Below are 54,779 nucleotides of genomic sequence, written 5' to 3'. Positions count from 1 at the left end.
CTGTAGGAGCTACCTGGCATACTATAAAGCCTTCCTAGATGCCTTTCTGCACCTAATACCTGGTCAGGATAGATGTATAAAGGCCATTCCTACTCATCCAAGGACTGCTCTGACAGGCCATGTGTGCTCCAGAGCGCCACAGAAAGACAACCAAGTTTTTGTTAGGACCTCAAGGTACACGGCCTTCTCCATCTACACAACCTTGCTTCCTTTCCACCCTCCGTAAATGTTGGTCTTTAATAAATATCTTGTAACTTGAACTCTACATCAGCATTTGCTGCCAAAAAAAGCCAACCTAAACCAACTAAGTTTTACAGTTTAAATTTTAAAGGTGCAAAAATGAGTATGGTGAAACATTTCCCTCCTCCACTCAGTTCCCATTACTAGGTCCTAGCATATCTCCAAGAATATACTATGGGTATATAAGAAATGGTATGTGTGTGTGCATATATATAATTTATACAAAAATACATAATTTTCTTTCATGTGTTACCCAAATGGTAGCAGACTTTTTAATCATTCTGTGCCTAGATTTTTTTGCCCTTAAAATATATATGATAGAAGTTTCAATTTAGTACATAAAAAAAACTTCAATACCAAAACATATGGAATTCAGCAAAAGCAGTTCTATAAGGGAAATTTACAGTAGTAAATAGCTAAATTAAAAAAGAAGGAAGTACCAGGCTGGTGTAGTAGGGAATGCACATGTGTAATCCTAGCTACTAGGGAGATTGAGGTACAAGCATCACAAATACAAACCTAACCTGGGGAACTTTGCAAAACCCTGTCTCAAAATTTTAAAAAGTTAAAATGGCTGGGGATGTAGCTCAGTCAGAGGCTCTGAGTTCAAGCCCAAGTGTCATAAAAAAAAAAAAAAAAGACACCATATAAATAATCTAACATTATCTGGTAAGGAACTAAAGAATGAAGAATAAACTAAACCCAAAATTAACAAAACAAAGAAAATAATAAAAATCAGAATAGAAATAAGTCAAACAGAGAACAGAAAAATCAAACAAAGAATCAAGAAATAAGACTTGGATTTTTAAAAAATAAAAACTACAAAGACTTAGGTAGTCTAACATTTAAAAAAGAGAGATAAGACCATAATAAATACAATCAAAAAGGAAAGTGAGGGCCAGGGATATAGCTCAGTGGCACAGCGCCTGCCTGGCAAGCGCAAGGTCCTGAGTTCTATTCCCAGCACCAGAAAAAAAAAAAAAGGAAAGTGATAAAATTAAAACAGATGCCTCAGAAATCAAAAGGATCATAAACAGTCATTAGGAATAATTGCATAATGGCACACTGGATAAACTAAAGGAAATGGATAAATTCCTAAAAAAATACAACTTACAAAAGTTAAGTTAGAATGAAACAGGCTGAACACACCAACTACAAATACAGAGACTTAAGAAGTAATAAAAATCTATCAATAAAGAAGACCCCAGGACTGATGGCTTCACAGCTGAATTCCACAAAGCATTCCCAGAAGTAATATCAGTACTTCTTCAACTCTTCCAAAACATAGGCCCAGGGAGACAACTTCCACATACAATTTATGATGCCAGCATAACCTTGGTTCCTGAGTCAGAGACACCACAAGAAAAGGAAACTTAAAGCCAATTTCTCTGATAAATACTGACTGAAAAATACTCAATAATATAAAAATATTAGTAAAATAAATCAGCAATACATCCAAAAGATTAAATACCATGACCAAGTAGGATTTAACTCTGGCCTGAAAGGGTGGCTTGTCATATCCAAATCAATGTGATACATCATATTGATAAAATCAAAGGCAAAACCACATGATCATCTCAATTTTGATGAAGAAAAAAACATTCGACAAAATTCAATCTCTTTTCTTAATAAAAACTATCAACAGTTTATTTACACAATGGAAGTTCCTTGATGTCTTAGCCGCCCATTACTGGGACGAAAGACCCAACACCCGCAACTTAAATAAAGAGTGGTTTATTTGGGCTAAGGGTTCCAGCCTGTGTCGGACTGGCTCCGAGGAAGAAACAGGATGGCCCAGCTGCACGGTGGAGGAAAAGGTGTTTATGCCAGCCAGAAAGCATAGAGAGAGGCGGGAGGAGCTGGGGACAAGAATACACCCTTCAGGCCTGACATGGTGGTACATGAGTTTGAGGCCAACCTGAATTACATAGCGCAACCCTGTCTCAAAAAACAAAAAATGGAAAATGAAAATTGCACTCATTTGTTTTCTTTTTCCTTTGTTTGTTTTTGCAGGGTTGGTGATTTTCCTTACTTCATTCTCTGTTTCTTTTCTCTTTTACTTGTTTACTTTTTATTCTTTTTCTTTTTTCCCTTTTCTCTTCTGCTTTTTCTTGTTTGTTCTTTTCTGCTACTTTTATCTAATTCTGTTCATTTCCTTTTACTCCAAATAAGATCCTTTATCTTACTTTTCTCTCCTCTTTTTCATCTTCTATTCTTTTTGTTTTTTTTGTTTTGTTTTGTTTTTTTCCGGTACCAGGAACCGAACTCAGGACCTTGCGCTTGCCAGGCAGGCGCTTTGCCGCTGAGCTAAATCCCCAGCCCCCTCATCTTCTATTCTTAATTTTGCCAATTTTTCTTCACTTATTCTTTTCTCCACCCTCTATCTCTTTATTTGTATAACTATTAAGCCTTACTAATCTTCAGATAGTTGCTATTACTAGTGAATTCTTTTCTATTGCTAGAAGAGGTATAATTGCCACATTTAGTAGATATTTACTGTATGTTAATATTTGGTTTGTCTTAGTGTTTATACTATAATTACATATCTCTATTCTATGGGTAAGGATGGTATGTTATCATTTCTTATGTCAATATCCAGTTTGAATTTGATGCTATTATTGTTGCAGATTTAGTTGCTATTGCTGGAGTTGGTGGGGCATAGCTGTTATTATTTATAGGTATTCTCTAAATGCAATTAATTCTTAGAGAGCTGGTTGCCAAGGCATTTACACTGCATCCTCCTCCCCTCCCAAATTAATGGAGGTTGTTGGATCTTGGGACAGAGGCAAAGGCCTGTAGTTAACCATGCCAAGAGTACATCACTGAAAAGCAGACACTAACTAAAGAGATTGCCATATAGGTACTCTTCTACCAGTCATAGCACAAAACAAAACAAACAAACAAAAACATAGAAACATGAGAAGACAAAGCAGCAAAATGCCTCCAAAAACTCCCAACTCCCTCAAAGCTGATCCATGGGGCATTGAGGGAGAGGAAATCAAAAGCCACACAACTAAATTATTCAAAAGGATAACAAGGGAGGTTAAAAAGAAAGTATCAATAAGGTGCTTGCCAAGCTCGAAGAAAGTATAATTAATCAATAATGTAATAAACAAAATGATTAGTAAGTTTACAGAAGACACTAATAAAAAGCTAGATGAGCTAAAATCTAGGAGATAAATATTTTACTATTGAAAGTATGGGCAGCAGAAGTGACCCATGTGAGTAAAGAGTATCAGAACTAGAAGACAGGGCTACTGTCAGAGACCACTTATTCAGAGATACCTTAAAAACAAGAAAATATGGGGCTGGGGATTTAGCTCAGCGGCACAGCGCCTGCCTGGCAAGCACAAGGTCATGAGTTCAATTCCTGGTACTGGAAAAAAACAAAAAAAAAAAATCAGAAGAGAATACAAATGGGGTACAAAGACCTGCTTGCAGAAATAATAGCAGACTTTCCAACTATAGAGAAAGTATTAAACATACAGATAAATGAGGGGTTTAGAATGCCAAATAGCCATCAACAAGTTCCCCATGACACATCATAGTCAAAATCTCAGAAGTCCAACACAAGGACTGAGTCTTAAACACTGTTAGATAAAAGCAATGAATCACTTATGAAGGAAAATCTAGTAGAACTGCAGCAAATTTATAAATATTTCCTGAATTTATAGGTTGCATTTCATTTTGTTACCTTTGCTGTGCAAATTTCTTTAGTTTGGTGTGGTCCTATTTGTTTACTTTTTCTTTTTCTAGCCTGAGTTTTTGGTGTGGTATCCAAAAAGTTATTGCTAAATTCAATGTTCAGTAGTTTTTCTCCAGTGTTCTCTTCTAGGTGTTTTATAGTTTCTGATCTTATATTTGGTCTTATTTTGAATTAGTTTCTTTGTATTGTGTAAAATGAGTCCAATTTCATTCTTTTGCATATGGAATTTTTTTCTTAGCAGTATTCATTTTGATTTATTTAATTTGGTTTTTTTGTGGTACTAGGGACTGAACCCAAGACCTTTGCACTGAACTACAACACCCATTTTTTAAAAAAATTTTCAAACACACGTTTTGTTAAGTTACCCAGGTAGGCCTTTGTTATGGTTTGTGTCTGGATGTCCCCCGAAAGCCTCATGCAGTCATGGGGGCGGGCTTCTAGAGTTTTTTGATTGAACCATAGTCCAATGCTGGGATTATGAGTGTGAGTGCTACACTTGCCTTGGGGCGGGTAGTTTGCATACAGTGTAAGTGAGGGAAAGAGGTTGCTTGCCGCCACTCCTCTCTTTTGCTCTTGTTGCTTTTGCTCCTCTGCAGCCATGAACTGTTGCCCTCTGCCATGTGCCACTCTGCCTTGGAGCCAGCCGAGTACGGACTGAAACCTCCACAAACTGTGAGCTAAATAAACCTTTCCTTCCTTCATTTTGAACATTGGGTATTTTGTCTCAGCAATGAGAGAAAAGTAACCAACACATCCTTAAGTGTATAAATGCACCAGCATCCCAAGAAGCTGGGATTACAGGCATGTGCCAAAACACCCAGCTCCCAGCACTGGTTATTACAATGATCATCTTTTCCCCATTATGTCCTCTTGACAGCACTGTCAAATATTAGTAGACTATACATATTTGCGTTATTTCTGGTCTTTTTATTATTTTCCACTGATCTACTGTCTATTTTTATATCAGTATGTTTTATGTTTTGATTCTGTATAATTCTGTATATATTTATGTTTTGATTTTGTAATATTAATATTCAAAATTTGTAAAGAGTTTACAGCTCTCAATAGTGGAAAAACAACCCAGTTTAAAGTGAGCAAAATATCTGTATAGACATTGCTTCAAAGAAGACACAAAATAACCAACAGGAAAAAAAGAAAATACATTCAATATTATCTTCTGGTAAATATAAATCAAAATCATTATGAGATACCACCTTAAATCTCTTTTATCAAAAAAGATGAAAAATAACAAATGCTGGTAGAAGTGTGGAGAAAAGGGAACACATGTACTCTGCTGGTCAGAATGTAGATTGGTACAGCTATTATGGAAAACAGTAAAACAAGTTTCTAAACAAATTAGAAGTAGAACTTCCCTATGATCCCGCAATCCCTCCTGTGGGCATGCACCTCATGGAAATGAAATCACTATCTCTTAAAGGGCTTCTGTACCCTTATGTTTGTTGTACTACCATTGACAGTAGCTGAGATAAGGTAAACCTAAGCATTTGTCAATGAAAAAATAAAGAAAGTAACTGGATAGATAGATAGATAGATAGATTATTCAGCCCTGAAAAAGAATGAGATTTTTGCCATTTGCTGCAACATGGATGGGCCTGGAGGACATTATGCTAAGTGAAATAAGCCAGAAAGAGGAATAAATTGCATCATCTCACTTATATATGGAATCTAAAAAAAAAAGCAAAAACTCACATGTCAATTAATGACAGAATATATTCTGAGAAATTCATCATCAGGCAATTTTGTCATTGTAGAAATATCACCAAGTGTACTTTTACAAATTAATACAGCTACATCACTAGGCAATACAGTCTTATTCAACCACCTTCTTGTATGTGATCTATGGTTGACTGAACTATATTGTGCAGAGACAGAGAACAGAACAGTAATTATGGAATAAGGGTGGGGAGGAAATGAGGAGAGATATAGGTCACACTGCACAAAGTAGCAGGTAAGTAGTTTGATCAAACATACAACACGATGACTTTCTAGGATAAAAGTTCATGTGTTAAAAATACTTTATCCTCAAATTTATACTTTAATTGTATTGAAGGTGGGGCCTTTGGGAGGTAATCAGGATCAGATGAGGTCATGAGGCTGAGCACCTCATGATAGTATCAGTGGCTTTACAAGAAGATGAAAAGAGCCTTGAACTAGTACCCTTGTTGTCTCATCATCCACTGACACCTGCCATGCTTTGATGCAGCAGGGACCTACAAGATGCCAGCTGTGGTGGGTTAACTAATAGGGAATTTGTGACACCCAGGTGAACTGAATCAGCGCGGTGCTGGGTGGGGAGGGCCCACCTGGGGATTGTTGCCAACAGCATAAAAAAAGAACTGAAAAACCAGGCATGGTGGCACACCCCTGTAATCTGAGCACTTGGGAGGCTGAGGCAGGAGGATTGTTGTGAGTTCGAGACCAGCCTAGGCTACAAAATGAGCTCAAGGCCAGCCTGAACTGCATAGCGAGACACTGTCTCAAAAAAAAAAAAAAAAAGAACAGGAGGGGAAGATGGTATGCTGTTGATTCTGCTGGATAAGCTTATGATGCTGGTTTTCCTAATATGAACTCAGCTGTTCTCATCATCAGAGGAACTCAGATCTTTGCTATCATTTAGTATGGCTGTTCTTTTCAAGGGTGCTCTGGTCTTTACCTGGAGCGTTGCTTCCTGGCTCCAGTGCAGATCCCTCAGCCTGCTTGCACAGATCCTTCATCCTGCTGGCACAGACTTTCTGGCTTCCACTACTGACCTTTGGGCCTTCCTCATGCAGATCCTTGATACAGACTTGCATGAGACATTGTCATGGGCTCTAAGCCTCCAGCTGGACTCATGGAGGACACTGCCATTTAGGTCTTCAGCTGCACTCCTGCAGGAAACTGCCGTGGGATCCAGACCCTCAGCTTTGGGTCTCTAGTGTGTGGACAGATCCACCACATTCTTTTGAATTTGACTCTTGGGTGAATACTATAAAATAATCCTATAAATTATGTGTGCTGTTAAATCTTTTCCCTTGTAAACGCTGACTACAACATCAGCAGATACTGGCATCATATTCTGAGACTTCCCCACCTCCAGAACTGGGAGCCTAATCAACATCCGTTCTGTGGCATTCAGTTATAGCAAAAGAGAAAACGGACTAAGACAGCTACTCAAGGTCAAAAATGTAATATTAAAATGTCGTTTAACCGAGCCATAGTTTTTTTTTGTTGTTGTTGTTTGTTTTTTGGGGTTTTTTTTTTTTGTCTTTTTTGAGACAGGGTCCTGCTGTGCCGTTCAGGCTGGCCTTGAGCTCAGTTCAGGCTGACCTTGAGCTCACCTTGTGACTAGGCTGCTCTGGAACTTGCAGACATCCTCCTGCCTCAGCCTCCCAAGTGCTGGGATTACAGGTGTGTGCCACCACACCTGGCTTCATAGTTTCATTTTAAATCCAGCAGACTGTTTGTGTATTTTAATTGTCTTTCTAGTAGGTAGATGTATACACGGGAACCAGCAAGGCCTAAAGTTTCAAAACTGAATAGTTTTAAATCACCAAAAAAGGTGAAATATTTTTGCCTCTTGAAATGAAAGACTTTTTCATTTTAAAAAATCTGCCAAGAAGTACTGAGTTCCTCAAAAATCTTATTTAATTCATTTTCAAAAACCACTTTGTTGAAGGTCTCTCTAACAGATTTTAAAGAAAGGTTGTAGACTACAATTCAAGTTTTACATTATTATATACTTCTTGCATATTCTTTAAATTGAAAGGTCTAGTCACAAATTGGAATTTTTGTAAACCCAGGCATGGTATTCTAGGAATATTATTTTTCATTCCCCAAATTTCATATTTCTAGCTTGAAAGAATGTTAGGGAAATGAGGAAGAGAAAAGGAAATTAAAATGCCAGAAGTAGAAAAAGGTGATCTGAGGTGACTGACACCACTAGCTATGATCTACCTAAGAAATCAGTCACTTTGAGCATCCATGCGTAGAAGGCCATTTGATCTTGGTAGGGGCCACCTACACATCACCTGGCGGAAGTGAAAGATTTAAATCACAAATGCTAACAATAACGTGTGCTAGTCACACACATAGATCCAATCCTGATGTCCTTCAGAATCTTTCAGAGAGAGAGGTATTTCTAAGGAGAACAATTATTTAACAAAGATCTGATAATATTTTTTGGCTGTAAATTTTATTTGAAAAAAAATCAATGGTGGAAATATTTACACTTTTCTACCCTTTACACTCCTGTGAACTGAAATAAGATTTCAAACCTACCTCAACCTGGAGGTTAGCACCATATATACTGCTCATTCCCCCCGGGGAATGGCCTGAGCTTACAGAAGAGCTAATGGGAGATCCAGAACACAGGAGCCCCCAAACAAAAAGCTAGAATGACCTTCTATTAGAAATGCGGGGTGGTGAGTAAATGTGTCAGACAAAAGCAACTGTCTCCAACAGGATCTCCCCTTACAAGCTCAGAGGGAGGGACGACGGGCAAGTAGGGAGAGGGACCTGACCCCACATTCCCCACTGTGCCCATATCAATGCACCTTTCTTCCCCGCGTGTCAGTCAACACTCACTGGAAGGCAGAGCACAGCTGAATAGCCACTGGTTGATTAAAAGTTATAAATACGCAAAGTGGCCGAGGCATCTGTCACCTCCCTTCTCAAAGGTGGTCCTTCTCCCCCCACCTTCTCGGTTCTTGCAGGCTGGGTTTTAGCCTCCCACTACCAAAGGTTCTCCTTTCCGCATCTATTCCTCCCTAGGAGTGTTAGGCTGTGCTCAGCCCTCAAACTCAAGCTCCTGAAGGTGCAGAAATGTGGTTCGCGAGGCCGGACATATAACCCATCGGCACAAGCACCTGACTGGTAAGTGCAAGGTCCTGGGTTGGTAAAAGACTACATCTCGGGCCAACCTGCCCGGTTACCACGTCTGTCCCACGCCTGTTTCTAGAGAAGAAAGAACCGAGGCTCTGAGAGGACGCTATTCTAGGGGTGTGTCTGCAAATCCCTTCTGCCGTGAAACTCCCCTGGGTCTCCCTCCGCTGGACCTGAGCTCTTCCTCCGCCCAGACCTCCAGAGGGACGCTCCGCCGCCGCCGCCGCCAGAGGGCACTGGTGGGGATGCCGGGGACCTGGCAGGACGCGATCGAGGACGCGGCGGAAGGCGGGGTCAGGGTGGGGCGTGGCCATAGCTGAGGGGCGGGGCCTCTGGCGGAAATCCACTTTCTCTTCCCTCCTGCAATCTGGCCCTCCTCCCTCACTTCCGGTCCCGCTTCCTGTCTTTGCAGCTACCGGGTCTTGAGCCGGTTTCCTCCTCCGCGACTCTTGGGAGCTGCCCGCCGCTGCCCTCCCGCCGCGGGGCCGCCCCCTCCGCCTGTGCAGGATGCATTACCCAGTGCCTGGGTCACGGCCGCCGTCACAGGCACCCTCGACCCCACCCCGGCCTGCCCGCCTTCCCTCTCTCTCCCCGCCGCACCTGCCCACGGGCGCCCCGGGCCGCGGGTGCGGACTACGGCGAGATCCTACGCGCCGGGGAGCGGGGCGGGGAGGCGAGGTCGCGGGGCGCCGCCGGCCTGGAGTCGCAGGTGCGTCCGAACCCCGGGCGCCGCTCTGGAACCCGAGGCGCCTCCTTGGCTTTGCCCCAAGCCCTGGGCCGGGGAGTAGAATTCCCGCGCAACCTTTGGGGTCCCGCTCAGCAGCCCTGAGTCCGCTCCCCTGTGCACCGTCTTCCTGTCGGATTCCGCGGAGCCCTTCGCACGGCGTTTGAGCCTGTTGAGTGCCCAGTCTCCCTGATTTTTAGAAAGATCACCGACGGCGTTCTTCTCTAGTTAGGGTTAAATTTAACGCAGTAATTCAATTCCAGGCCATGTCTAGGAAGCAGCAGACTTGTGCGAACCTACAAGCAGGCTGTGTACTGTTTAAACATCTTCCCCTTTGTGGATTTGTTCCCGTTGAAATTCGTTTGCACAGATCTTAATTAAGTTGCCGTTTATTACTGATGTGACATTGGAGGGCCCTCAGGCTGTCGGTGAGAAAGGAAGCCTCTGATATCTGTGCATCAGTGGGTTGAACAGTTTAGCGGTACAAAACTATTCCTGCCCGCCCTGAGGCTACGGCAGTGTGATACTGACCAAGAGAGTTTCCTAAACAAAATTTGTCCTCTTCTTCTTTTCCAGATTGTGCCACTTTAGCCCAGAAGCATGAAGGTAATAAACGGCAGGCCCTACTGTTGCAAGGAGCTTGAAGGAGCGGACATACTGTCAGACACTTTTTACTCTAACCAGCTGCACAGCCCGCTACTAACAGCTACTCGCCCAACTGCGTCAGGGGACAGGTAAAACAAAAATCAGAAAAGGCAGGTTTTAAAAGGTTTTAATATACTGTGCTTTTTGTGAGAAAAAAATATTTCTTGTTCTGGGGCTCTTCTATTTATCTCTTCATGTAGAAGGCAAAGGTGATGGTTAAGTCTTATAGTGCCCACATCAGTTGGGAAGTTGCTGTGTACTATAAAAAGACAGCGGGTAACCAGGCATGGTCTCCCACATGTATAATCACAGCACCTGGGAGGCTGAGGCAGGAGGATAGACATGGTGCTGATAGTGGTGGTGGACACCTGCATTCCCAACTGTTTGGGAGGCTGAAGCAAGAGGATCCCAAATTGAAGACCAGCATAAGCAGCTTAGAGTTGGGCCCATACCATATACGAAAAAAGCAGACATCATGTTCTTCCATTGCATCTTCAACTCTAGAATGGTTACTTCTTCATTTAGAAATTAATCTGCAAAAGCGAGGCATAGTGGTGCACACCAGTACTCCGGAGGCTGAGGCAGGAGGACTGTTCCAAATTCGAGGCCAGCCTGAGCTGCAAAGTGAATTCAAGACGAGCCTGAACTGCATAGTGAGACCCTGTCTCAAAAAGACCAAAAAAAAAAAAAAAAAAAGAAAGAAATTAACCTGTGTTAACCAACTATTTATTTTATAAAGAGTTTTGTGGTGGTTCCTTATCTCTCAGAACTCTTCCCAGAATCTTTTGTTCATAGTTGCTCTCTAGCTTTTTGCCTAAATCTTCTATAACACAATTAATTATTATGATTAAAATTTTGAACCTAACAAACCAAGTTTTTATTGTGGGTCAGCATGGTATGAAAGGCTTTATATGTAGTAAATTCTTTAAATCCTCCCAACAGCAGTACTAATCCTGTTATCCCCTGTCTGGTTACTTTTTTCTCATTACTGAGACAAAATACCCAACGCCCAAAATTATGGAAGGAAAGGTTTATTTAGCTCACAGTTTGTGGAGGTTTCGGTCTATAATCAGCTGGCTCCAAGGCAGGTGGCACATGGCAGAGGGCAATACCTCATGGCAGCGGAAAAACAGCAAAAGCAACAAGAGCAAAAGGCAGGGGGAACATAAGCCTCTTTCCCTCCCTTACGCTGCATGCAAACTACCCACTCCAGGATAGGTATAGCACTCATACCCATAATCCCAGCATTGGACAATGAATCAATCATAAACTCTAGAAGCCCACCCCATGACTGCATGAGACTTTGGGGGGACACCCAGAAACAAACCATAACATCCCCATTTTACAGATAGAGCAGTAGGTATAGGTGAATATTTCCTGAGATCTTAATGTCATTGTCTTCTGTATTTCATTTACTTGAATTATTTTGAAGGAAAACAAAAATTTCAAAATACTTAATGGAAAAAAAAAAAAAAAAAACAACAGCCTGTGCAGTTGTATTCTTGTTTTGTGTTCTTAAATTTCAGTTGGCCAAATCTCAGAATTTGTTTAAGGATCTCACCTAATCTCAGTTCCAAAATGGAACATCATAGTTCCAGAGACAGTTCATTCCATTTTGCCATTCCTGATTGTTAGATGAGTTTCCTTCTAATGGGAATAGTAATTACCTGCTACTTTCGGCTCTTACCTCTGAAACCATGCAAAATAACAGTTCATCCACCCTAGGCTAGCAGCCATTCAAGACTTGGAAGAGTGTCTTGGCCTCTAAGGGTCTCTTTGCCAGACTGAGCACTGGTTCTCCCAGACTTTGGTCTTCTTCCTTCTTCCATGTAGGCTTTCACCATCTTGGTCATCTCTCATGGATCCATGTCAATTTAGAAATGTGTTCTTGTTTCCCTGTACAAAAAAAAAAAGTAGAAATGTGTTCTTTATATTGATAAGAAAAGTGTTTTTCCTTAACTGTAAAACTAATGTGTTTCTTATTTTTGGGTTTTTTTTTTTCCGGTACCGGGAATATAACTCACAACCTTGCACTTGCCACGCAGGCGCTGTGCCGCTGAGCTAAATCCCCAGCCTCCAAAACTAATGTGTTTTTTATAAATAATTTTGAAACCTTGGAAGGCTGAGGCAGGAGGATTACAATTTTGACACCAGCCTGACAGTTTAAACACATAACAAGACCCTGTCTCAAGTTAAAAAATAAGAAGGCCTGGGGATGTGGCTTAGTGCAGAGAGCCTGAGTTCAGTCTCCAGTACTGTAAATAAATAAATAACCGTAGAGTTTTATGCAGAAAACAAATTTTTCATTGTTCCAACAGAAAAAAAATTATACAATGAAAGCACAAGAAAGAAAACCTCTATATTTTATTCAGTAATAATCACTGCGTTAATGTCTCAACTTGTGTCCTATTTTTTAAAATGTAAACATCATAATCAGCAAAAGGTTTTGCAAACTGGCATTTTTACTTAATGGAGAGGAGTATTTTTACATTTAGAGAAGCACTCAAGTCACGTCTTAGTCCTTGCTGCTCCTCCTGCTCCACTATAACCTGACTGACAAGAGTGACAGCCCAAAGCTCCGACTTCACCTCCAAGGGCCATCAGATAGGCAGTTTCCCGTGAGTCGGGGAAACAGTGGTGGCAAACCTACTGCGTGTGTGCCACAGGAGACTGTACCGTCGAAAGCTCTAAATGGTTCGCCATCACTGTGTAGATCATGTATGATTGTCTTGTTACCAGTTCAGACTTGGGAGCTTCCCTTGAGATTCGTGCAGCCCGAAGAAGAGACAGAGTCATGGAAATGTCTGAAAATGTCCTTATTCTCGGTGCCACTCAGTCACATGCACTCACAACAAAGTCCTCAGGCCTCTGCCCGCCCATTCTCCCAGCAGTCCTCAGCCACCTAGTCTCTCACCAGTCCTCGTGCCATTAACAGTCTTGGCTGTGTGTCAGTTATTTACACCGGCCAGCATGGACGTTTACACCTAGACCGACAAAGTGTGCCTATGCTGAAATCTTGCTAAAGTAGAATGTCCATTGGAAATCACCTCCCACAGGCTGAACCAGAAGTGTAGCCATCTTAGGCTTCATCTTTCCTTACAGTGATCTGGGGATGGTCATTTGTCCCTGGCTCAAAAGCAGCAGTGTGAGGATTTTATCTTTGGGCAAAAAGGAATCGGAGTAAGCTTTAAGGGTTGCCATATCTGATTGAATCCACTGTACTTTTCAAAAGCAGTCAGGCTTTTCACTGAAATGTTGATCCCCTCTACCTGAATGGACCTGTGGTTGGTTAGTGATTAACTGCAAAATGCATTAACTGGCTTGGAATTTAAAAGAAACAACTTTGAGGAAAGTACTGGTTTTGAGGCCAAAGCAGGAGGACCGTTGCAGGTTCAAGGCCAGCCTGGGCTACCAAGTGAGCTTAAGGCCGGCCTGAGCTGCGTACCGAGACCTTGTCTCGAAAAGACAAAAAAAAGAAAAAGAAAAATGCTGGTTTTCATTAACTGACTATGAAATTAAGTACACACATGGTCAACTAGCTTATAAACTATGAGAAGGTATTATTTGAAGCAATATATAGGCACAGCTGTGTTCCTGGCTCCTAATACCTCAAACTTGCCTTCCCTTTTTTATCTTATGTGAATACTTTCCTTTTGCAGCCCTCAGATTGAGAAGCCAGGATGATTATGTGTTCTCAGAACCCCTCTAACTCCCTCTTAAAAAGCATTCAGAGAGCTTACAGAAGATTCTCTTTTCCCTTGATGTTATTCTTCTGAACGCTCTGGAGAGTGTCAACAGGATAATAGTGGTCAATCCTGACACTTACTTCTTCAGATCAAGTTTGGGTCTGTGGCTGCCAACTCAAACCATAAGCTATCTCACAAGCAAAGCAAAACAAAAAGCTCCTGGTCTTTAGGGTTACCCTTCCTAATGTTAAGCATGAATCCCAGCTTACATTAGCTGTTAGCTTAGTTTTCTAAACATGCTCAAAGGGACAAATATATCTCTTACGAGACAATATATTTTTTTTCTTATTTATTTATCTATTTTTTGGTACTGGGAATTGAACTCAGGACCTTGCGCTTGCCAGGCAGGCGCTTGTGCCACTGAGCTATATCCCCGGCCAAGACAATATATTTTAAACTAACCTGCCAACCTCAACAGTGATGTAAAATGATTTCCTCATGTCAACTGACAATACTTCTTTTTCTTTTCATAATAGACAACACAGTCTAGGCGCAGTGTTACCCAGCATTGGCTGTAGACAGTGAACACCAAAATCACCTGAGGAACTTTGTAAAAATACAGATGCCACAGTTGGATAACATTTGTGTGTATGTGTCTGTGTGCATATATACACATACATACTCTGGTTCACTAGGTCTTCAGTAGGCTGGAGGAATCAGCATTTTTGTAGTGTTTCAGCTTCTTAAATGATTGAGCTAGCAGAAAGCACTGAAAACATTAAGAAAACCAAAGTTATGGTCCTGGCCTTACCCAGTGTCCAGGTGCAAGCTAATCTTTATACCTGTACTAAAATACCCTATTCATTTGTATCTCTTGGAACAATTATAAGAGCCACTCTACATAGTCACTTGCTCTCCTCTAGTAATAGTAGGTAAATAAGTAGGCGATGTACTAGTCTATATTTCTCCCACTGGATATTTAACAGTGGCAGGAATAGCTTCTCAGAATCATCACAGATTCTTTTCTCCTTTTCTACTCCTCTGACTCGTCTTTACCTCTAAGAAGTTCTGTAATTCATTAGGCAAACTTGTCAGTTAAACAAGAACCTTGAGAATGACTTAGGATTTCATTTTCAGTTCTCATTTTGCTTCTGGATTCATTCACACCTCTGATTCTTGACATTTTCCTTTGTATTCGTGTTCTGCCAACTAAATAAGTGTTTTATTTGTTGTGAGTTTTCCTTTAATTGTGCCAGCCAAAAACTACTAGCTAAATTTAGCCCTCTGTATTTGGTATTAGACACTCAAAATTTTTTACAGTGATTTCAAAAGGAGATGTTAATTCATCCACAGGAAATGTATCCTTCCCCAAAACAAGTAAATGCTAAATTGCTTAATTTTCCGTGGCTACAGATTGCGGCACCAGCGATTTGAGTATTATTCTCTCTTACGGAAATGTGATTTATTTAAGCTTTAAAATTATTTTTTCCTGGGAGAAGGGGAGGGTAGGAGGAAGTAAAAAGAATTAAGATGTGTTATCTGCATGTACCAGGTCTCCATGATGAATGTAATCATGTACTAATACACATGTACTAATGAACATTAAAAATGTTATTTCATCCTGACTTCCATTTTGTTCTAATTGATTCCTTCTGTACAACATTTTGAGTACAATAAAGCGAAGTTGTGGGGCTAGGTAGCAGTGGGGGGAGCCTCAGAAGTGAAACATGACATTTACGGATTGCTTTTTTATTTTAAATGGATTTTTTGCAATTTACCACCTTTAGGTAGATGCCAGCCCACATGATTAATTAACATTTCCTACTGGCTCATCTTCTGGGACAATGTAATATACAGGGGTCACATGTTGAGAAATCGACTCATTCATGATTTAAATGTAACTTTTACAAACTTAATTATTAAGGCTTAGATTTCATTAATCACATGAGTTTAAATATTTTTTCCTTGTCATGTCCCCTAAACCGTGGCTGTTGATCATAGTCAGAGAGCTGGTGGGGGTCTTTGAGGTCGGAGACCTAAACGCCAGCCTCTCTGCTATAGCACCCCAATCAGTGGCCACCAAGATTCTCCTTGACTAGTTAGCGCACAGGTTCACAAACTTTTTCTGTAAAGAGCCAGACAAATACTTTATGTTCTTACAGCCTGTCACAGTCACTCAACTCTGCATTTACAAGACAAGCAACTGTAGACTATAAACATTACGTAAATGAATGACCGTGGCTGAAATGTATTCCAATAAAATAGTATTTACAAAAGCAGATTGTAGGTTGGCTTTGGCCTGTAGGGCATAATTTGCCAACCCTCTAATCTAGTGATTTCATGAGATAAAACAGTCCTGAGTGTTATTTCTTCCTTCAGCACTTACCATAGGAAAGTAAGCCAAACTGTACTGGTATAAAGGAAATAGTAGCCCACAGTCCGTGCCTGTCTCTGAGCTCTCCCTCCGTTTCCGCCTAGCTCTCCAGCACTCTCATGGTATAGTTCGAAGTGCTCCTGAGTTCCCAGCACATCATCCTTGTTCTCACCCCTCACTTCGTGCCATGACCCTGCTCTATCATGGCCCACATTTCTGAGCTCAGCGTCAGCTGTGCTAGCATAGTCAATGTCAGTCCTCTTTTCAGAGCCCTTAAGGTCTAAGTAAGTCCTCAAGTTGTTACAAATCCAAGCTTTGTGGAATTCCCCCAGATGCATCCAAATTGCCAGGATGAAGATGGAGTGGCACTTCAAAGTGTCATGGTCTCCTGACTTTGGGTTCCTTTTTCATTGTTTCTGTCCAGCAACACATTGACCCAGATGCAAAACAGTTCCTCATTTTCCTCCAGAGACCGTGTCCGGGCAGCATTTATGAGCCTGCTGAAACTTCACTGAACTGCCTAAGGAGCAAACAGCTCCTTTATAATATTAGCACTTGAAATAAGGAAGAGAAAAAAATACGTATATGTATATATATATATATACACACACACACACAAGATAGCTAAGGTGATTACACTACTAAGTTCTATTGGTTTATTGAAAGGAACAGTTAATGTTTAATTATTTGCTCAATCTTACACGCCTAGATCTGGTTATCTGAGTAACCACTTTGAAGATAGCAATATGTAATACAGGAACCATTGTTAATTTCCTATCACTTTGTTTTGAAATTGTGTATCATTTTTACTGTTTTTATGTTTTGTTTATGTCTGTTTTTGTTGTTTTTGTTCTTTTCTCTTTAAAATAAAAAATATATATATTTTAGTACTATTCTTTTATAATACTCCCCATTTTTTAAAAAGTCATGATAAATCTGTAGCCAAGACCGTCAAATGAAGAAATCTTTTCAATAAATAGTGCTAGGACAATTGGATAGCCACATCTAAAAGAGTAAATTGAACCCTTATCTCATACCATACATAAAAATTAACTAAGGGGCTGGGGATTCAGCTCAATGGCACAGTGCCTGCCTGGCAAACACAAGGTCATGAGTTCGATTTCCGGTACCGAGAAAAAAAAATTCTAAACAAATAAAAACTCATGAGTCAAAGACCAGAGTGTAAGAGCTACAACTATAAAACTCTGAGAAGAAATGGTCAGAGTATAACTTCATAATTTTTTCTGTGGGAGTATGTTCTAACATACAACACCTAAAGCCATGCAATAAAAAAAAAAAAAAAAAAATTGAACTTCATCAAAGTAAAAACTTGTGTTTTCACCGGGTGTGGTGGCGCACACCTGTAATCCCAGCACTCAGGAGGCTGAGGCAGGAGGATCCTTGCGAGTTCAAGACCAAGCCTGGGCTACAAAATGAGCTCAAGGCCAGCCTGAACTACATAAGGAGACCCTGTCTCAAAAAGAGACAAAAAAAAAAAAAGGATGCTATCAAGTTAGTGAAAGTAAAATGTACAGAACAGGAGAAAATATTTTCATATCATGTCTGATAAGAGGGTTGTGTCTAGTATATATTAATTCATAACTCAAAAATAACATTAAACTATACAAAGGATCTGAATAAATATTTTTCCTAAAAAGATATACAAATGACCAATAGTAACATGAAGAAATACCCATTATTTTTCAGTCATTGGAAAAAAGTAAATCAAAACTACAGTGAGAGAGCACTTAACACCCATTGAAATGACTATCATTTTTTTTCATTTTTTACAGAGTATAACAGGTGTTGGCAAAAATGCAGTGAGAATATAAAATAGACTGGCTGCTGTAGAGGAGTTTGACATTTCCTTAAGAAATTAAACACAGAACAAATTAAAACAAATTAAACACAGTCATACTATATGACTCAGCTGTGCATTTCATCCATTTAAGGTTTCCGAATATATTCTCAAGAAAATTAAGAACAAAAATTCAAACAAAAACTTGAACAAAGTATTCATAGCAGTATTATTCATAAGAGCCAAACATCCATCAACTGAGAAATAGCTAAACAAAATGTGGTACATCCATATGGTAGAATAAAACATAGCCATTAAAAAGGGTAAGTACTGACATGCTACAACATGGATGAGCCCCCAAACTGTTACGTTAAATGAAGCTCATCACATAAGACCACATATGTGAAATGTGCAGAATAGGCAGATCTCTAGAGAAAGTATATTAGTATTGCTTAGAGCTGGGGTGGAGGTAGGAAGAATACGAGGGTGAAGGCTTAACAGTAAAGGGTTTCTTTTTGAGGTCATGGAAATGTTCTCAAATGTGGTTGCACGTATCTGTGAGTAAAGGTCATTGAATTGTACACTTTGATGAATTCTGTGGCATGTGAATTATATCTCAGTAAAGCTGTTTTTAAAAATAAATACAACTCATGGGGGAAAAAAATCTATAGGAATTTAGCAATTTGACCTTATTCTTTTAGCTGTCCCATGATACCTTAATAACCAGAATCAATCATAATCAACCCTGAGAATGCTGTGTTCTGGAAACATGATCTACATACTTAGCTGTTGCTGGACAATCTGACGAGTCTCTTCTTTTCCCACAGGTATCGGGAATTAAGGGAGTCACACCCACAATGTCGGCTTCCATGGGGTGCCGAGAGGGAATATGGGGGGATAATTCCAATTGCGCTCCCTGAGGAACACAGGCCCAAATGTGAACCTCCTTGTGTCATGGGCAAAGGACATCAGCATTATGGATTTGGTGGAGAAACATGGCCAAGGTAACTAAGCTTTCTGCCGCTCTTTAAAGGTCTTTTTTTTTTTTTTTAATTTCTATTCAGTTTTTTGCCAACTCAAATCTGTTTCAAAACAATTCTTTTACTATTTATGAAGACACAGATGGAAAAGCTAATTACGTGATTTTTTGGTTGTGCAAAAAGTCTGTGTTTATGAGCTTTTTGCTGTCCTTACAGATGCTAAAGTATTGTGATCAGAAATTCTGATTAATTTAATTCCCTCACTTACCACATCTTACTAAACGTAACTGGGAGTGAGAGAAAGGGAGAGAGGTATTAAATGTAAATGATTTCAAGCAAAGAGCTGGCCTAATTTGTGCAGATGCTCTTGGTTTTTGGAGCTCTTGACATTTGTTCATCAGTCTTTCCTATAGTCCTGAGAATCTGGTAGGCACAGTTTTCAGGTATTAAAATGTTTCAGTAGTGACTTAGCGCGCGTACATTCACTTCCAGAAACTGTTCAGAACACAAATTAAAATCAAGCAGACAAAAAAAAAAGTCTGAAAACAGTAAATTAAGTGTCACGTTAAATACTTACTAAAGATTATGAAATTTTCTCAGAGCAGAATCAAACCTACAGTGCCTACTTTCTCCACCTGTACCCAGCAATCCTGGTTACCTAGTACTAAGAATCTAGTTGACTCAGTTTCTGTTGCTATTTTTTATTAGTATCTTCTTGCAGTACAGAATGACTGTTTTCATTGTGGGTATGTGCTCCATGTACAGGACAGGTCTCCTTCCCTCCCTTACTTCTCCCTCCCTCCATCTCTTGGTCCCCTGCCTATTTATAAACAGTCTATCTCCCTGTTGTTTCCTTTTCCCTTCCTTTTTTTTGGTCTTTATTTATACAGCGGTAAAGCACCTCGATTCATGAACCAAACTGTTCACAAACAGAAGTATTTGGCAAAATTTTGGTTTGGTTTGCAAACTCTGTATCAGGTGACATACAGGAATGTGGCCATCTTTCCCACACGAACATGAACGTGGCCATCTTTTCCAGAATTGTGGAATGAATTAAGTCTGTGAACCGAGGTACCACTGTACTTTTGGTTTCTCATATCAGAGAAACTGTACAGTATTTAATGTGTCAGATTTATTTCACTTAATATTATGGCTTCAAGGTGCATCCATTTTCCTACAAGTTACTAACATTGTTCCTTCTTTATAGTAGAACTTTTGACATAAGGAAAACTCTTCTAAAAGAACATTAGCAATGTTTACTTGCCTGTGATGTTCATGCTTCAAAAATTCTAAGTGAGGGCTGGGGATTTAGCTCAGCGGCAAAAGCGCCTGCCTGGCATGCGCAAGGTCGTGAGTTCGGTTCCCGGTACCGGAGAAAAATCAACAAAAAAAAAAAAAATTCTAAGTGAGGCTAGTCATCATCTAATTCAGCATTCATTCCCTGAAAGAATGAAATCATAAAGCGATGAAAATTTATAACTTTATTTTCACTTCCATAAACATTAGTGAAGCAGTAAAATTGTTAATTTGTCTATGAAAAAGGAAATGGATTCTTCCTCTAAGCTACTGTCAAACAGTGAAAAGCTATTAAACAGATCTGAGTGCTCTGTGAACTGAAGGATACTTTGAATTTCTTGGGGAACTTTAATTTTCCTAATACTCTATAAAGAAAAATCTCTTCTAATGTCTAAAAGATGAAATAAATACTAGATTTATCAGCAACCAGCCACCAAACGATAAAAGGGGAACAACCTTGTCCCATTAATTTTAGTAAGTGGCAGCCAAGGAAAAAAAATTTGATGCAGTTTACTCCACACCCTGACTTGTTTCCCAACAAGGCGTTTGGAGCAGGACAGTTCTTTGTACCATGTACTCCAAGACGGTGAGCACCCCTGGCTCTTTGCCTGTGGACACCAGTAGCATCCTTCATTCACTGTGACCACCAAAATAAAACGACCCCCACATATTCCCATATTCTCCCTACAAGTGTTGGGGCCAAAGGAAAAATCACACTATTGATTGAGAGTTATTATTTTTAATCCCATTCCCACATTCCAAGTGTATATTGAGGCAAGTTGAGTCTACAAAATACTGCCAGTCTCCAACTGAGGAGAATATTCCAAAAGTAAATAGGTCATTCTGTTAGTAAGAGGGAAAAAGAGAGGTAAGGGGACTGATGATTATTAGGAGAATTATTCTACAACAGTAATTTTCTCAGTCATTTGAATGGGTTCAACACACCATCAACCCTGTTCTTTTTTTCCTCACAAAAAATAGCCATGGGTACCAGCACTGAGAGAGTCACATAACCTTCTTAACAAATTGTGAGTTTCCCACAACCAGAGCATCCCACTTGCCCAGGTAGAATCCAGAAATCCACTGCCCAGTCTCTCCATTAGGCAGGATGCCAGTTTGTGCCCTAAATTCTGTCAGTCACATCTGCCCCAGACTTTGATTTGTAGGTGAGTAACTGCATGGGTAGATAAGATGCAGAGTACAGACTCACACTAAAAATACAGGATGGGTGTTCAAAAGTATTGGGTGGGCACAGTGAATGCTGTAACATACATGCAGGTATTACAGATGCAGTCCAGTCTCATTTGACTACTACCTCCCAATCCCAGCTCCTTTCTTGAAGGGAAACACAACTGCCAGTATGATGTGTCTCCTGGCACTCCTCTCATTACCTGTTCGCCCAGTTTTACTAGTGCCCACTGAAAATGTATGATGCTGTTTTGTTTATATGTGGAATCATTTGATACGTAGTATTGGGCATAGTATTCTTTGCAGTCTAGATATAGTTGCAAAGAATACTATGCTTATCTTATACGTTCTCTTTGGAATTTCTTGAACCTGTACACAAGTGTTTCTCTAGGAGATACCCTAAGTGAAAGTGCTGGGTCATGATACATGAATATTTTTTATTTTGTAGATTTAGCCCAATGATTTATATTCTTGTAATAGTATCTAAAAGTAACCATTTCCTTGTACTCTCAGGTATCATATTTTCACTATAATTGTATACAATTTAATAAATATAAAGCATATCACGGATCTAATAATATCTTTGGTCCATTTACTAGTTAGGTTGAGTATGTTTTCTTATTTTTGTGTTTTATGTATACCCATTTACATTTTCTTTTCTGCTCTTATTCTTTGCTCACTTTTAATGCTTTTACTTTATTTATAGATTCTGGTTGGTTGTTAATGTTCTTGAGATGAATCGTTTCTGTGTTGTCTTCCTTATTTTGTTTTATTTAAACTTTTTATAGTGTCCTTTGTCCTAATAAATTTCCCTTTAGCTTTTAATTTTTAAAAAAAATCTTACTTAAACTGGACATAGTGTAATCTCAGCTCTCTTAGACGCTAAGACAGTACGATCAAAAGTTTGAGCCCAGCCTGGGAAACTTAGAAACTCAGTGAAAATCTGTGTCAAAATAAAAAATAAAAAAAGGACTGAGGATGTAGCTCAGTGCAAAGCCCTGGGTTCCATCCTACCACACGTGAAAAAAAAATAATAATTTGTTTTTGCACCAAGAATTTAACTCACAACCTCGCACTTGCCAGGCAGGTGCTGTGTTGCTGAGCTATATCCCCGGCTAAAATAATAATAATTAATTAATTACATAAAGTAAAATATTTAGAAGGTCTTTCCACCACCAAAGAAAAACATTCCTGTAAATTTTTCTTTTCATATTTGTGTGTATTTTCCTCAATTCTTTAGATTTCTTTTGGTTTGTTTGTTTGTTTGTTTGTTTGTTTTTTGAGACAGAATCTCGCTGTGTAGTTCAGGCTGGCCTTGAACTCACTATATGGCCCAGACTGGCCTAAACTCATGGTGATCCTCCTACCTCAGCCTCCCAAGTCCTGGGATTATAGGCATGTGCCACCACCATGTCTGGCAATTTTTTAGATGTTTAAACCCATCTGAAATTATCTTTCTGAGCAGTATCAAATAAAGATGCATTATTTTCCAAATGGATAGTCAATGTTTCCTATACTATTCTGTGAAAAACACATACTTTCAACAAATTTAAAATGCTACCTTTTCATATACTGTTTCTATATAGTCATGGTTGTATTAACAAGTCTATGTCTTTAATGTCTCCCCACTTACACTGTGTTCAAAAGATACTCAATTTAATCTTTTCTTTCATTCCAGAAAGCTTCCCATTGAACAGTTCTATTATTTGACACAGAACAAAAAAAGTGACCTCTATGGAAATGATTCTTTGTAAGTCTGGAGATTATTCCCTGGCCTATATTAAATTAAATAATATTTTAAGTGAAAATAAATTTATGTGAGAAATTTAAAAACCTCACATGGGGACTTTTTGAGAAAAAAAATTCTTTTTATTAAAATAGAGATCATTAATAGTAGAAATCAAGACTAAACAAAAAATAAATGAAAGCTAATAGTTTGTAGCATTTAAACAAGTGAACAAAAATTTTAAAATAATGAATAGTAATGTTCAAAGGGATTCCTGCGGGTCATCTTGATCTGTTTCCCTGCCTTTGATCTATTTACTTAATCTAATAAGAATCTGTTTCTTTAAAGAGTCATAGAAAATGCCACAGGGGCCCTCAACAATTTTTTAATTGGAATTTTATGAGGAGAGAGGTATGTTAGGATCATCCACAAGTAACTCTCAAAAATTACTCCTTTGGTAATTTTCAGCTGCCCTTCAGGTAAGGAATAGTGGTTAATGAACTCTATACTTAAAAGATATTATTTTCCAGTACATTAAATTATTTCTGTTCTTTGAAATAATTTATTGTGTGTATTACAAAATAATAAATTGTTATTTTCAAGTAAGAAAACGGACAGAACTGAATGATAAAAATAGCTCTTCTTTACCTTAACTGTGATTTGATATCTGTCCTGGGTTGAGAAGTTAATACAATATAAGATGTAACCACTAGAGGGAACCAAAAAGACAGAACTTGTGTTTGCCTGAGCTTTATCCTTTTGAACGTAGTGAACTTTGCAAAGTGCGTGTGGAGCATGGCAATAGGATAAACTATCTGGGTCAAGGAAGTGGTGTTTCTCAACATTTGTTACTTTCTTTTTATTTCTTCCGATTTTGAATTTTTAAAAAAGATTTCCCTTTATTTAAAAAAACTGTATTAGTTCTATTTTCAATCAAATTAATTTTAGTCATATACTTACCAATATCTTAGTGGAATTTGTCACATAGGAACAGTTACAGATAATAGTAGCTAATGTTTTGCATACAGTGGCCAACCTAGTAACTAAATCCCTTGCACTGGCGTCATTCATCTCTAACCTCCATCTCAAAACAGGAAATGATTTTTTTAGCTCTGCTCCCACAATCTCAGAGTCCAGTTATATAAACTTTTATGGTTTATGTGAATTGTGTGTTTATAATGCATTATGGAATAATAAAGTTATATGACCAGCATACCACTTTCCGGTGACTATCCTCTGGCCTGGAGGAGGATCTGAAAAACTAAACAGTGTATTCAATTTTTACCGTCTAACTGATAGCACTGTGTTCATTTTTCATGTCTGAAATCTTTCAGTCTTAGTCGCGTAGACTGTAACTCATCGCCAAAGTCAAATGTAAGTGCATCTCCACCCATCTGTGGTAGTCCCTTTCTAGGACGTGGCATTCTTTCTTGGCATGCAAAGTTCCAAGTAGCTAACCCAAGCACAATGTTGGAATGAACCAGTTCCGAAAGGGCATGCCTCTAGGAGCTTTGTCAGTTTCATTATATCCTCTCTCTGCTGACGGGCCCGCCTTTACTGTGATGAGAGGTCAGCAACCCTGGGCAAAGGGACAGAACACACTTGGCACTTACGTATCCTGTCCAAGTAGGCCATAACTGGTCACTTCAGGTCACGCTGCTGCAGCACGTGGGTGATGCCCGGCTCCCTCAGGGCTCTCGTCACTCTCTGCCTGGTTGTGGGAGTGAAGGTCACTGAGGACCCAAGCTTTCTTATCAGTACATGTTGTCGGCCCCTGTACCTGCACTGCAGATAAGAAATGCACAAAGGCTGGTGACAAGGGCTGAAGTTGGAATAAATGGATTGGAAAAATTGACCAATGGACAAATGAGATATAAAAAATACTACATCCCTCTATCTTATCAATATGAACACTTCCAAAAAGTTAATAAAAATATTCTAATGACAGTTTAGTTTGAAAATGGGATATGTCTTTAGTCTTTTTGTTTTGTTTTGTTTTGTTTTGTTTTTTGAGGTTTTTTTGTCTTTTTGAGACAGGCTCTTGCCATGCAGTTCAGGCTGGCCTTGAGCTCAGTTTGTAGCTCAGGCTGGTCTTGAATTTGCAGCTATCCTCCTGCCTCAGCCTCTGGAGTAATGGGATTACAGGCATGCACCACCACCCTGGCTAATAGGTCTTTATTCTTAAGCAGGATTGCAGTAGAAATACAAGGCTTAAAGAAATCCTTAATTTAATTTAGTATTTGTTTACTGTTTTTATTCTAGGTTGCCCAAACCACCAAATTCAGCAGTAGAGTAAGTATACAACGTACATTTTCCTCCCCTGTTATACTCAAGGAAAAAACCCTGGCATTCCATATGACTAAGACGGGTGGGAGGACAAGTTAGACTTCTCATGAAAGCTGTTTTATAAGGATACCGGTCTTGTTGGAATAGGGGCCTACTCTAAGATGACTCCTGTTAATTATTATGGATAGATCAACACTTTTCCAAATTAAATCACAACATAAGGCCTTTGAGGTTGGATTTCAACATAGGGATTTTGGAGAGAGAAAAATTCAATCCATAGCATTGGTCTTGGTTTTCTCTTAATTTTCTAGTTAAAATAACATGTCTCTATTCCTTGAACTGCCAAATCTCTGTTTTCTTCTAGTTTAGACAACCTTTAAGTGTTTTTGTGTTGTTTTCCTAACCCTTCGCCAGTTCTGCAAGTGATAAGAACTTGTCTTCAACTTGTTTTTGTTTCTTAGTTACTTGTTCTCCTTGCTGAGACAAAATATTCATACCTAAAATTAACTGAGGGAGGGTTTATTTTGGCCTACAGTTTGTAGAGGTTTAGGTCCATAATCCACTGGCTCCAGGGCTGGGTGGCACATGGCAGAGGGCAACACAGAGGAGAAAACACAGTTCACAGTGTGGAGGGTGGAAAGCAGGAGGCAGCAGAAGCAGTAAGCAACAAACAACAGCAGCCCGAGTCCTGTCCCTTATATCTTATCCTGGCTACGCTCCCTTAGGGTGAATAGCACTCTCACCCAGGTGGGGCAGCATTAATCCTAGCCTTATGGAGCCATGAATCCATCCCAGCATCACATCCGTAATCCCAGCATCACACAGTCTAGATCCACCCATCTCCAAAAAAGCCCCACCTATGGTCACAGAGGCTTTGTGGGGATGTCTAGACACAAGCCATAACAATGGTCTAGCTAATTTGGGCTTTTTTGTTTCAAAACAGACTGTGTACAGTATACTTTGTTGGTTGATTGTTTAACAAAATAATCTGGAATAAAAGTTTAATTCAAGATGATTGCATTACTTAAACACCCAAAAGTCTCCATAAAATAAAGTCCTTGATCCTTTAAAAACAAGAATTAGGGCCAGGGATATAGCTCAGCGGCATAAGTGCCTCCCTGGCAAGTGCAAGGTCCTGAGTTCAATTCCCAGTACCAAAAAAATAAAAACAAAAATTGAAAGCAAGTAGAAATTCTTCCTGTCCATTCTAAGAACTATAAAATTTACCTGTCATCTGCTTTATATCAGTTATGGAAGTTATTCACAATAATAAGGTGCGATATCTTTAAAAATAAATTTAGTAGGGCCGGGGATATAGCTCAGCGGCATAAGCTCCTGTCTGGCAAGCTTGAGGTCATCAGTTCGATTCCTGGTACCAAAACAAAAATAAATAAATAAATTTAGTTTCTATTTGTGTAGCAAAATTCAGAACATTTCATGTTTAATGCCAGATATTCCATAGAATGTTAACGTCATGAATACGGACAATTGGGGTCACTATGATATCCCCAAGGATTGGAATGGTATCTGCCACAACCAGGGGTCCAAATAAGTATTTGATAATCTTTTTCATTGTACTTCTTTTTCTCCTGTTTCTGTTTTATTTGCTCTGTAAACCCTAGGGAAATCTGCTCGCCATATCCAGTTGAACACCCGTACCACACACACACCTCTCGCTGTGCCATGTTCCCAACCTTCACCTTGCCAAAGGAGCTCTACCCAGGTGTTAAAGCCCGCACCCAACGGCCATTTCCTCCCACCGTGCCAACCAAGGCTTATGATACAACAGTTTTAAAGACAAGAGGTAAAATGGGACTTGAAATCATAATTGTATGAATTCTTTTTTTTTTTTTGGTTTTTTTCCTGTACCGGGAATCGAACTCACGACCTTGCGCTTGCCAGGCAGGTGCTGTGCCGCTGAGCTAAATCCCCAGCCCCATAATTGTATGAATTCTTAGGATTGGAGTTTATTCAGTGTTAAAATTAAACCAGGGAACACAAAGGACTCGAGACACAAACGTGTAACCAATCATAGTTTAAAAAGTGGGTGCATGCATGATCGGTGGGGACCGTGCCCCAGTCCAGTTAATGCAGACTGCAGACATTCCTGACCTTTCTACTTTCCACTCAGCCTGTACGGTAGACTCAGAAACCAAAACTTCGTTGAATTGGTTGTCTTCATTCTGCTTGTGTTTTCTTTTATTGCTTCCTGCTCTTTAAAGTTTAGTTTTTAAAAGTTAGAGATTGCCATTGAAGTAAGGCAGAAGGAAATGGAAGCAGTTTCTCTAACTACTCTGGAGCATCTTCTCACACCACAAACTTTGGAGTTTTCCTGGATGTGTTTTATTAGAGAGGGCAGGGCTGGGGATATAGCTCAGTGTCATAAGCACCTGCCTAGCAAGTGCAAGGTCCTAAGTTCAATTCCCAGTACCAAAAAAAAAGAATGTGCCAGGCTTGGTGGCTCATGCCTGTAATCCCAGCACTTGGGAGGCTGAGGCAGGAGGATCCTTGCAAGTTCGAGACCAGCCTGGGCTACAGAGTGAGCTCAAGGCCAGCCTGAACGACATAGCGAGACTCTGTCTCAAAAAGACAAAAAAAAAAAAAGAGAGAAGATGGTAATCCCCACTCCAGTCACTGAGACTGTCCCACACCAACACCTCAGTCCTTCCTGAAAAGACCTGCACATGCGTGAACACAGAAAAAAAGACCTCTGGGAAAAGATGGAAGATACTAGAGAGAGGGTAATTGAAGGTGCAGGAAAGGCACCAGGTAGGCAAAGGCTTTTTTTGTTCAATAGGTTTAGTCAGGGAAATACCGTAGGCACAACTCAAGCAATGGACCTATAATGCAGTTCCTCTGTGTATGAATACTTAGGCAAAAAGGCAAGGACAGAATACTTCCATCACCAGTATCAGCCGACCTTAGGACCTTAAAGCAGACACAGTAACATTTGGAGTGAAGGTGTTGAAGGGCAGGGACTCTGGAGTCAGATTGCATGAGTGGAGTTCTGGTCTGCCAGTTACTCCCCATGGATGATGAGTGCTTTCTTCTCTGGCTCTGTGTCTTGATCTATGAAGTGGGAATATTAGTGCCTGCACCAGAGATGACAGAGATAAACACTAGCAGTTATTATCTTTATTACTCTGATGTCGTATAATGACTCCAGTATGTGTACCCCACAGTGAACTTCTCTGTTACCTCTCGGGCCAGTCAGAACTGATACAGGCCGTGCAAGCTGTATCAAGTATAATGGCCGTTGAGTGTCACTGTCATACTTAGTTATAGGGCAGCAGTGAGACAAGTACAGAAGTTCTCGAGATGTGATACCTACATAACTGAAATTTTATGATCTTGTTAGGGAAATGGTCAAAGTAAATCCCTCTTTCCATTCTGAGTTAGGTAATTTCGGAAAGTATATGAAGGCATATCATTAGCAGGCAGTCACAGAAACATGGGTTGAATTCATAAAAACAGCTTTCACTGCAGTCATAGATAAGGAGCTAAGAAACAAGTTTCCTTCCTAGTTGTCTACCCTCCCCACATCTACTTCTCTCTGACCAACTCAGTAACTCTTAGGAGATTTTAAAAAGGTGAGTACACGTTAATAACACTTGTTAAAAGATCTTTCCAGAAACCAGTACTATTGTTTTCACTTATGTTTTTTTATTAGAAATACATAGCAGATATCCTCTGGAACTAGATTGCCTGAGTTTAATCTCTGCCTACTAGCTGTTTGCTTCAGTTTCTGCATTTTCTGTGTGCCCAAGTTTCTTTGTTTACTGAAGTGGGAATATCAGTACCCCCCTCTTAATAGTGTTATGAAAATCCATGTACTGATACAGATAAAACATTTGTACAATGCCTGGCACATAGTAAGTGTTCAATAAATGCCAGCCTCTGTTCTTATTATATATGAGAGTGGGTGCTAAGAGCATTCTTTAACTTAACAGTTAGGATGAGATCAAACCATACTGGGTTTGGTACAGCATATCAAATTGCAAACCAAAATCTAAGAATGTGTATTATTTAAAATATTCTCTCTCACGGGGTGTGGTGGTGCACACCTGTAATCCCAGCACTCAGGAGGCTGAAGCAGGAGGATCATTGCAAGCTCAAGGCCAGCCTGAACTGCATAGTGAGACCCTGTCTCAAAAAGACCCCCCCCAAAAAAAATTCTCTCTCAATATCTTTGGTAAACAGGTACTAACTCCATTTTTGAAAGCTCTTGATATGTAGCAGAGAAAAGCCAAAGCAGGTAGTAAAACTGCATGTAGTGAGCCTCCAGAGACCAGGAAGAGGATCCTGGCAGGTTCATTATATGCCTGAGGGTCTCTCATTAAGCACTAGTTCGCTCTGTTACTGCTGAGGATGGTAGGGTTCGAGACCCACTCTTTGTGGCCCACATGCTGCTAAGGAAAGGGCTCAGGACAGCAAGAGGAGGCCTCAGATCTCAAAGCTGTGACAAGGGGAGGGGGTGTAGCTCAGCAGTACAGTGTGTGCTTAGCCATAATTATATAGCTGAATGCTTCCCAACCTTTATCTCTAACTCATATTGTATCTGTTTATTGCACCCATAAATCTTATTAATTGAAAGGCTTTTTATTTATCCCTCGTAATAGTGCTTTCCTGAAATTTTCAGGTAATCCTTACAGATATGAACTGCTTGATTTCCCCATGGATTCAAAGAAGAAAGCATTGAGTTGGCCGGGTCAGGATGTATATTATGACGTAAGTAGAATGTATGTTTATTTGCAGGGGTTTTTTTTTGTTTTTTTGTTTTTTTTTTTGAGACAGGGTCTCGCTATGCGGTTCGGGCTGGCCTCGAGCCCAGTTTGTAGCCCAGGCTGGTCTTGAACTTGCCACAGTCCTCCTGCTTCAGCCTCCCAAGTACTGGGATTACAGGCGTGCTCTACCATTCCTGGCAGAATGTGTGTTTAACAGAAAGTAAACTGCATATTTACTCAGTAAGTTCATAAAGAGTTAAAAGATAGTTTGTGTTATTTGCTATTTAGGTGAAACATGAGATTTGGACTGTGATTTGCATTTTTCTTTTTGTCTTTTTGAGACAAGGTCTCACTAAGCAGTTCAGGCTGGCCTTGTGCTCACTTTGTCACCCAGCCTGGCCTCAAACTTGCAATGATTTTCCTGCCTCAGCCTCCCTAGTGCTAGGATTACAGGCATGCACCATCATACCTGGCAAATTTTTCTATTTTCTTACCTAATTTCATATACGATACTTGGATAGTTATGGAAAATTTCCACAGTTACTTAAAGTTTCCCCCAAAAAAAGGTATTGAGGAAGGACTATATTTCCCACACTCTATTTCCCTAACCCTGTTAAGTAAGACTCATGGTATACCAAGTAATTACAAATATGCATAGAGTAAATGGGAGATTTTCAGAAAGACTTATAAGCTATTATTGTTCCAGATTGCTAGTACATTGCTTGAAGTATAAAATAAAACAATAGCCACCATTTATTGAGAAATTACTACATACTAACCATTTTAGATATGTCATATTGCCTTACAATACCCTCATAAATATCATCAGTCCCATTTTAGAGATAAGGAAACTGAGGCTCAGTTTGTCTTGAGCACAGAACACAGGTCTGTGAGACTAATTTTTGCTCTTAACTATAACACCACAGGAACAGAAAATTTTAAATCGTGAGGGAAAATACCTAGACATTTGAAAATAAAAATAGCTACCATTTATTGAGCAGGCAATACCTTTGTGAGAGGCAATACCAAGAGTTTTCAGCATATGATCCCTTTGCTCTAGCAGCCTATGAGACAGGCAAAAAATAATTATGAAATGTTGGAAACACTGGCGTTTGGGGGAAACCGTTATGGCAAGCCAACCTGTGGTCATTGGAGTGACGCATGGTGTAAGCAATTTCCTATTTGTTTTTTAAAGTTACATGTCAGGCCAGGTGTGGTGGCACATGCCTGTAATCCCAGCACTCGGGAGGCTGTGGCAGGAGGATTGTTGCAAGTTCGAGACCAGCCTGGGCTACAAAGTGAGCTCAAGGTCAGCCTGAACTACATAGCGAGACCCTGTCTCAAAAACACACAAAAAAAGTTATATGTCAGAAGAGTCCTTGAAGAATCACCAAATATTTTAGCTCCCTTTCATTTAAGCGACCCAGAAATAGGAGAGGTTGTTTTCAGACCATCCTGTCATGACATGTTGTTGTAGCCACAGTCTCCACTCTGCAGGACAGTTTCTTCCTACTCACTGAAGTGCTGCTTTTTTCATGTCACCCTCTTCTGCAGCCACCTTGAATAGCTTCCCTTTGCCCGATGTAAATCCCAAAGCTCTGAGTTGAGACACCCTGAAGGATCTGGCCTTACTTCCTGCCTGGCAGCCCGCCCCTCTGGCTGGGCCCTGAATAGGTTACCCCGGTTCCCTTTCCTGGAATGCCTGTCTAAAACCTGCTCATTCTCCAAGCTCCGCCGAACTGTCCTTTTTATTCTTTAGTAGAGCAAGAACCGAGTCAGAAGACCTGCATTCTAGGTAGTCCAAGGTTGCCTTTTACTGACTCAGTGATACATTTGTAAGCATAATGTTTCTCTTCTCTGACTTTTAACCCATACAATATATCTGCATAAATTCAGTAAATCTGTCCTACAAATTTCATAAGCCCTGAGGATCACATGAAAGTTCTGAAAATTGGAGAATACAGGACTGTAAACTGCAAGACATTCTTATTACTCCCGCAGAAGTGGTATCTCCTCTGGCTTTCACCTCACTGTCATCAACCAGTGACTTTTCACATCTGTCTTATAGCTCAACTAAATTACATGCTCTTTGAGGACAGAATATTTTTTGTGTACGCCCCACTCCATGCTTTGTATGTAAATACTTTTGACTGATTTGATTCTTCATCTTCTTTCTAATGTTTAATCTCACTTTCTTGATCTGTTCTAACTGGATTTAATTTTCCATTTTTCAGTCTCTTTTTTTTTTTTGTTTGTTTTTTTGTTTTGTTTTGTTTTGTTTTTTTGCTCATCCTTAACCCCAATCAAGTTTTGCACTTTCCTAGACAAAGAAATAAAAACAAAATTGATATTGAGCTTTATGGGAGTACCTTGTGGCTCACCTATTTTAATTTCATTTTTTTTGTAATGTTAAAGGACAGTGCCTTGTACTTGCCTTCCATTTTCCTACCTTTTACCCCTTAATTGGCAGAGGTAGTCAAAAGAGAGTTGAACTTTCTCTGCACTTGTTAAAGGAGAACTTTGTTTTAAAAAAAGAATCTGAGAATCTAACCCAGGGGTGCCTTACTACTGAACTACATCCTCAGCCCTTTTTATTTTTTGAGACAGGGTCTTTTTAAGTTACCCAGGCGGGACTCAAACTTCCAATCCTAGTATTGACCGTTCCTATCACTAGAGCGGTGGCGCTCAACCATGGCTGCACATTGGAATCACCTGGGGCACTTGTAGAACTCCCAGTTCCCCTTGCACTCCTTGTTCCGTAGCTCATTCTGTGAGGGTGGGACCCACAGCAAGAAAGCCTGCTGGGCTGGGATGCTTCTCTCCCCTCCTACACCCAGCGGAGGAGGGAGGACTCCAATACTGTACCCCAATAAGTAGTTCCTAACCTGTGTCACCTAGCCATAAAAAAAACTCTAGAAACTGTTTTAGTAGTTTTCATCCATGCCAATAAAAAAAATGTTTTTAACATATTAATAATGAATGAGCCAGGCGTGGTGTCACACACCTATAATCCCAGTGCTTGGGAGGTTGAGGCAGGAGGATCATTGCGAGTTTGAGACCAGCCTGCGCTACAAAATGAGCTAAAAGGCCAGCCTGAACTGCACAGCGAGACCCTGTCTCAAAAAGATCAAAAACAAAAAAAAATGAAGGCTAAGGAATATAGTTCAGCAGTACAACACCTGCCTGGCAAGCCCAAGGTCCTTGGTTCAATTCCCAGGACCAAATCATCATCATCATAAATGAATTTTAAAGTGGTTCAGCTCCTGGCTCTAAAACTCATTGCTGTACGACCTGGGTAATATGCTTAATCCTTTAATATGAATTTCCTAATAGATGAAACAGGAGTAATAGTAAAATCACCTTGTTAGGATTGTCCTGAGAATGAAATGTATATAAAAGCTCCTAGAGGGCCGGGGATATAGCTCAGCAGCACAAGCACCTGCCTGGCAAGCGCAAGGTCCTGAGTTCAATTCTCAGTAACACACACACACACACAAAGGAATGCACATATTTCCAGACTTGGAGCCGGAGATACAGCTCAGTGGCACAGTGCCTTGCTTGGCAAGCACAAGGTCCTAAATTTGATTCCCAATAACACACACACACACACACACACACACACACAAGGAATGCACATATATCCAGACTTGGGGCCTGGGATATAGCTCAGCGGCACAATGCCTTGCTTGGCAAGCGCAAGGTCTAGAGTTCGATTCCAGGTACAAAAAAAAAAAAAAAAAAAAACTCCTAGGCAACATCATTGAAGATAACAGTGGGTAACGTAGCAACCACTATAAATTCTTATCACTTTGTTTTGAGGTCATGTATTGTTTTTGTTGTTTTTGTGCTGTTTTGATTTTGTCTTCATTGTTGTTTTGTTAGTTTTTTTAATTTTTAAAATAAAAAAACCTCCCAGGACCCTATTAGTACATAATGAGCACATAATAAACGTCAGGTGCTGTCAGTATTATTTATTCATTTATTACAGTGATTATACTACATAGTTTACCAAGCAACAATAAGAAATTGGGTAATCTTAGAAAGAAAAACATTCCAAATAAGAGGGCTTAGCCTTTTAAAATTGAGATGCTGGGGCTTAATTTTAACAGAATATTTTAAATGTCGTCTTGCCATCCTCCTTTCCAGTTACCAGTGTGAAACCTGTGCCACAGGATTCCCTGAGCACTAGGTACCTCTTTCCTGTCCTGACCAGAGCTGCCCTGTGTTCTGTCTTCTGCCTGTCCGTTTTCCCCACCAGTGGTTACTGATCCTTGCACGCCTCCCCATAACCAGGACCTCTTGCTGCCTCTCTCTGCCTGCTGCGATCTCTTGTCACTAACCATTTCCATTACCAACTCAACCATCCGTGGCTTTTGCTTTTACAACTGGCAAACATAAACACATGTTAATATTCAACTCTTTCCAGCTGTTTATGTCATTACTTTTCAAGTGGCTGGCAACTTCAGTCCTGTTTCTCAAGAACAGAGGCATCTAGTCTAAGCTTTCTATATATATATATATATATAAAAATAGTCATAAAAATGAAATTTAACTTGTAATCACCTTTTAAGTAAGGTGAGATATTATCATAGAGGTATCATAAACATCCCCACGAAACTACTTGAAATGTTTTATCAAAACCTACCTGAACCTATTAACATAGTCATTGTAACCATTTTCCTTAAACCTCAGTGTACAGGTAGTCCCTTGGATTTCCCCAAAAGACAGCTCACTTGTATTACCGAGCAAAAGAGCTGAGCCCCCCGCCTCATTTCAGTCTAAAATGCCCTTCACTTTCCCAGAGTCCCTATCCCTGGAGCACAGTTGTTTCTCCATGACAGCACCCGTAATCCAAACTCATCCTCAATGGCAGTAATGGTTTCGGTGAGCACATAGGCAGCTCTTCTGGAAAAGCATCATCAGATAACTGGATCCCCGAAAGTGGACCTCTCCATTGCCGCCAACACCCGCTGCCCCACCTCCCACCCGCTTGGCCCTGTACCATCCAGGGAATCCAGAACAGGCAACAAAACGGCACTCATGTCCCCGCCACCCATGCATTCTGTCTTGAGACTCAGCCCGCGAGTTTCCTGGTTCCGTCTTAGCAGCGCTCTTCAGCACCCTCTTGCCCTCTTTCCCTCCCACACCCTAACTAGACACCAAAAAAAGTCCCTGAGCCGCTCTCTTACCTGCTCCCTCTCTGTCGCCCTGTCCTATATCCTGTGGGGCCTCTCTCTTTATCCTGTATACAAATGAACAGCATTCCTAATCATAACTTTTTAGTGTGAAAGGGATGTTAATACAACAGATGAAATACCTGTGTTAACGCAGTTAAATGAAGTGCTACCCAGCAAGGACCCAGTGTCCCGAGATGCTAAAGTCCATCCAAAGGGCAACATGGTCTTCGTAATAAACCTAGTCGTGCTCCTTAATATTCCTAGGTAAGTCTCATCATTCAAAATTAGAAACAAATCTGTACTTTAAGTTTTTATTTACTGTATTACCATCCATATGATTTTCTGAGATTTTAGTGGAGTTTATGGAGATTTGGCCCTGACACAGAGCCCTTGGACTCTTGCACAGAGTTTTGCAAATAACAGGTATTCAGTAAAAATTCATTAAATGTGATGAGCTACCTATATTTCATGGCCTGTGTTGGAAATGTAACCACAGTCTATAAAGCATTATTCCTCTAAAAATGTAATCCAAACTCAAGAAACACGAACATCACTCCTTAATAAACGAAAATGTCAGGAACTGGAATTCCTTTCCGCCTGGTCTCACCTTCACATCAGATACAGACTCCCCTGGGCACAGTAAGCTTCACCGTGAAAACCTGTCACACGCATGATCGCCACCAGCGCCTCTCTCACCATCCTCGCAGAGTAACATCACCTTAGTGCACCAAAGAGTAACCTCCCTCTACCTGCATAGGTATCCTGGCTCATTTAAACCCCTTCTCAAGACACTGCATGCTACACTGACTTTCACATTTCCTATCCTCGTTCTCAAACCCTAGACTGCATTTCAGTGAGTCACTGCTCTCAGTTCAACCAATATTTGAAAAAAGTCCTTATTTATTTCCAAGTAAGCTGGCTCTGTAAATAATTGAAAAGATAAGGGGAACAGAAAAGGCATTCTTTACCCCTGAATAAGCAAGTCATGTACTGTTTGTTAAATGGTTATAGAGAGAGTTATTTAATATTTCTTGAAACAGACTTCCAAGTATCTTTTACCAGGACACTTTTAAGAAAATTGGAGTGGAGCGTGGTAGCACACACCTGTAATTCGAGCACTCAGGAGGCTGAGGCAGGAGGGTCATTATGAGTTCAAGACCAGCCTGGGCTACAAAGTGAGCTCAAGGCTAGCCTGAACTGCATAGCAAGACCCTGTCTCAAAAAGAAAAAAAAAAAAGAAAATTGGGGTCACTTCAACTCTACAGGGGTGCTTGGAACAGCATCTTCCTTAGGCCCAGGAGCTTTGTAAGGACCCCACGCTTTAGAGGGCCCAGCGCTGCATGTACAGGTGCTCAGTAAATATGTAATTAGTGTCATCTATTGGAGAAAAGATGGATTTCTAAGTTAACGAGACACTGCAGTGAAACTCATTCATTCCTTCCTATTTACATGCATACCTCTTGAAAATAAAGGAAAACTCCACAGTTAGATCTGAAGAATGAAAATTAAACTTGAGTGACTTAATAACCTGCATCATAAAGTTATAAAAGATATCACATGGTTTCATTCCAGGCAGGGAAGGAAACATAGTGCACAATTTTGGCTAAAGGAAGCTAAGAGCACCGCAGCACCCACTGTATGTCTAATAAAATTTTACTGCAGGCAGAGCATCCAGGGACAGTTCTCCAGCATAAATTATTAGAGGCGTTTAGAAAAGACCTTACGATTTCTTTGATAAAATGTTGTCAGTAATTCTAAATCTGGCTACGGTGAACAGCCACTGTGCTTAGCTTGAACATTAGTAATTAGTGATGGAAAAAAACTTTCGCCAGCCTGGACTTCCCTTTGCCCCCTTCCTGCTGAGATAGTGAATCAGCTCCTACTCTACTAGATGACGTTAACAGAAATCATATTTATGTTTATATTCTAGTTTCCTAAATGTCTTGAGAAAAATAAGCCAGTGTTCTACCCAAGGCCGCCGAAAACCTTTGCTCCTAACACTTCTTTAAATTCATGGGATGCTATTAACTCTGCAAAAGAGGCCAACATACAGAGAAATCTGGAAAGGTCGCATTGGGTCACTTCATACAGTCATGATTTTACAGGTATGTGTTCACATTAATACAAGGAACAGTGACAGTAAAGTTGGAATATGCAGCAAAGGACAAATGGTGTCACAAGCTTTTGTCATCTAATATTTTTCCCCGTGTCTCAGTCTAAGTACTAATTCAAATAAGGGAGATGGTACATTTCTCTTCAATGGGCAGCTAGGAGGCAGAGTTTCATTTTCACCTTATCGGTTCTGTACAAAGTTGTCCTATAAAAGGTAATTTGATTATTCTTCATTTATTCTACCAAAATAATAAGACTGTTTCCATTAAGGTTTGGGACCCATGAACCCTCTTGAACTGGATGATTACCACGAAAAGAAAGTAGCAGCCTTAGCAGGACAGACAGAATTTGACCCACTGCCTGTAAGTAATTGCAATGACCTCTCAGTTATCTATGTGAGGAGTACCCAAGTGTTGAATTCCTTGCTTTGCCCACCTTTTATTTATGTCATGCATACTGCAGGCCATGCTACTAAAAAGAAAATCTATCTCATTTTAGAAGCTTAATTCTGAACTCATCTTCACTGTTTAAAAAGTTTCTTCACAGTGCAGTTTTTTAAACAGATTTTCTATTATGCTACTATTGCTAAAATAACTTCCAAAGAAATTGGTTTACCAAAAAATAGAGTTTAACATCTGGATGTGGTGGCACAAGCCTGTAAAACCAGCACTTGGGAGGCTGAGGAAGGAGGATTGCCATGAGTTTGAGGCCAGCCTGGGCTACATAGTGAATTCAAGGCCAACCTGAATTAGAGGGAGACCCTGTTTCAAAAAAAAAAAAACTAATTAAAAAAACAGAACTCAGCTGGGTGTGGTGGTGCACACCTGTAATCCCAGCACTTGGGAGGCTGAGGCAGGAGTATCTTTGCAAATTCAACCTAGGCTACACAGTGAGCTCAAGGCCAGTCTAAACTGCACAGTGAGACCCTGTCTAAAAAGACCAAAAAAAAAAAAAAAAAAAAAAATAGAGCTTAACTAGTAATTTAGTGAGATTCTTAATAAATTTTGGCTCTTTGCATATTTGTATATTTTATACATACCATTGCTTTTGAAGAAACACAGTCTTCCTGATACGATAACTGAGTTGGCTGAATTATAATCAAAATCCAATAAATTCTCTACCTATATCAGTAGGAGTTTCTTAATTAATTATGTGACATGGTCTGGAAAAAATGATCAGTCCCTTTCATGACAGAAGGTATAACCTGTTCACTTAATTATGAAAATTAAATGAAAGGACCTAATAGTATGCATATATGTTATCTGAGGCCTAAATTTTATCCTGTACAACTATAGAGGATATCAAAAGATATAAGTCATGAAGAGACACATGAAAGACAACTCTAAATTTGTTTCAGTATGGATTCTTTTTAGACTGAGCTGAACACAATGATTTTACATTAGCTTCGGCATTTCCTATGGTGTGATATAAATCATAAAACCAGAAATGAGCCCATGGACTGTGCTGTGTCATTCACTGAAGGGTTGTTTTGCGTTTTCACTTGCAATGGGCATTCTCTGTTGCTGGAGATTATATGCTCTGACACTGTCGGATGAGTTCAACAGCTGTCCAGATGTCCACCTTACCCTGTGATACAGTAAGCAGCTGTATCATTCTTACAAAGAGATACTTGTACAGTTATACAAAGGATGCTTGTAAAGTGTGACAAACACAAAATTACTATCCAAGCAAACTGACACATTTTTAATAGCAAGGTAGAATATACCTAACAGTAATTGGAAGTTTAAAAGTTTCAGTGAATCTTGCTGGTTTATGACTAAAACATAAACAACAAACTCTGGGAAAAACTTTTAATGGTGATAAAAATAGGTATGAAATTTTTTGTATACAATAAAATGTAATAAAAACTACTCCTTGTTACTATTAAGTGATATATTATTTGAAAACTGTTAAATGATACGACCAATTTTTTATTTTATTTTATTTTATTTGTTTTTTTGTCTTTTTGAGACAGTGTCTCGCTATGCAGTTCAGGCTGGCCTTGAGCTCCCTTTTTAGCCCAGGCTGGCCTCGAATTCACAGGGATCCTCCTGCCTCAGCCTCCCGAGTGCTGGGATTACAGGCATGCGCCGCCACACCAACAATGACCAATTTTTTAAATGATAAATTTAACAAAGCGGGCTGGGGATTTAGCTCAGGGCTGGGGATTTAGCTCAGCGGCAAAAGCGCCTGCCTGCCAAGCGCAAGGTCGTGAGTTCGGTTCCTGGTACCGGAGAAAAAACCAAAAAAAAAAAAAAAAAAAAAAAAAAAAAAAAAAAAAAAAAAAAAAAAAAAAAAAAAACAACAAAATTTAACAAAGCATGTCAGAGAGCTTGAGTTTTTCTTTTCTCTACAGTATGTTTACCCCAGCATGGTTAACTGGGAGTTATAACATTTTATTAGTGACTCAGTATAGAAATTCTCCCCCACTATTAATAGATTAGATTTCAAAAGGATGATCCTAAATTCATTCTTTTCAAAGTCCAAGTTAGTCCCATCAGCATCGCACATTCATTTACTTTTTTCTTCAACATATTATTATAAAAATTTTCAAACACAGAAAATTTTAATACTTTTACAGTTAACACTTACAGGCTCACCACCTAGATTCTACCACTAATACTTAAACATACTTGTTCTATGACATAATTTGTACATCTTTCCATCCCTCTGATCATCCATCAGGATACCTTATTTTTATTCATTTTACAATAAGCTGCAGGCAGTAGCATAATTCACAGCTACACCTACACATTTCACATCCATATTGTTAACCAGAGTTCGATATTTTTTGCTGTTCTTTTTTCTTTTAAGGTAAAATACACAATCATTAAAATTGTGCAGATCTTAAGTGTACATTCACTGAATTTAGACAAATACGTACACCTTGTATCCCAAATATCATTCTTCATGCCCCTCCCAGTCAGCCCCAACTCTTCCTCCTGACCCAGACATATCTCTATTCATGACACTTGGAGTATAATGCAGTTTTCAGATGTGATGGAGTTCATAATATTCATAAAACATTTCAGAAAGAAATACAGGCACAATATTTGTAACATATCTCAAAAATAAGCATGGGCCAAGCGTAGTGGCACATGCCTGTAATCCTAGCACTCTGGAGGCCGAGGCAGGAGGATCATTGTGAGTTCAAGACCAGCCTGGGCTACAGAGTGAGCTCAAGGCCAGTCTGAACTGCATTAGTGAGACCCCGTCTCAAAAGACCAAAAAAAAACCCAAAAGTATGAATAGGGGCTGGAAGAGTAGCTCAGTGGAAGAGTATGTGCTTTAGCATGCATAAAACTGGGTTTGATTCCCAGCACCAAGTAATAAAAATGGACAGGCATAAAACTCCAGACCAGTGCTTCTCGATGCATAGTATGACACTGGTCTTAACAGCAGCTGGGATCCTTAAAATGCAGATTCTTGAATTGAGGGAGTAGCACAATGGTACAGTGCATGCTTCACATACACAAGGCTCTGGATTCAATCCCCAGCACTGAAAAGAAAAAGAAAATACAGATTTCTGAACCTCAGTGCAAACCTTCTTAATCAGTCTTAGAAAGTCAAGCTTAGGAATATCACTATTTTTCTCTCAGCTCTAAAGAGGATTCTAATTCAGCCAATGTTTAAGAACCTTTGCCTGGGCCTAATGCAGAAGTTTTGGCTGAGATTTAAATAACTGCCCACCACTGTTAATTCCCTCTATTGGTGATGGTTAGATATTTCATTTCACTAATTCCTTTTATATATTTATAAGTTTGAAAGCAAAGAGTTCTCATATAAGAGTTCTCATGGTGGTGCATGCCTATAATCCCTGCACTTGGGAGGCTGAGGCAGGGGGATCGCTTCAAGTTGGAGGCCAGCAAGGCCAGCCTAAACTGCATAGCAAAACCCTGTCTAAAGAAAAACAAAAATTAGAAGAGCTTATTACCAAATAAAAAACATGACTTTTCCATATTACCTAAAACCAATAGAAGATAAAAATTTATTTATTTGGGCCCAGATTTCAGTGTCTTTAAATAAGTATCAAACAACCTTGCAATATGCATTCCTATACCCATCTTATTTTTACTCAGTGAAAATGGGTATAACTGTTGATCTGCCATTTGTGACAATATCCTTACAATGTCCTACTTATTAATCAGTTGATTTTCTCTTTTTTTATTACATTGCTACAGCAAGAAAAATTCCATCCTGTCTTTAAACCTTCCAGACCCTTGGAAGGGAGAATTGCCCGACTTAATCAGAACCGACGTCCTCTGGAGGCTACTGTCCAGCAAAGACCAGCTTCCTGCCCAGATTGTACTCCTGGAGTTTTGTGTGCTTTTCATACCTTTGTACCTAGTTCTACAGAAATGCTGGCACTAAGCAATTACATACCATCTGGTGTGACCCATAGAAACCAGGATATTGAAGAGAAGATTAAGGAAGAACAAAGCTTGCTGTCGACCTATACACTCCCATCTTGTAGCTCAGCAAAAGATCTCACCAGCATGTACGATACAAAACCGTTTCCAAAAATCACAGATACTCAAAAGACAGAAGATTTGTATTGGAGGCAGCTGTCATTAAAACGCCCACCCACACCTTACTGTAAATCGAATGATTACATTAACTATGAACTTGTTAAGTCTGCTTTACATGATCCGTATACTGCATGTCAAAACCCTGTTAGCTTTAGTAAGCCTAGTATTTTGCAAAATACACCGGGCATGGAAGCTTGCAGTTTAGAACATTTTTTAAGTACACCAGAAGAACAGCTGGGTGTGAACATAGAAAGCAGTGAAGAAACAAGACCTTTTGGGAGTTGGATTCCTAGAGCCATGGCCAAGCCTCACACCAGCCTGTTGGATCTGAAGAATTCTTTTTCAAAAACTGGTGCACAGAAACGTTTTCACAATTCAATTCTAGAGGACCACAAAGATCTCAGAGATACAGTCAATTCAGGGATGAAACACCAATTCTATGGCCATAATTCCTATTACTTCTATAATTGAGATATTCCTTCTCTTCAAAACCCAGCCTCTTATGAGAGAAGAAAAAAATACAACAATTTTATTCATTTTGCTGGGTACTATTTCTAAATTAAGCCATAAAGACCCTGCTGATGAGGTTTATGTTTTTAGGAATTTTAGTTAGGATCTGATCAGAAGAACCCCAAAAAGTGTTCTGACTTCTGGAACAGTTGAACAATTTGTCAATAAATATTAGAACCAGAAAATTTTAGTCTTTACTCTCATTTTCAAATTATACTCTAAAGAAATTTAAAAAAAAAAAATTCTTTTTGTCTTTTTGAGACAGGGTCTCACTATGCAGGTCAGGCTGGCCTTGAGCTCACTTTGTAGCCCAGGCTGGTCTTGAACTCGATGATCCATATTACAAAAAAATGAAAATTTGCTAAAATGCTCAGGAATTGACAAATGACTCTACAACCTGTAGTACCTTACTAAAACACACACGTCAGTATTGTCCCCTTTACATAAATGTTTGCACAAAATGACATCACTAGAAAATATAAAACTCAGTTCCCCAACTAACTGAAGGTGAACATCTCTACAAACTACTACGCTGATAAAGTAAATATGTAGACCTTGCTCATTTATGTAAGCAGGTAGACAAGTCAATGGAAGAGATGAAATTCAAAATGGTCTATATGTACACATTACAAGTTAGGAATGTTTCCTTCCCTTTAATCTGATGGAGAAGCATAACTTTATTTTAAGCAGATAAAATTGTTTTATTGTAAAGATCTAATAATGGCTTTAGTTAGCTACTAGTGATTTCTAATAGTGGCAAGAAAGGAAGGCTTAATACTCGTTTTTTCTAGAGCCCAGCATCATCAGTTTTGGAAAGTGTTCACCAAGAATTTCACCTTCATAAGCAAGTCAATGCATTTGATGTACTGAAAGGTACTTCTGTTTTGTTTTGGTACCAGGAATCAAACTCAGGACCTTTCACTTGCCAGGCAGGCGCTTGTGCCACTGAGCTATATCCCAGGCCCTCTACATTTTTAAACATAGTTCATCTTGTATAAATGTCCTTATTTCAGTTTTTTTCATGACCAACATGTCATTTGGCTACACAATCCTTAAAACTATTCTGAGCTAAAATTAAAATTTTTTCCAATCTGCATCTATATACTAGTTAGGTATATAGGAGTCAAAAGTGTACACAGTGAAATACTATTGAAGAAAACCAGAGGTAACAAAGTCAATCACCTGACTTAACCCCACATGATTCTCCATAGCTTTTAATTTGTAATGCAGGGTTAAGGGTGTAGCTCAGTAAGTAGTGTGGTCCTTACCTAGCACGCATGAAACCTTGGCTTCCATCCCCGTGACCACAAAAAAAAGTAATTGGGAATGTCCAAAGTGGGGGGAATGCACTAGAAACATTTCTTAATGTGATCCTTTTATCATATCATTAAACTGGAGTCCAAAGAACAAACTGGAAGATGCAACTCTGCAGTATAGGAACTTGGAGCTTTAATGGCATATTTCCCCTTGGGTTGCAGGGGTATAGAATTGCATTCTAACTAACTAGAAGTGTCCACTTGGCCCACACCTAGCAAAGGTGGCCCAGCCTTTTCAGTGGCCCAGCCCTCCCCTTGATGTCTCTGAGAAAGTCAGTCCTATGCCTAACTGCTGATTGTTAGGACTAATGGACCTAGCCTTATTTGGTGACAGAATATAGTAAGTTCCTGCACTCCAAGTGTGCTCATCAAAAACCAAGGTTGAAAACTCTTTATAGAGACTTCTTGGTTAAAGTAGATTAAATCCGTGTGTCTAGAACTGGACGTGGTGGTGCACGGCTGTAATCCCATCACTGGGTAGGCTGAGTGAGGCAGGAGGATCACTGCAAGTTTGAGACCAGCCTGGGCTACAAAGTGAGCTCAAAGCCAGCCTGAACTGCATAGCAAGACCCTGCCTCAAAAAAAACAACAAAGAAAATCCATGCATCTAATTCATTTACTCTGAAAAACTCACATATATTAGAAGTGCAATGGAGTTAATTGTTACTGTTCTTAATTGTTGTATTTTGTTTTATCCTGTGTACAAAGGCATAGATCAAGTGGGGTTGGGATGGGGTCACATATGTGCTAAAACATCAGGGGTATTTTGGAAAGAAGACTGTTGGGGACCACTACAAAGTGGGTGTGCTGGATTTAGTATTAACCAATTGGCTTTCCGTGTTTACTTGTGAGTTGTCTGAAGCTTAGGCACCTTGTCTGACAAGATAAGGCCACAGCTGAGGACGTTTGGCTCCAACCCCAATTAACTACAAGGAGACTGCAGCTACAGACTCCACACTCCTACAATAAATACCAACCTAAAGATAAGGGAGTTCTCCTGATTGACATAATTTGCTACTTGGGAAAATTCTCCCAAGGTCCTGTGAGATTCCCATGTTTTCTTGAGTGTCCTCCTCCTTTATTTGAAAACCAAATAAATACGAGCCCGCCAGAGAAGTCTTTGGCTAAACTCAGAGAATATCAAAGGTGTAAGAGAGTTAGGCCCTCCTGGAGCCCAGAAATCATTTCCATTGTCTCATTTATTTAAGCCTTCGCTGTCCACTCGCTTGGAAAATTGTGGGCCTGATCAGCCTGTAATAACTAAGAGTTATTTAACCCGATATTGAATGGAAGACAGCTGAAAGATTCTAACAGGCCGACCACACTGAAACCCTAAAATGGCAGCGAGGGAAAGAGCCTGCCTTACACCGCAGAGTCCTCCAAAGGCTCAAGAACTCAGTCCCAGCAGCCTTTGAGTCTGACAGCAGGGCATGGTTGGAGTTTGTTGGTGCTGCATAAAGGAAATGGATGAAAGCACAGACATACTCAGCTGCCTGGTCCTCTCTCCCCACTGCACTCCTCATGCTCCACTCCAACATGCTGGGCACCTGCCCTTCCTGGCCCTGATAAAAGTCCAGAGGGTTATTTTCTGAAGAAAGGTAAAACAGGATTTCTGGCATGAAGAATACCAGGCACAACAGGGCGTGGTGCTGCATGCCTATAATCCTAGCACTCGGGAGGCTGAGGCAGGAGGATCATTGCAAGTTCAAGTCCAGCCTGGGCTACAAAGTGAGCTCAAGGCCAGCCTGAACTGCATAGTGAGACCCTGTCTCAAAAACACAAAAAAAAAGAATACTAGGACAGCTGAGGACAGGGTACTGTTCTGAAAATGAGAAATAAGTGATCATGCCAATCAAGAATTTTAATTGCATATTAAAAAGACCCACAAAAGATTTTACGGGGGGGGGGGGGCTATTTACAGAGATGTATTTAGATAGCTAAATTAGGTAGAAATGTTACAGGCCATCAGGACTGGGCCCTTGAGGAAGTCAGTGCAGATGACACTGTGGCTGGAGGCACATTCACAGCAGGCCAGGATTCAAGAAAAAGAACTACTTACTCATATACTTCCCCTAGGGAAAAACAGCAGTGATTGATATTCTAAGTAGGAATCAATCACTGGGGGTGGAGGACCAAACCTCCTTCACCCACCACTTAAAAGAAAGTCATTGTCTGCCCAAGTGTGCTCGCTATGTGGCTTGTTTCCCTACTTGCTCCCCATTTAATCTATATTACCTAAGCAGCTGTACTTACTGTAATTTTATTGGTTCACCACAGTCTTGTCCCACCTCATACCCACCTGTGATTTCCCATTGGATCAATATTACCTAAGCGACTATACTTATAATCTTATTGATTATAGCTCTGTCTACCTTAAACCCACCTGACCTCACAGCTTTAATAAAACACCCTTGAGAAGTGGTGTTGGCAGGCAACCCACTTTCCAGGCCCCCTTCTGTCCCTCTCAGAAGCTTTCTTTCTTTCAACAAGTACTTCTTACTTTTAATCTCCATTGTTCCTAGAATTCATTCCTAGATTTTAGAGAACATGAACTCCAGCGTTTCAGACATCTAGCAGTTTGGGAGGTTTGGGGGGTTGTTTTTGTTTTTGTTTTTTTTCAGGCACCATCTCCCTATGCAGTTCAGGCTGGCCTTGAGTTCACTTTGTAGCCCAGGCTGGTCTCAACTCACATTGATCCATCCTCCTGCCTCAGCCTCCTGAGTGCTGGGATTACAGGCATGCGCCACCACTCCCAGCCTGACCAAAAATTTTAAAGTAGCGGACAGATACAAAATGAAGTAAAAAATGCCAAGCCTTATCTGCTTCTAGTTACCTACTGGGCATCTGTAGGCCCAAGTGAAGTCACTGTTTTTAGCAAAAATAGCCTTTAAGTTCCTGGCTGCCTCAGAGGAAAACACAAATCAAACTTTCAATGAGTAACAGACTGAGGGCCTGTAAGTTTTTGTCTGTCCTTCTGGGCTGATCGCCAGCCATTTTATCTGGCTCGTCTAGTTTATTTTTGAAGATGTTTTGGCAGTGGCATCCTGTCTTTAATGATGCACCTGGTTTCTGAGGTCAGTGAGATGGTGGAAGAGTGAGAGGGTGGGGAGGACACATGCCATGCTTTTAAATGCTAACAGGTGCCATGCACACGCACGCCTGCAATCCCAGCACTTGGGAGGCTGAGGCAGGAGGATCATTGCGAGTCCGAGACCAGCCTGGGCTACCAAGTGAGCTCAAGGCCAGCCTGAACTGCATAGTGAGACCTTGTCTCAGAAAGACAAAAAAAAAAAGGGTAACAAGTTCTGAGTTAAGGACCAGAAATGCACCTGCCCTTTGTCCTCATGGTGATCTCTGATTGTCTCAATATCATGCTTATGTATTAGAAGATGTAACAATTTTCAAAAAAGATGTAAATTCTTCTATACAGGGTTAATGAGATTCCTGTGAAATGCTAGCAAGATTTTTTGTACCTATAGGCAAAATTCTTCTAAAGTGTATACGAAAGGAAACAGAACTATAATAGATGAAGATTTTGTGAAAAAGAATAAAGTGGGAGAAATCAGTACTTGAGTTCAATATGTATGATACAGCCATGTACCAAGAATATGTGGTATTGGTGGGAGATAAACATATAGCTCCAGAAGTAGACCCACACAAACACACCCAAAGAACATTCACCTAGGTCTCAATTTTACAAATGGATCACAGAATAAAATGTAAAACTATGAAACTTTTAGGAAAACAGAAGATCTTTGGGATCTAAGGGTAAGTTATTAGGTTTGACACCATGATCCATAAAAGAAAACAAAGCGGTCAACTTGCCTCCCTGATTTTAATGGGCAACGATAGAATCGTGGCTGTCAAAGGCTAAGCTCATCCTTGACTGTCAGAGGCAAAGTGGAAACTGTTACTGGAATTGGCAGCCACATAGGAAGAGAATCACAGCCATGTGCTCTGAGGGATATTTGACAGCAGCTAATTGACTTGAAATACCCAAGCAGCACACCAAGATCTATGTGGTTTGTATAATCAGGAAAACATTAGAGATGAAAATGATCCAAGCTGAATTATACCCTTGCCAAAATTCAGACAAGAGTCAGATCAAAATCCTTGAGAATAGCCAGGCATGGTGGCACAGGCCTGTAAACCCAGCACTTGGGAGGCTGAGGCAGGAGGATCTCTGCAAGTTCAAGACCAGCCTGGGCTACAAAGTGAGGTCCATGCCAGCCTGAACTGCACAGTGAGACCCTGCCTCAAAAAGACAAAAAAATCCTTAAACATGATTAATAAGAGAAAAACAATGCATTAGGGAAATATCCTGCAAATACCAACACAAATGCATATTCTAAACCTTTCACTTAGCCTTTTACAGAAAGAGCCAAGGAATAACTGTGCACTGGAGAAAGTAAGACACCTATTTCCTTCAAAATTATGAAGCCTGGGTTCTCTGCTGACACTGACCCCTTGAGACCTAGAGGACCGCTGTGATCCACCAGTCACTGGAGGCTTTGGGAGTCTCTTCCAAGAGCCAATAGGGGCCACAGACACGCTGTGCAATTTCCCCAATTCTTGAGTGTGTGGTTAAAATAGATATACTCAGAAATTGGCAGAATCTCTATTTTGGCTCCCTAACCCATGAAGTAAGAATAGATTGAGTGGAAGTATCTTAAGCATCTTCTCCCAAATAAAAGAAATTCAAGAAAGCAAGGGAAGGGGTCAGGAAGGGAAAGAGCTGTTAAAACCATCATGAAGACTTGAAAAATGCAAGGGTCATTATTCCTGTACATCCTTTTTTTTTTTGAGACAGGGTCTTGCTATGCAGTTCAGGCTGGCCTTGAACTGGTTTATGTATCCCAGGCTGGCCTAGAATTCATAGCGATCCTCCTGCCTCAGCCCCCTGAGTTCTGGGATTATAGGTGTGAGCCACCACGCCTGGCTAACATCCCTTTTAAATCATGGGTATGGTCTATAAAGAAAAAAAAAAAAAGGATGGATTTCAGAGAATGAGTGTGTACTACTTTAAATGTTATAAGATGCTGATGTTAGTTGAAGCTGCTATTCCCTTTATAGTAACAGTAACTCTTCTTTTGTCTTCTGGAAGAATTTATTGAAGTTACTGCAGTATACATTTTTTTTTAGACAGGGTCTTGCTATGTAGTTCAGCCTGTCTAAAAAAGACAAAAAAAAAGAAAAAAGAAAAATGGCTAAATTGGAGTAATTAAAACATGTATTACTTCACATAGTTACATATATTTATTTATTTTTGAGACAGGGTCTCACTATGCAGTTCAGGCTGGCCTTGAGCTCACTTTGTAGCCCAGGCTGGTGTCAAACTTGCAATGATCCTCCTGCCTCAGCCTCCCTGAGTGCTGTGATTACAGGCATGCGCCACCACACAAACACTTAAAATCTGTCTTACCATTTTTCAAGAACACAGTAGTGTGCTATCGTCAACAGGTTGTACAACAGATCTCTTGAATGTATTCCTCCTAAGATTTTGTATGCTTTGACCAACACTTCCCCAGCCCTGTTAACACCATTCTATTCTCTACTTCTATGAATTCTTTTTTAGATTCCATAGGTAAGTGAGAATTTGTGTCTTATTTATTTCATTTAACATAAGGTCCTTCAGGTTCACTCACACTGTTGCAAATGACAGGATTTCATTCTTTTATGGCCGGACAGTATTCCATTGTGTGTACATACTACATTTTTTTTATCCATTCATGTGCTGATAAACACAAAGGTGATTCCACGTCTTGGCTATTGTGAACAATGCCGCCGGTATTTCTTACGTACTGGTTTCTGTGCCTTTGGATATACACCCAGTAGTGGAATCACTAAATCATATGCAGCTCTATTTTTATTTGTTTGTTTTGTTTTGTTTTTTGTTGTTGTTGTTCTTCTGGTACCAGGAATGGAACTCACAACCTTGTGCTTGCACAGCTCTATTTTTAATTTAAGGATCCTCTGTATTGCTTCTCATACTGGCTGTGCTAATTTGTATTTCTACCAACAGTGTGCAAAAGTTCCCTTTTCTTCCCATTCTTAACATGCTTCTTGCCTTTCACCTTTTTGACAGTAGACATTCTAAGAGGTGCAACATGATATTTTATTGGGTTTTTAATTTGCATTTCCCTGAAGATTAATGAGGTTGAGCATTTTTTCATATATCTGTTGGCTATTTGTATGTCTTCCTTTTTTTTTTTGGTATCAAGAATCAAATTCAGGACCTTACGCTTGCCAGGACCTTATGCTTTGTACGTCTTCTTTTGATAAATGCTTATTAGTTCTTTTGTCCATTTGAAAATCAGATTACTCTCTTACTCTTGAGTTGTGTTCCTTATATATATTTTGGAATAATAATATTAACCCCTTATCAGATGTGCTGTTTGCAAATATTTTCTCCCTTTATGTAGGTTGTCTTATCTCTCTGTTGTTTCCTTTGCTGTGCAGAAGCTTTTTAGTTTTATATAATTCTGTTTGTCAACTTTTGCTTTTCTTTCCTGTGCCTTTGGAGTCAAGAATGCTTCTTTATTACTTTTCACATCTATAAGATTTTTCATAATGACCCTTTTTTGTTGTCTTATAAAGTCTTCAGTGCTTTTTCTTCATCTTTCTTAGCATATGTTTACCTATTATATTAGTCTATTCTTTTACTTTCAAATGTTCTGTATACCTCTGTCTTAGATATATCTCTTGTATAGAGGAAATGCTTCAGTTTTTGAAACAATCCATTTTGAAAATACCTATTTTATCTAGGCATTGGTTGGAGATAAGGCTTGGGGCTGCTGCAAGCCTGTTCACAAGCCTACTCTCAGCATTTTTCCACCTTCAATAAATATACACTTAGCTGGGCATGGTGGAGCATGCCTGTAATTCCAGCACTCAGGAGGTTGAGGCAGGAGGATCATTGCAAGTTCGAGACCAGCCTGAGCTGCATATCAAGACTCTGTCTCAAAAAGACAAAAAAAAACCAAAACAAAACAAGTAAATGTACACTTTGTGCAGCTGGTGACTTTAAGTTTAAGCTGTTATACCTCAGAGAATTCCATCAAGTTCTCACCAAAAAGTTCCCGTCACAGCCATTCTGATGAAAAGGGGACCAAGAGATGGAGGGGACATAAAAAAGAATTAAGATGTGCTATGTACATGTACCAACTCGTGATGACTGTAACCATTTGTATGGCAAAGATGGACTACTACTAACAAATTTTTTTAAAAGAAAAAATAAACTGATACCCCTTGTCAGTGGCTCAATTATCCCACACCCTTGGAGGAAGCCTAAGGAGGAAGTAACTGCCCATAAAAGCAAGCACCTAAGGGGGCTCGGTGCAGACAATACTCCTGTCACTGGCCTGCTGGGACCGCAGAGTCACTCATTAATCTTTCCTTCTAAACTTCACTCTCAGCTTCACAAAGTCTTTTACTGCCCATCTAACCAGACCGTCCTACTGCACATGTAAACACATTTGATTAAATGCACTGTCATAGGCATGTGCTTCCTGGTGCCCCAAAACAATTGCTATAGTAACATCAAAGATTGCTGACCACAGATTGCCATGATACATATAATAAAAAAGTGTGAAATATTGTTTGAGAATTGCAATGTGACCTGTTAAATTAACATGTTGGAAAAATGGTACTTTTAGACCTGCTCCATTCAAGGTTGCCACAAATTGGCAATTGATTAAAAAAACACAGTGTGTGCAAAGAGAAAAAAAAAGCAAAGCACAATAAAATGAGGTTTGCCTGTATATATACAAGAGCAGATTTATTCCAAAAGAATTAGCTCATGTAATTACTAATGCTGCCAAAGTCCTTGATAGTTCTCCATAAGTTGAAGAACCAGAGAAGTTGAGAGTATGGTTTAATCCAACAAGACTACAGACCTCAGAACCAGGGATGCCCGTGGTGTAACTCTCAGTTTGAGGCCAAAGACCTAAAATTCAAGGGGGCCATTGGTACAAGGCCCCAGAATCCAAAAGCCAGAGAACCTGCTGTTCTAATGTTCCACAGCAGAAGAGGATGCTCTAGCTCCAGGAACAAGACAGAACACAAATTTGCCTTTTCTCTGCCTCTTTGTTCTACCTGTGCCTTCAACCAATTAAATGGTTCGCATGTTGAATGACGGTGGATCTTCCTTAGTCAGTCCATTGACTCAAATGCCAGCAGCTTAGAAGCACCTCAGTAACATAATGACATAATACTTTACCAGCTCTCTGAATATTCTATGATCCAGTGAAGCTGACACCTAAAGTTCACCACCTCAATGACTGTCAAGTTTCAGACTTGCAAAACGAAAGTTTTGGAGAAAGATGGTGGTGGGTTTCATAATAATGTGAATATACTCAAACGCCACTGAACTGCATGTAAAATAGTTAAGATAGCAAATTTTATTAAGTGTATTTTACCACAAATAAAAATAGAAAAATTAATCTATAATCCAATCATTAAAATGTTAGCAAAAACTTACATCTTTATGTTCCTCTCCATTCCACTCCCTTGCCTGCCCCAGAATTATAATAGCCTGAGGCAGGTATAATGGTGCACACCTGTAATCCCAGCACTCAGGAGGCTGAGACAGGAGGATCATTGCAAGTTCAAGACCAGCCTGGGCTACAAAGTGAGCTCAAAACCAGCCTGACTGCATAGTGAGACCCTGTCTCAAAAAGACAAAAAAAAGAAATTATAATAGCTTCCATTTTACTGTTTCCTTACTTTATATATAAGTATGGTAAGCATGCGTATACACACACGCATGCACACGTACACACACACATGAGCTACCGGTTCCCAGTGAGGGGTTAATGGTAAATAGTATTAACATTGTGGGATCACAAGGCAGAAAGAAAGTCACGTGGCAAGGCCAGGCTTGCTCTTTTATAATAACTGGCTCTCTCTGGAATTAACCCACTCCTGAGTGAATGAATAGTCTCCTCAAAACCCGCATTAATTCCTTCACACAGCAGTCATAATCCATTCACCTCCCACTCGGCGGCACCTCTTAAAGGTCTTATTACTGATAAGTCACAAGGCAACCCCCCCCCCCCGTGGGAGATTTAAGCTCTTTTATTAAGGAGTTAATAAAAACTACTTCCTCTTCACCTGTTCCCCTTCAGTTACCCTCGACAAAAGCCAACCTCACCCCCATCCACCTTGGCAGAACCGGATGTTCAACTCTTGACAAACAAAAACACCCCCTGCTGGGGCTGTCCTAGCCCAGGGACACCACCTGCTCGGGTTGTTCTAACCCAAAAGCAACCCACCCTGCTCAGGTTGCTCTGGCCCGTGGATACCCCCTCCCGAAAAATGTTCTGGCCCAAAGACACCCTCCCCAAAAGCTTGAAAACCCCATGCTTTGCTCAGCTCACTGCTGTCCTAGTTCTCTGGGTCTGGTTCTGTGTGGGTCTCTGCTCTATCATATCAATTACCTTTCAACTGGGGAAGCTTCCAGAACATGAACCTTTGGTGGTAAACTATATCCAAATTAGCTGGGCATGGTGGTGCACGCTGTAATCCCATCACTGGGTAGGCTGAGGCAGGAGGATCACTGCAAGTTCCAGACCAGCCTGGGCTACAAAGTGAGCTCAAGACCAGCCTGAATTGCATAGCAAGACCCTGTCTCAAAAAAAAGACAAAAAAAACTATACCCAAATTATAGTGGTTAGCCATTTATTCAATCAGTTGTCATCATCATAAGGAACAATAAAACTTTTTTTTCATTCCCATAAGAAAAAGAAATGCTTACAACTAAAATAAACTCCCCAGATAACAAGGACCTTGGAATTCTGTCTTCCTAATATTTGTGTTTTTTTTTTTGTCTTCTTGAGACAGCGTCTCGCTATGCAGTTCGGGCTGGCCTTGAGCTCACTTTGTAGCCCAGGCTGGTCTTGAATTCACAATGATCCTCCTGTCTCAGCCTCCTGAGTGCTGGGATTACAGGCATGCACCACCACACTGGGCAACGTTTACATTAAAGATAGGAACCTAGACATTCTGATATATTTATAACCCAAAAGGTTACAGTAAGGATTTAGGGTCTTTAGATTTTCCAAGGAAACACCTACGGTGAAAGAAAGGGAGGAAAATAATCTTGTTGTCCTTTGTAAACAGAGACACTGGTCTTATATATTCCTACAAAGTGTAATATGAAATGACATTTCAGACACCGAAATAAAAAGAAACCAAAAAATATGACCAAGTAGGTTTTAAGAAGTAAAACATAATTCATACAAATAAAAATTATAATAACTAAAACCACATATTGCATAATGTGCTTTTTACAAGGTGCAAGGATAATATTAAATACATACATGCACACAAACGTACACACTCATTCAATGATAATGTTATTACTTTCTTTCCATAGTTCAGAAATGAAGAAGTCTCTGTTGGTAAGACTTACTCCTGGAACACCATCTCATTCCAATACCTATGGGTCTTTTAAGGGAGTAATTCTACTCTTCATTGCTTTTTTTTTTTTTTTGTCTTTTTGAGATAGGGTTTTGCTACGCACTTCAGGCTGGCCTTGAACTCACTTTGTAGCCGAGGCTGGTTTCCAACTCACAGCAATCCTCCTGCCTCAGCCTTCCAAGTGCTGGGATTACAGTTGTGAGCCCTCATGCCTAGCTCTTTGTTGCTTTTCGTTATGATCTCATGCTTGGTTATTCTCAAGCGTACAGGAATCCCCAGGAACCTGGGTTGAGATATTCCTCTGGAGAAGGTGTATATCCTTCTATCAGATATCAGCACACAATACTCATCCACAACTATTATGTTCATCTTTCAGATAGAGTTTTTCAGACTGTGTAAGGAAACCCTAAATGTGCATGAGGGTAGACCACGGCAATGAATTCTCCTCCCATGTAGTTGTTT

At 40.0% G+C, this 54,779-nt stretch overlaps 1 protein-coding gene and 1 long non-coding RNA gene across 3 annotated transcripts; one reads left to right on the top strand and one right to left on the bottom strand.

Annotated features, from left to right (window-relative positions):
• The first annotated feature begins 9,216 nt into the window (after window positions 1–9,216).
• LOC102024536 (chromosome unknown open reading frame, human C7orf31) lies at window positions 9,217–42,767 on the top strand. Of its 2 annotated transcripts, XM_005377430.2 has the most exons (10): window positions 9,217–9,536; window positions 10,128–10,285; window positions 18,882–19,058; window positions 23,197–23,268; window positions 25,507–25,536; window positions 27,153–27,334; window positions 30,170–30,258; window positions 37,362–37,536; window positions 37,814–37,905; window positions 41,725–42,767. In XM_005377430.2, exons 2-10 carry the CDS (start codon window positions 10,152–10,154, stop codon window positions 42,541–42,543), a joined length of 1,770 nt encoding a protein of 589 aa, XP_005377487.1. In that variant the 5' UTR covers window positions 9,217–9,536; window positions 10,128–10,151; the 3' UTR covers window positions 42,544–42,767. The 2 variants fall into 2 exon arrangements, with proteins under 2 accessions (XP_005377487.1, XP_005377488.1); XM_005377431.2 differs by lacking the exon at window positions 23,197–23,268.
• On the bottom strand, window positions 20,429–27,133 carry LOC102024316. Its single transcript, XR_259870.1, has 3 exons — window positions 26,758–27,133; window positions 24,858–25,029; window positions 20,429–20,475 (listed from the first exon to the last, which is right to left on the bottom strand). It is a non-coding gene; the product is annotated as an uncharacterized LOC102024316 (long non-coding RNA).
• Window positions 42,768–54,779: the final 12,012 nt, after the last annotated feature.

The sequence above is a fragment of the Chinchilla lanigera genome, unplaced genomic scaffold, assembly GCF_000276665.1.
Source record: "Chinchilla lanigera isolate Chin_1 unplaced genomic scaffold, ChiLan1.0 scaffold00009, whole genome shotgun sequence".
NCBI classification, from domain to species: domain Eukaryota; kingdom Metazoa; phylum Chordata; class Mammalia; order Rodentia; family Chinchillidae; genus Chinchilla; species Chinchilla lanigera.
The sequence above is the reverse complement of the archived record's forward strand: the minus strand, read 5'-3'. Positions and strand labels throughout refer to the sequence as shown.

Bases quoted from the DNA above. Each gene is read 5' to 3' on its own strand.
- LOC102024536 (XM_005377430.2), top strand. From the start codon at position 10,152: ATGAAGGTAATAAACGGCAGGCCCTACTGTTGCAAGGAGCTTGAAGGA. The intron at 10,286-18,881 runs GTAAAACAAAAA...CTTTTCCCACAG, and splicing joins CCAACTGCGTCAGGGGACAG to GTATCGGGAATTAAGGGAGT. The intron at 30,259-37,361 runs GTAAGTAGAATG...TTTATATTCTAG, and splicing joins GTCAGGATGTATATTATGAC to TTTCCTAAATGTCTTGAGAA.